Source organism: Brienomyrus brachyistius, chromosome 10 (genome assembly GCF_023856365.1).
Source record: "Brienomyrus brachyistius isolate T26 chromosome 10, BBRACH_0.4, whole genome shotgun sequence".
Lineage (NCBI taxonomy): Eukaryota > Metazoa > Chordata > Actinopteri > Osteoglossiformes > Mormyridae > Brienomyrus > Brienomyrus brachyistius.
The window spans coordinates 4,019,177-4,091,265 of NC_064542.1; the positions used below are offsets into that span (position 1 = coordinate 4,019,177).

Consider the following 72,089-nt stretch of genomic DNA (forward strand, 5'->3'; position numbering starts at 1 on the left):
GTAACCTTTTGAACACCAGCGCACTCACATACACAGGTGTGCACACAGGGGTGCAAACAGGTACTCACAGACACATACAGGTGTACACACAGGTTCTCACAGACACATACAGGTGTACACACAGGTTCTCACAGACACACACTGTCTTGATCGGCTGTTGCTCCTTAACATGCTCATTGTGATTCGTACAGATGTTGGTTGTTGTTTTCTCTCATCAGCAGGTATTGAAGCAGATTATCTGTGGTTTTCTTTCTTCTTTTTTTTTTTCTCTTTTCCCTCGCTCTCTCTCTATTTCCCTTCTTCTCCGTTTTCGTCCTTCTGTCCCCCTCTCTCTCCCTCTCCCTCTCTTGAGGAAATAAATAAAAATGAATAAATAAACAGAAATAAAGTAGTCCTCCGCAGAGGGGGGGTGGTGGAGGGAATATTTAAAAAAAAAAATAATAATAATAAAAAATAAAGGACTAACTGTCACTCTCTTGGCTTTTAGGAGGTCCAACCAACATGCCCACCCCCCCCCAACCAATCTTCCCGACTTCCACTACAGTTGGTGAGTTGAGTCCTTTGAATCTGAGCTGCCTGCATGCCTGCTAAGCATGAGTGCTGATGTGGAGGCCTGGATGTGAATATACAGGGGGGAATGAGTACATAAATATACTGGGGATATTGGCAGCCTAATTTCCTCAGCATGATAGTGAGCGAAAACCTGTCCATGAATGTGTATATACTGTATTAAACTATTTGTTTAGACAGTTTTGTGGCAACTAGGGCAAGGAGGGGTATGATAATGACACATAGTGTGACGTCCTATTGACTACGTTAAGATACGGCAGCCCAAAGTGGGTGACCGTTGAGGGACACCTGGAAAAACCTGCAAAATAATCACAACAAAATACAACAAAAACAGTAAAAATGGAAAAATCAGCAGCGTGTCCTATATGGTCCAACAGCACTGGTCATCCACTGGCCTGGGCATCCACACAGCCAACAGCCCCTTGACTGGGGATCAGCAGCAAATATGCGTACCTAAGCAGGGACAGTGAGGGAAACCAGCCGCAAGCTGAATATCAACACACATCAGCGGCATCAGGGGGCATGAACCAGGAAAGATGCACCTTAATGACGATCACCGGTGTTTTAATCTACACTGGAGTCAATTTGATATGCTAATAAGAATTACAAGCGTTGTTCTACTTGTCCTCAGAAATATGAATGCTAAATTAACTCCTAAGTTAGCCCCCGTGCAAAGGTTATTGCCATATGCCCCACTTAGTAGTTGTACTTCAAGCAGAAATTACCTATTCGTTGTGTACACAGTACACCAGGGGAAACAGTCACCATTTTTATCAGATAGGGATGCAGTGGTGATGAAATATGGCTTTTATTTTTATTTTATTTATATTTGACAGATTAATAGTATGTTTAATTTAATCATAGTTAGTAACGCATATTATAGTCACATTTTTGTTTTAGTTATTGTCAGGTAAAAACCCTTTGTCAGGCCATATTTTCGTCAACAAAATTAACAGTGGAGACACACAGGTATGAGTGGAAGAAAACAAACTCTCAGTGGAAACTGAACAATTTAACTGCTGTAAAATCTCTTTCAGTGCGGTCAATCCCTTAGGTTTTACGTTTTATGGGATTCTGTGCAACACCCTTAAATTAATCCCTCAGCTGAAGAGAAATTACTGTCGTATGCATAGCATAAATGTCATGCTTAAGGTGAAAACTTAAGGTGTTTTGTGCAACCGGCCTCAGCCATAACCGCTGTCATGGAAACGAGGCTGAAAGGAATTTGTTTTCACTGTGACAAACGTAGCAAAATCTTGGTGGAATCTTACAAAGCCACAAGTCACATTGATATCTCAGAGCACAGATGTTTTTACTTTGAAAAATACTTTGTTATAACCATGAAAGCAGAAGTACTTCTGGTTCATTATTCTTGCTTATTCTTGCTAGCTTCATGGTACTTTACTAAGTGCCGTAAGAGAAACAGCTGGCTCACTCAGAATGTGGAAGAGAGTGTGCATATAGGGGATTGGATTTTAGAGATGCATCATTTTCATGATTTAAATGATTTTAACCAAAAAGGGGGTTTTTAACCAAAAGAGGGGCTGCTATTCTCCCTGTGGCGGTCCTCCGGGGGCTCCCATGCCCTGGGCGGCCTCTGGATGTCTGGGGTCCGGGCTTCCTCCGTGTCGGCTTCATGTCCTTGGGGATGGGGCTGTGGCTCCCCACACACACTACTAGACATTTACATGGAGTAACCTTTTGAACACCAGCGCACTCACATACACAGGTGTGCACACAGGGGTGCAAACAGGTACTCACAGACACATACAGGTGTACACACAGGTTCTCACAGACACACACTGTCTTGATCGGCTGTTGCTCCTTAACATGCTCATTGTGATTCGTACAGATGTTGGTTGTTGTTTTCTCTCATCAGCAGGTATTGAAGCAGATTATCTGTGGTTTTCTTTCTTCTTTTTTTTTTTCTCTTTTCCCTCGCTCTCTCTCTATTTCCCTTCTTCTCCGTTTTCGTCCTTCTGTCCCCCTCTCTCTCCCTCTCCCTCTCTTGAGGAAATAAATAAAAATGAATAAATAAACATAAATAAAGTAGTCCTCCGCAGAGGGGGGGTGGTGGAGGGAATATTTAAAAAAAAAAATAATAATAATAAAAATAAAGGACTAACTGTCACTCTCTTGGCTTTTAGGAGGTCCAACCAACATGCCCACCCCCCCCCAACCAATCATCCCGACTACCACTACAACTGGTGAGTTGAGTCCTTTGAATCTGAGCTGCCTGCATGCCTGCTCAGCATGAGTGCTGATGTGGAGGCCTGGATGTGAATATACAGGGGGGAATGAGTACATAAATATACTGGGGATATTGGCAGCCTAATTTCCTCAGCATGATAGTGAGCGAAAACCTGTCCATGAATGTGTATATACTGTATTAAACTATTTGTTTAGACAGTTTTGTGGCAACTAGGGCAAGGAGGGGTATGATAATGACACATAGTGTGACGTCCTATTGACTACGCTAAGATACGGCAGCCCAAAGTGGGTGACCGTTGAGGGACACCTGGAAAAACCTGCAAAATAATCACAACAAAATACAACAAAAACAGTAAAAATGGAAAAATCAGCAGCGTGTCCTATATGGTCCAACAGCACTGGTCATCCACTGGCCTGGGCATCCACACAGCAAACAGCCCCTTGACTGGGGATCAGCAGCAAATATGCGTACCTAAGCAGGGACAGTGAGGGAAACCAGCCGCAAGCTGAATATCAACACACATCAGCGGCATCAGGGGGCATGAACCAGGAAAGATGCACCTTAATGACGATCACCGGTGTTTTAATCTACACTGGAGTCAATTTGATATGCTAATAAGAATTACAAGCGTTGTTCCACTTGTCCTCAGAAATATGAATGCTAAATTAACTCCTAAGTTAGCCCCCGTGCAAAGGTTATTGCCATATGCCCCACTTAGTAGTTGTACTTCAAGCAGAAATTACCTATTCGTTGTGTACACAGTACACCAGGGGAAACAGTCACCATTTTTATCAGATAGGGATGCAGTGGTGATGAAATATGGCTTTTATTTTTATTTTATTTATATTTGACAGATTAATAGTATGTTTAATTTAATCATAGTTAGTAACGCATATTATAGTCACATTTTTGTTTTAGTTATTGTCAGGTAAAAACCCTTTGTCAGGCCATATTTTCGTCAACAAAATTAACAGTGGAGACACACAGGTATGAGTGGAAGAAAACAAACTCTCAGTGGAAACTGAACAATTTAACTGCTGTAAAATCTCTTTCAGTGCGGTCAATCCCTTAGGTTTTACGTTTTATGGGATTCTGTGCAACACCCTTAAATTAATCCCTCAGCTGAAGAGAAATTACTGTCGTATGCATAGCATAAATGTCATGCTTAAGGTGAAAACTTAAGGTGTTTTGTGCAACCGGCCTCAGCCATAACCGCTGTCATGGAAACGAGGCTGAAAGGAATTTGTTTTCACTGTGACAAACGTAGCAAAATCTTGGTGGAATCTCACAAAGCCACAAGTCACATTGATATCTCAGAGCACAGATGTTTTTACTTTGAAAAATACTTTGTTATAACCATGAAAGCAGAAGTACTTCTGGTTCATTATTCTTGCTTATTCTTGCTAGCTTCATGGTACTTTACTAAGTGCCGTAAGAGAAACAGCTGGCTCACTCAGAATGTGGAAGAGAGTGTGCATATAGGGGATTGGATTTTAGAGATGCATCATTTTCATGATTTAAATGATTTTAACCAAAAAGGGGGTTTTTAACCAAAAGAGGGGCTGCTATTCTCCCTGTGGCGGTCCTCCGGAGGCTCCCATGCCCTGGGCGGCCTCTGGATGTCTGGGGTCCGGGCCTCCTCCGTGTCGGCTTCATGTCCTTGGGGATGGGGCTGTGGCTCCCCACACACACTACTAGACATTTACATGGAGTAACCTTTTGAACACCAGCGCACTCACATACACAGGTGTGCACACAGGGGTGCAAACAGGTACTCACAGACACATACAGGTGTACACACAGGTTCTCACAGACACACACTGTCTTGATCGGCTGTTGCTCCTTAACATGCTCATTGTGATTCGTACAGATGTTGGTTGTTGTTTTCTCTCATCAGCAGGTATTGAAGCAGATTATCTGTGGTTTTCTTTCTTCTTTTTTTTTTCTCTTTTCCCTCGCTCTCTCTCTATTTCCCTTCTTCTCCGTTTTCGTCCTTCTGTCCCCCTCTCTCTCCCTCTCCCTCTCTTGAGGAAATAAATAAAAATGAATAAATAAACAGAAATAAAGTAGTCCTCCGCAGAGGGGGGGTGGTGGAGGGAATATTTAAAAAAAAAAATAATAATAATAAAAAATAAAGGACTAACTGTCACTCTCTTGGCTTTTAGGAGGTCCAACCAACATGCCCACCCCCCCCCAACCAATCTTCCCGACTTCCACTACAGTTGGTGAGTTGAGTCCTTTGAATCTGAGCTGCCTGCATGCCTGCTAAGCATGAGTGCTGATGTGGAGGCCTGGATGTGAATATACAGGGGGGAATGAGTACATAAATATACTGGGGATATTGGCAGCCTAATTTCCTCAGCATGATAGTGAGCGAAAACCTGTCCATGAATGTGTATATACTGTATTAAACTATTTGTTTAGACAGTTTTGTGGCAACTAGGGCAAGGAGGGGTATGATAATGACACATAGTGTGACGTCCTATTGACTACGTTAAGATACGGCAGCCCAAAGTGGGTGACCGTTGAGGGACACCTGGAAAAACCTGCAAAATAATCACAACAAAATACAACAAAAACAGTAAAAATGGAAAAATCAGCAGCGTGTCCTATATGGTCCAACAGCACTGGTCATCCACTGGCCTGGGCATCCACACAGCCAACAGCCCCTTGACTGGGGATCAGCAGCAAATATGCGTACCTAAGCAGGGACAGTGAGGGAAACCAGCCGCAAGCTGAATATCAACACACATCAGCGGCATCAGGGGGCATGAACCAGGAAAGATGCACCTTAATGACGATCACCGGTGTTTTAATCTACACTGGAGTCAATTTGATATGCTAATAAGAATTACAAGCGTTGTTCTACTTGTCCTCAGAAATATGAATGCTAAATTAACTCCTAAGTTAGCCCCCGTGCAAAGGTTATTGCCATATGCCCCACTTAGTAGTTGTACTTCAAGCAGAAATTACCTATTCGTTGTGTACACAGTACACCAGGGGAAACAGTCACCATTTTTATCAGATAGGGATGCAGTGGTGATGAAATATGGCTTTTATTTTTATTTTATTTATATTTGACAGATTAATAGTATGTTTAATTTAATCATAGTTAGTAACGCATATTATAGTCACATTTTTGTTTTAGTTATTGTCAGGTAAAAACCCTTTGTCAGGCCATATTTTCGTCAACAAAATTAACAGTGGAGACACACAGGTATGAGTGGAAGAAAACAAACTCTCAGTGGAAACTGAACAATTTAACTGCTGTAAAATCTCTTTCAGTGCGGTCAATCCCTTAGGTTTTACGTTTTATGGGATTCTGTGCAACACCCTTAAATTAATCCCTCAGCTGAAGAGAAATTACTGTCGTATGCATAGCATAAATGTCATGCTTAAGGTGAAAACTTAAGGTGTTTTGTGCAACCGGCCTCAGCCATAACCGCTGTCATGGAAACGAGGCTGAAAGGAATTTGTTTTCACTGTGACAAACGTAGCAAAATCTTGGTGGAATCTCACAAAGCCACAAGTCACATTGATATCTCAGAGCACAGATGTTTTTACTTTGAAAAATACTTTGTTATAACCATGAAAGCAGAAGTACTTCTGGTTCATTATTCTTGCTTATTCTTGCTAGCTTCATGGTACTTTACTAAGTGCCGTAAGAGAAACAGCTGGCTCACTCAGAATGTGGAAGAGAGTGTGCATATAGGGGATTGGATTTTAGAGATGCATCATTTTCATGATTTAAATGATTTTAACCAAAAAGGGGGTTTTTAACCAAAAGAGGGGCTGCTATTCTCCCTGTGGCGGTCCTCCGGGGGCTCCCATGCCCTGGGCGGCCTCTGGATGTCTGGGGTCCGGGCTTCCTCCGTGTCGGCTTCATGTCCTTGGGGATGGGGCTGTGGCTCCCCACACACACTACTAGACATTTACATGGAGTAACCTTTTGAACACCAGCGCACTCACATACACAGGTGTGCACACAGGGGTGCAAACAGGTACTCACAGACACATACAGGTGTACACACAGGTTCTCACAGACACACACTGTCTTGATCGGCTGTTGCTCCTTAACATGCTCATTGTGATTCGTACAGATGTTGGTTGTTGTTTTCTCTCATCAGCAGGTATTGAAGCAGATTATCTGTGGTTTTCTTTCTTCTTTTTTTTTTTCTCTTTTCCCTCGCTCTCTCTCTATTTCCCTTCTTCTCCGTTTTCGTCCTTCTGTCCCCCTCTCTCTCCCTCTCCCTCTCTTGAGGAAATAAATAAAAATGAATAAATAAACATAAATAAAGTAGTCCTCCGCAGAGGGGGGGTGGTGGAGGGAATATTTTAAAAAAAAAATAATAATAATAAAAATAAAGGACTAACTGTCACTCTCTTGGCTTTTAGGAGGTCCAACCAACATGCCCACCCCCCCCCAACCAATCATCCCGACTACCACTACAACTGGTGAGTTGAGTCCTTTGAATCTGAGCTGCCTGCATGCCTGCTCAGCATGAGTGCTGATGTGGAGGCCTGGATGTGAATATACAGGGGGGAATGAGTACATAAATATACTGGGGATATTGGCAGCCTAATTTCCTCAGCATGATAGTGAGCGAAAACCTGTCCATGAATGTGTATATACTGTATTAAACTATTTGTTTAGACAGTTTTGTGGCAACTAGGGCAAGGAGGGGTATGATAATGACACATAGTGTGACGTCCTATTGACTACGCTAAGATACGGCAGCCCAAAGTGGGTGACCGTTGAGGGACACCTGGAAAAACCTGCAAAATAATCACAACAAAATACAACAAAAACAGTAAAAATGGAAAAATCAGCAGCGTGTCCTATATGGTCCAACAGCACTGGTCATCCACTGGCCTGGGCATCCACACAGCAAACAGCCCCTTGACTGGGGATCAGCAGCAAATATGCGTACCTAAGCAGGGACAGTGAGGGAAACCAGCCGCAAGCTGAATATCAACACACATCAGCGGCATCAGGGGGCATGAACCAGGAAAGATGCACCTTAATGACGATCACCGGTGTTTTAATCTACACTGGAGTCAATTTGATATGCTAATAAGAATTACAAGCGTTGTTCCACTTGTCCTCAGAAATATGAATGCTAAATTAACTCCTAAGTTAGCCCCCGTGCAAAGGTTATTGCCATATGCCCCACTTAGTAGTTGTACTTCAAGCAGAAATTACCTATTCGTTGTGTACACAGTACACCAGGGGAAACAGTCACCATTTTTATCAGATAGGGATGCAGTGGTGATGAAATATGGCTTTTATTTTTTTATTTATATTTGACAGATTAATAGTATGTTTAATTTAATCATAGTTAGTAACGCATATTATAGTCAAATTTTTGTTTTAGTTATTGTCAGGTAAAAACCCTTTGTCAGGCCATATTTTCGTCAACAAAATTAACAGTGGAGACACACAGGTATGAGTGGAAGAAAACAAACTCTCAGTGGAAACTGAACAATTTAACTGCTGTAAAATCTCTTTCAGTGCGGTCAATCCCTTAGGTTTTACGTTTTATGGGATTCTGTGCAACACCCTTAAATTAATCCCTCAGCTGAAGAGAAATTACTGTCGTATGCATAGCATAAATGTCATGCTTAAGGTGAAAACTTAAGGTGTTTTGTGCAACCGGCCTCAGCCATAACCGCTGTCATGGAAACGAGGCTGAAAGGAATTTGTTTTCACTGTGACAAACGTAGCAAAATCTTGGTGGAATCTCACAAAGCCACAAGTCACATTGATATCTCAGAGCACAGATGTTTTTACTTTGAAAAATACTTTGTTATAACCATGAAAGCAGAAGTACTTCTGGTTCATTATTCTTGCTTATTCTTGCTAGCTTCATGGTACTTTACTAAGTGCCGTAAGAGAAACAGCTGGCTCACTCAGAATGTGGAAGAGAGTGTGCATATAGGGGATTGGATTTTAGAGATGCATCATTTTCATGATTTAAATGATTTTAACCAAAAAGGGGGTTTTTAACCAAAAGAGGGGCTGCTATTCTCCCTGTGGCGGTCCTCCGGGGGCTCCCATGCCCTGGGCGGCCTCTGGATGTCTGGGGTCCGGGCTTCCTCCGTGTCGGCTTCATGTCCTTGGGGATGGGGCTGTGGCTCCCCACACACACTACTAGACATTTACATGGAGTAACCTTTTGAACACCAGCGCACTCACATACACAGGTGTGCACACAGGGGTGCAAACAGGTACTCACAGACACATACAGGTGTACACACAGGTTCTCACAGACACACACTGTCTTGATCGGCTGTTGCTCCTTAACATGCTCATTGTGATTCGTACAGATGTTGGTTGTTGTTTTCTCTCATCAGCAGGTATTGAAGCAGATTATCTGTGGTTTTCTTTCTTCTTTTTTTTTTTCTCTTTTCCCTCGCTCTCTCTCTATTTCCCTTCTTCTCCGTTTTCGTCCTTCTGTCCCCCTCTCTCTCCCTCTCCCTCTCTTGAGGAAATAAATAAAAATGAATAAATAAACATAAATAAAGTAGTCCTCCGCAGAGGGGGGGTGGTGGAGGGAATATTTAAAAAAAAAAATAATAATAATAAAAATAAAGGACTAACTGTCACTCTCTTGGCTTTTAGGAGGTCCAACCAACATGCCCACCCCCCCCCAACCAATCATCCCGACTACCACTACAACTGGTGAGTTGAGTCCTTTGAATCTGAGCTGCCTGCATGCCTGCTCAGCATGAGTGCTGATGTGGAGGCCTGGATGTGAATATACAGGGGGGAATGAGTACATAAATATACTGGGGATATTGGCAGCCTAATTTCCTCAGCATGATAGTGAGCGAAAACCTGTCCATGAATGTGTATATACTGTATTAAACTATTTGTTTAGACAGTTTTGTGGCAACTAGGGCAAGGAGGGGTATGATAATGACACATAGTGTGACGTCCTATTGACTACGCTAAGATACGGCAGCCCAAAGTGGGTGACCGTTGAGGGACACCTGGAAAAACCTGCAAAATAATCACAACAAAATACAACAAAAACAGTAAAAATGGACAAATCAGCAGCGTGTCCTATATGGTCCAACAGCACTGGTCATCCACTGGCCTGGGCATCCACACAGCAAACAGCCCCTTGACTGGGGATCAGCAGCAAATATGCGTACCTAAGCAGGGACAGTGAGGGAAACCAGCCGCAAGCTGAATATCAACACACATCAGCGGCATCAGGGGGCATGAACCAGGAAAGATGCACCTTAATGACGATCACCGGTGTTTTAATCTACACTGGAGTCAATTTGATATGCTAATAAGAATTACAAGCGTTGTTCCACTTGTCCTCAGAAATATGAATGCTAAATTAACTCCTAAGTTAGCCCCCGTGCAAAGGTTATTGCCATATGCCCCACTTAGTAGTTGTACTTCAAGCAGAAATTACCTATTCGTTGTGTACACAGTACACCAGGGGAAACAGTCACCATTTTTATCAGATAGGGATGCAGTGGTGATGAAATATGGCTTTTATTTTTATTTTATTTATATTTGACAGATTAATAGTATGTTTAATTTAACCATAGTTAGTAACGCATATTATAGTCAAATTTTTGTTTTAGTTATTGTCAGGTAAAAACCCTTTGTCAGGCCATATTTTCGTCAACAAAATTAACAGTGGAGACACACAGGTATGAGTGGAAGAAAACAAACTCTCAGTGGAAACTGAACAATTTAACTGCTGTAAAATCTCTTTCAGTGCGGTCAATCCCTTAGGTTTTACGTTTTATGGGATTCTGTGCAACACCCTTAAATTAATCCCTCAGCTGAAGAGAAATTACTGTCGTATGCATAGCATAAATGTCATGCTTAAGGTGAAAACTTAAGGTGTTTTGTGCAACCGGCCTCAGCCATAACCGCTGTCATGGAAACGAGGCTGAAAGGAATTTGTTTTCACTGTGACAAACGTAGCAAAATCTTGGTGGAATCTCACAAAGCCACAAGTCACATTGATATCTCAGAGCACAGATGTTTTTACTTTGAAAAATACTTTGTTATAACCATGAAAGCAGAAGTACTTCTGGTTCATTATTCTTGCTTATTCTTGCTAGCTTCATGGTACTTTACTAAGTGCCGTAAGAGAAACAGCTGGCTCACTCAGAATGTGGAAGAGAGTGTGCATATAGGGGATTGGATTTTAGAGATGCATCATTTTCATGATTTAAATGATTTTAACCAAAAAGGGGGTTTTTAACCAAAAGAGGGGCTGCTATTCTCCCTGTGGCGGTCCTCCGGGGGCTCCCATGCCCTGGGCGGCCTCTGGATGTCTGGGGTCCGGGCTTCCTCCGTGTCGGCTTCATGTCCTTGGGGATGGGGCTGTGGCTCCCCACACACACTACTAGACATTTACATGGAGTAACCTTTTGAACACCAGCGCACTCACATACACAGGTGTGCACACAGGGGTGCAAACAGGTACTCACAGACACATACAGGTGTACACACAGGTTCTCACAGACACACACTGTCTTGATCGGCTGTTGCTCCTTAACATGCTCATTGTGATTCGTACAGATGTTGGTTGTTGTTTTCTCTCATCAGCAGGTATTGAAGCAGATTATCTGTGGTTTTCTTTCTTCTTTTTTTTTTTCTCTTTTCCCTCGCTCTCTCTCTATTTCCCTTCTTCTCCGTTTTCGTCCTTCTGTCCCCCTCTCTCTCCCTCTCCCTCTCTTGAGGAAATAAATAAAAATGAATAAATAAACAGAAATAAAGTAGTCCTCCGCAGAGGGGGGGTGGTGGAGGGAATATTTAAAAAAAAAAATAATAATAATAAAAATAAAGGACTAACTGTCACTCTCTTGGCTTTTAGGAGGTCCAACCAACATGCCCACCCCCCCCCAACCAATCATCCCGACTACCACTACAACTGGTGAGTTGAGTCCTTTGAATCTGAGCTGCCTGCATGCCTGCTCAGCATGAGTGCTGATGTGGAGGCCTGGATGTGAATATACAGGGGGGAATGAGTACATAAATATACTGGGGATATTGGCAGCCTAATTTCCTCAGCATGATAGTGAGCGAAAACCTGTCCATGAATGTGTATATACTGTATTAAACTATTTGTTTAGACAGTTTTGTGGCAACTAGGGCAAGGAGGGGTATGATAATGACACATAGTGTGACGTCCTATTGACTACGCTAAGATACGGCAGCCCAAAGTGGGTGACCGTTGAGGGACACCTGGAAAAACCTGCAAAATAATCACAACAAAATACAACAAAAACAGTAAAAATGGAAAAATCAGCAGCGTGTCCTATATGGTCCAACAGCACTGGTCATCCACTGGCCTGGGCATCCACACAGCAAACAGCCCCTTGACTGGGGATCAGCAGCAAATATGCGTACCTAAGCAGGGACAGTGAGGGAAACCAGCCGCAAGCTGAATATCAACACACATCAGCGACATCAGGGGGCATGAACCAGGAAAGATGCACCTTAATGACGATCACCGGTGTTTTAATCTACACTGGAGTCAATTTGGTATGCTAATAAGAATTACAAGCGTTGTTCCACTTGTCCTCAGAAATATGAATGCTAAATTAACTCCTAAGTTAGCCCCCGTGCAAAGGTTATTGCCATATGCCCCACTTAGTAGTTGTACTTCAAGCAGAAATTACCTATTCGTTGTGTACACAGTACACCAGGGGAAACAGTCACCATTTTTATCAGATAGGGATGCAGTGGTGATGAAATATGGCTTTTATTTTTATTTTATTTATATTTGACAGATTAATAGTATGTTTAATTTAATCATAGTTAGTAACGCATATTATAGTCACATTTTTGTTTTAGTTATCGTCAGGTAAAAACCCTTTGTCAGGCCATATTTTCGTCAACAAAATTAACAGTGGAGACACACAAGTATGAGTGGAAGAAAACAAACTCTCAGTGTGTGGTGTTCCAACACAGAGAGGTTAATGGAGAAGAAGACTTATATTTTGATAAACCCCTGGTGGTGGGCTTTTATCTGTTGTTCCGGTCAATATGTACATTGATACTGTGCCACGAGGGGCGCAGTTCACTTCCCGCCGGTAGCAGAGGTGGATGGCTCGTGTAGGGTTTTTGTTTGGTTCGTAAATAAAAGAGATATCTTTCTTTTTACCAGTTCTGCGTCTTGTGTCCTTCCAGTTGTCTGCTTAAAATTAATTCCGAACATAGTTGTGCTTAATACACGACAGATTTGGCGACGAGGATGGGATTTTTTTAAGTTGGAAGACACAGTGTTAGCATGTCAAGCGACTCTGACGCAGCAGAAAATCCAGACGAGCCACAGAGACGTTCGGTGAGTGAAAGGACCGTCGAGCAGAAAATGGCATTTGGGAAGCCAGAAGATTTCCACTTCGAGGAAAGTGAAGAAAGTTTTGATAATTATCGTCAGAGGCTAGAGCAGTACTTTGCAGCGAATGGCCTGGATACCAAAGAGGAGAGAACCAAGGCGGTTTTTCTTACTGTGGTAGGGAAAAGGGCGCATAGCTTGTTGATGGATTTGAGCGCGCCTGCTAAGCCTTCTGAAAAAAGTTATGAGGATTTGGTGGGACTGCTACAACAGCATTACGTTCCGAAAACCAATTTCATCGCCGAAAGATGCAAGTTTCACGGAAGAAGTCAGAAGGAAAACGAGACCATAAGTGAGTACATTGCTAATTTAAGAAAGTTAGCTGCCACATGTAAGTTTGGGACATTTTTAGACGAAGCACTGCGTGATAGGTTCGTGTGTGGGGTTAAGAGCACTGAACTGAGAGATCGTTTGCTCAGCGCAGCTCACATTAAAGACTTAACGTTACCGCTTTCAGTTGAAATGGCGCTTGCATTTGAAGTAACGAAAGACAGTGTGCAACAGTTCTCGCAGAAAACCTACAAGGCTAATGTGGTGGATAAGCAAGTTAAAACGAAGCAGCGTGAGGTGACAAGAAAGCCTGCAGCTAGCGGGAAGCCTTGCTATCGTTGCAGTGGTAAGGGACACAGACCAGATGAGTGCAGATTCAAGGACGTGGAGTGTCACCAGTGTAACAAAAGAGGACACATCGCGAAAGCATGCCGCTCACGCATGGCAGGAGTAAAAACAGGGGCAGCGCACACAGAGAACAAGGGAAATTGCAACGCTCTCAAGCATGAGACATGTCACGGTGCCAGCGTTCTCAAACAGCGGACAGGTCAAAGTTGCAACGCTCCCCAGCACGAGAGAGACCCTGGTTGCAACGCTCCCCAGCGCCGTAATGATCACCCGCTATACACTAATCGTGGCTGTAGAAAGCTGCAGCTCCGAGACAACCCGGAAGAAGGTTGTGTGCCATCCAGGTGCATGGCTGATGTTCAAAATAGTGACACTGGTCAGCTTTTTGACAGAGGAGGGGTTGATCTTTTTGCAGTGGACTCCAGTACAGATGTGGTGAAACCTTATTATGCATATGTCAGTGTAAATGGTGCCAGAGTAAAAATGGAGGTTGACACTGGCGCAGCTGCGTCAGTGATATCTGAAAGTCTGTACCAACGCAGGTTTAAGTCAGTTAAACTTAGCCTCGCTAACTGTGTGCTGAAAACTTACAGCCAAGAATCATTGCAACTGATAGGCAAATTCACAGCAAAGGTGAAATGCAAAGAGGTCACAAAAAAGCTAGAACTACTAGTAGTGAAAGGAAAGGGTCCTGCATTGTTGGGTCGAGACTGGATTAGCCAGTTAAAACTAGACTGGTCAAGAGTCAACCGAGTGACTGCTGAAACAGTGGATGAGGTGTGTGCTAGACATGCAGCAGTATTCAAACCTGAGTTAGGAAAGCTCAAGGGCATCGAAGCAAGGTTGCAAGTAACTGAAAATGCTGTGCCCAAGTTCTGTAAGCCTAGAAATGTGCCTTATGCACTTAGAGAAGCTGTAGAGAGAGAGCTGGCAAGATTAGAAGCTGAAGGGGTAATTTCACCAACTAACTATAGTGAGTGGGCAGCTCCCATAGTCTGTGTACCTAAAAAAGATGACAGTGTACGTATATGTGGGGACTACAAGGTCACTGTAAATCCCTGGTTGAATGTGGAACAGTATCCACTACCCCGAACTCAAGATCTATTTGCTAAATTAGCTGGAGGTCAGCAATTTACCAAACTAGACTTATCACAAGCTTATCAGCAAGTGCAGCTAGAGGAAGGCTCAAGGCGTTACCTCACTATCAACACGCACAAGGGTTTATATCATTACAATAGACTACCATATGGTGTTGCCAGTGCTCCGGCAATTTTTCAAAAGATAATGGATCAAGTACTTCAAGGGCTGGACGGTGTCATCTGCTACTTAGATGATATCTTACTGACTGGAAAGGATACAGACAGACACCTAGCTACCTTGGAAGAGGTTCTTAGGAGGCTAGAAGTTTCCAATCTCAGGGTAAAACGAGAGAAGTGTGAGTTTATGAAGAGCAGTGTGTCGTACTTGGGGCATGTCATAGATGCTATGGGCATTCACCCAATGGGAGAAAAGACAGATGCTATCCAGAAAGCTGCAGTTCCGAAAAATGTGACGGAACTCAGGTCATTCTTAGCACTGTTGAATTATTATGGGAAGTTTATCTCCAATCTATCTACCTTGATTCAGCCCATGACAGCACTGCTGCACAAAGATGTTGTTTGGGAATGGTCAGAGAAATGTCAAAGTGCATTTGAAAAGGCAAAACAATCTCTTCAGTCTGACAAATTGTTAGCATTATGACCCTGACTTACCGCTGATGTTAGCCTGTGATGCCTCTCCTTATGGAGTTGGTGCGGTGATTAGTCATAAAATGAATGATGGAAGTGAGAGACCGATTGCATTTGCTTCGAGAATGTTGACAAAAACAGAGCAGAATTATTCACAGATTGAGAAAGAGGCTCTTGGTCTGGTTTTTGGGGTTATGAAGTTCCATGAATACCTTTATGGTAGGAAATTTCTGTTAGTGACCGACCATAAGCCATTGTTGAAAATCTTGGGGCCAAAAACTGGTGTGCCAACACTGGCCGCAGCAAGAATGCAAAGATGGGCTCTAATTTTAGCAGCGTACACCTATGAGATTCAATACAAGAGGTCAGAGCAGCATGGCAATGCTGATGCCTTATCAAGGTTACCTGTGAAACCTAGCGTGGATGTAGTGTCTAATTCAGTATACAGAGTTGCATATCTGGAAGAATTGCCTATTACGGCGAGAGAAATTGCCAAAGAGACAGATAAAGATCCTGTTTTGAAGGTAGTTAAGCAACTGGTTTTGACCGGCTGGCCAAAACATGTGCAGGATGAGGCATTGAAGCCTTATTTTCAGAGAAAATATGAGCTAACTGTGGAAGATGATTGTCTCTTGTGGGGCTTACGAGTGGTAGTTCCTGAGAAATTGAGAGGGAGATTACTCTCCGAACTACATGAACACCACTGGGGGATAGTTAAGATGAAATCCCTAGCCAGAAGTTTCTTCTGGTGGCCTACATTAGACGAGAGCATTGAACGTGAGGTGAGTGAGTGCAGTATTTGCCAACAACAGCGTAGTATGCCAGCTACTGCACGAGTACATACTTGGAAATGGTCTTCAAGTCCATGGGAGAGAATACACATTGATTTTGCTGAGGACCACAAGCAGATGTTCTTAGTAGTGATGGACGCTTATGCTAGATGGCCCGAGGTTATTCCCATGCACACTACTACATCAGCTAAAACAATAGATGTGCTGAGAACTTTGTTTGCAGCTTATGGCTCACCAAAAGAAGTGATAACAGATAACGGACCTCAGTTCGTTTCACAAGAGTTTGAGACATTCCTTACTAGAAATGGAGTGAAACACATTAAATCGCCTGCATACCATCCTGCAAGTAATGGTTTAGCTGAGAGATTAGTACAGAATCTTAAGAAATCGCTTGCAAAGAATAGAGCACTTGGAGGCATGACGCTTGAGCATTGTGTAGCAAATTTTCTTTTTGGATACAGGAACACGCCCCACACTACAACAGGCAAGACACCCGCTGAGCTGTTTCTGAGAAGACAGGTGCGAACGAGGTTGTCACTTCTCAGACCAGAGTTTTCTCATAGAATGCAAACTGAGACAGAACCACACCTTCCTCGTGTTAGGTCTTTCTCTGTGGTTCAACAAGTTTTGGTAAAGAATTACAGGGGAGGGGAAAAATGGTTGAATGGTGTCATATGCGAAGTGTTGGGTCCTGTGACGTACAATGTTGAAGTAGATGGAAAGTGTGTGAAAAAACATGTAAACCAGATGTTGAGTACCAAGGTAAATCCTGCACAGAGACAAGTGGACTCAGGTCTGGACTTTGATGAGTTCACTACAGGCCGTGATTGGGAACAACCTGTGTCAAAGACGGTAGAAGAACAACCCATAGTACCATCACCACCGCTGGTTGTGGAACGCAGCAGCCGTCCTGTGAGAAACAGACGTCCTCCTGAAAGACTGAACTTGTAACTGCCGATGAGTAGTAATTAAAAAAAAATAAAAAATGTTGTACTATGTAAGTTATGGGTTCAAGTTGAGGTTATAATTTACAGGGGAGGAGCTGTGGTGTTCCAACACAGAGAGGTTAATGGAGAAGAAGACTTATATTTTGATAAACCCCTGGTGGTGGGCTTTTATCTGTTGTTCCGGTCAATATGTACATTGATACTGTGCCACGAGGGGCGCAGTTCACTTCCCGCCGGTAGCAGAGGTGGATGGCTCGTGTAGGGTTTTTGTTTGGTTCGTAAATAAAAGAGATATCTTTCTTTTTACCAGTTCTGCGTCTTGTGTCCTTCCAGTTGTCTGCTTAAAATTAATTCCGAACATAGTTGTGCTTAATACACGACACAGTGGAAACTGAACAATTTAACTGCTGTAAAATCTCTTTCAGTGCGGTCAATCCCTTAGGTTTTACGTTTTATGGGATTCTGTGCAACACCCTTAAATTAATCCCTCAGCTGAAGAGAAATTACTGTAGTATGCATAGCATAAATGTCATGCTTAAGGTGAAAACTTAAGGTGTTTTGTGCAACCGGCCTCAGCCATAACCGCTGTCATGGAAACGAGGCTGAAAGGAATTTGTTTTCACTGTGACAAACGTAGCAAAATCTTGGTGGAATCTCACAAAGCCACAAGTCACATTGATATCTCAGAGCACAGATGTTTTTACTTTGAAAAATACTTTGTTATAACCATGAAAGCAGAAGTACTTCTGGTTCATTATTCTTGCTTATTCTTGCTAGCTTCATGGTACTTTACTAAGTGCCGTAAGAGAAACAGCTGGCTCACTCAGAATGTGGAAGAGAGTGTGCATATAGGGGATTGGATTTTAGAGATGCATCATTTTCATGATTTAAATGATTTTAACCAAAAAGGGGGATTTTAACCAAAAGAGGGGCTGCTATTCTCCCTGCGGCGGTCCTCCGGGGGCTCCCATGCCCTGGGCGGCCTCTGGATGTCTGGGGTCCGGGCCTCCTCCGTGTCGGCTTCATGTCCTTGGGGATGGGGCTGTGGCTCCCCACACACACTACTAGACATTTACATGGAGTAACCTTTTGAACACCAGCGCACTCACATACACAGGTGTGCACACAGGGGTGCAAACAGGTACTCACAGACACATACAGGTGTACACACAGGTTCTCACAGACACACACTGTCTTGATCGGCTGTTGCTCCTTAACATGCTCATTGTGATTCGTACAGATGTTGGTTGTTGTTTTCTCTCATCAGCAGGTATTGAAGCAGATTATCTGTGGTTTTCTTCTTTTTTTTTCTCTTTTCCCTCGCTCTCTCTCTATTTCCCTCCTTCTCCATTTTCGTCCTTCTGTCCCCCTCTCTCTCCCTCTCCCTCTCTTGAGGAAATAAATAAAAATGAATAAATAAACAGAAATAAAGTAGTCCTCCGCAGAGGGGGGGTGGTGGAGGGAATATTTAAAAAAAATAATAATAATAATAAAAAATAAAGGACTAACTGTCACTCTCTTGGCTTTTAGGAGGTCCAACCAACATGCCCACCCCCCCCCAACCAATCTTCCCGACTTTCACTACAGTTGGTGAGTTGAGTCCTTTGAATCTGAGCTGCCTGCATGCCTGCTCAGCATGAGAGCTGATGTGGAGGCCTGGATGTGAATATACAGGGGGGAATGAGTACATAAATATACTGGGGATATTGGCAGCCTGACCAAGTGATGAGCTGGTAGGTGTGCGTTTTTAACAAATATGAGTAGTTAAGGTACAATGTTGAGAGACTTACATTATAATTCAATAACAAATACAATATATGATTTATTAGTAGTATTTAGCTTACTCCTTAACACTATTTAGCCTAAATAATGGGCTATTTTTTGACATATCGGAACAGAAGTGTTTCAGATTTATTTTATGCAAACAGGAAGTGTCACTGAACAAGTTGGTGATCAGAACTAATCTTTTAAGTGATCTGAATCAAATGAACTGTTACCCAAAAAAGAGTCATTTTGCCCGTTACTAAAAGGCATTGGTTTAGTGAATAACAGTCAGACCTCCAGGTTTGGGGGCTTGACTGCACCTCTGCTTTTTTTTTGGGAACCTTACACATTCTCCTCATGTAGTGTGCATGTAGGAGCTCTGTGATGACCTGTCCAGGGTGTACCCCTGTCTTGTGCCCTATGATGTCTGGGACCCTGATCAAAGTAAGCAGTAGGAAGGTGATAATCATTGCACTCCTCTGTTCCTGTCTCTTATTAGATGATTTTCCCTTAATGACATCCCATGTCGTCATCACGGACAACCCGATGAACAGCAATGTCAACCTGGACAACCTGATGAACAACAATGTCATCCCGGACAACCCGATGAACAGCAATGTCATCCCGGACAACCTGATGAACAGCAATGTCATCCCGCACAACCCGATGAACAACAATGTCATCCCGCACCACCAGACGATCAGTATTTTCATCCTGGTGTCAGATGAAGACAAGCTGGAGATCCAGAGCCGCACCACTGTGATTGTGGTGCCCGTCCTTTACTTAATCACATTCCTTGTCGGGCTCCCAGCGAACATCCTGGCCCTGTGGGTGCTGATCTTCCACACGGAGAAGATCCCATCCACCATCCTCCTCATCAACCTGACAGTGCTGGATGTGCTTCTCTTTCTGATGTTGCCCTTCCGCATCATTTACTACTTTGCTGGTTTGAACTGGTTCTTCGGTGAGCCAATGTGCCGACTAGTCATAGCTCTGCTCTATGGTAGCATGTATGGTTCGGTACTTACCCTAGCATTTATCAGCATAGACCGGTATATAGCTCTGGTGCACCCCTATAGTGCTCTGACCCTGCGCAGCCATCGCACCTCCCTGGCCATGAGTGTGTCTGTTTGGGTGGTGGTTCTGTTGGCCATGCTGCCTCTGTTACTCTTTCGCCAGTCCTACCCGCTGAGCAACCCTCCCATTACCACCTGTCATGATGCCCAGCTTGAGCCTTTGATGACCACTTTCTTTTTCCCCTACTACACCAGCCTTTTCAGTATTTGCTTCTTGCTCCCTCTGCTGGTAATAGTGTTCTGCCACGGCTCCGTGCTAAAGACCCTTCTGGCCAGTGGGCACCGCTACTCCCACGCTGCCTGCCTCACCGCCCTGGTCTTGCTGGTCTTCCTTGCATGTGTCCTGCCCAGCAACATCCTCCTGCTTCTGCAGTGCATAGGCAAAAAGCACAACCTCAATGTGCCTTATATAGTCAGCCTGGCCTTCAGCTGCTTTGGTCCCTGCATTGATCCCTTCATCTACAATTATGTGTCTGATGAATTCAGGGGCAAAGTTCTCAGGGTGCTCTGCTGCCACCGTGCTGAGCAACAAGTATCCCCCAATAACTGCGACATACATTTGACAAGCAGCAGCCAATCCCAGAGCACAGATGAAAATGTGCCAGGAGGTGTGATGCAGAATAAATCTAAAGTAATTTTGCATGGGAAGTTTAAAACATGTCTTAAAGATGTAATTGTTGGATAAAAAAATATTTACACACACTGTACTAGTGACAATTAGCTCACTATCTTATTTAAACAGACCAGTGAGTTTTGTCATCATCACGATTCCTCCATCAAGTTCCATAACTCAAAGCACTTAAATATACATATTATACACATTTTCTCAAACTTTCAGAATAGGAACCAAACCTCCTTGGCTATTTCTAGACATGACACCCCAAAAGACTTAATATATCACAAAAGATGCAGAATATCAGTATAATATAGACATATTTTAAGTTAGCTTGCAGCACTGGAAATTCCCCTTACTGAGCTCAGGACCTAGTCAATACAATCACACAGCTTATGATGTGAACTGAAGGTTAACCAGTTAATAATGTGCTAGTTAGGTTGTAATCATTTTGCTGGAGGCTACACACATTATTATCATGATGAAAGTGTGAAATTATACCCAATGTTATGTAAGGTAGTTGAACAGAAAACAGAATACTGTCACTCCATGTGTAGTAGCATAGCAAGCAACGTAGCAACACAGGCTAACAAACATACTACTGGCTAACAAACACACTAGTGTTATATCATTTGTCTTTGTTTTGACCCCTCGTGGTCCCTGTGTTTCCTGGTTCCTTTTCTGTATTCAGTCTGTAATAAAATCCTTTACATTCTCTGTGTTCCATCGTGGCACTAGCCCATTTCATTACATGTATATTTAATATACATGCTACATGCTTTTATTTTTTGTGTGTTTCTGCTCTTCTTTTGTCTCTTTTCTAACTGGGCACCTGATGACGTAAACCCTTTAAAAGTGTTCATTTGCCACTCGAGCATCAGTACATTCCCACTTCCACAACACTGTCAACCAAGAATCAAGACTGAACCAATTGACCGTGGCAGGGGTGGACTGGCAACAAAATTGCAGCCCAGGAATGTGATGCTGACCATGGGTGGTCCCCCCTTGGTAAATTTTGCTGCCAGTTTGGAGGTGGGGGGCGCGGGGTTCCCTTGATATATTTTGCGGATTGCGATCAAATAGTCGGCCGCTGATGTTATGATGGATTATCCATTAATCATTTCCTGTGATCAACCTGGAAATAAACCAGGATTGAGCAATTGGTTGGGTATCCATGGGGTACAGGCTGTATAATGCAAGTGTTGGGGAAGGAAGACCGATCCAAACAGGAAAATTTCAGAACACAATGCAAATGACAAAATATATAGAACATAAATATGCAGGCATATAAAAATATACATAATATAAATGACACTTATACTGTAGGCCTCAGAGCATTCAGGAAAAAACATTTATTGGCTTTCACATTTACAGTCGATCCAAGCAGTACTCCGAGAATATTGTTCAGATTGGTGAGTGTGTGAGGAGTATGTATTACATGGGCAGAGCAGGTGATGGGGCTGTCCAGGGAATACAGTGCTGTCATTCAGGCAGCTGCCCTTTCAAGTTATATGAATCATTCCCCTGCTGTTTGGAATGTAACATTTATTACTTGATGTACATGTTTTGGATTAACAATGAAACTATGACAAAACAGAATGAAAATGTGGATTCTTATGTTTAGCGCTAATGATGACTGCATCCATGCAGCTAGCTTGTTTATAATACATAAATATGGACATGTATGCTAACATACTGTAACTTTTAACTAACAAACAATTTGAGTAAAGAAGGGGCTAATGTTACATTTCATGTTTACAATGGAGCCAAGGGATTTAAAACATCACTTGTTACATTTCCGCTAACTTGCTGTGTTTTGACTTGCCAGGTTTTGTGCTAGCTAATGATATCTCACAAGTTATATATAGCTAGCTAGCTATATTGGCCTATGTCTAAGTGACACAAACATCAATATCGTAGTAGCGGTGACATAAGCAGCATAACGTCCATCAAGGATCCCTGCTATTCCGAATTAAAGTATACATTAAAATGCCAACCAGCATATCAAGGATGGGGACTAGTGACCCTGATGTTAACTTTGCACCACTGGTCATACAGAGGGGCCAGTGGCCTTGATGCTTGAAGCTCACAATTTAATCTTTGAAGTGCACCAAAGAGACATGTACCAAGTGCCCCAGATGGAGGGGTGCTGGAGGGGCCTGGTAGCTAACTCTCACTGTATGTGGTAAGGGCCCCAAGGGCCCTAGTGATCAGCTTGTGCTGTACGTGCCAAGGTCGCTTGTGATTAACTTGCGCTGTATATGTCGAGGGTCCCTGGTGGTCAGTTCTTGCTATAGATGCAGAGGACCCTGATGGTCAACACTCGCTGTGTATTAGAGGCAGTCTGGGGGTGGTCATCCTGCACTGGTCATGCAGAAGGCATTAGATATGCAGAAGGGCAGTAGTGGTGGAGGTCGAAGAGGCACTACTAAATATACCAAGCGGTCCTCCAAACGAGGGTCAGTGTATATGAAGGTCAGTGTTTAGCTTGCACTGTCATTGTTGCGACTCATGAACACTAATGAGTACAATTGTTTGTCAAAAGATAATAAAAGTACAAAGGGGGGGTTTGTCTGAGAAAGAAGCATGCAGATGCTCACATTCAAAAACCTGATCTGTTCTTAGTTTGACATGTGTGCACATGGTTAGAAGAAATACAGAAATGGAGTTTAGAGAGTTTTTGTTACACCAAAATTAAAGTTGCACTTTACTTTTGGGGGCACAAATAATGTAGTATTATTTATGTATTAAAGTATATTACTTGTGTATTACTTACCCACAAACTAAGTCTTAGTTACATATTATCTCATGTCAATTCATTATTAATGAATCGTGATGTATGTTTTATCTCAAGCAGTTACTGTGTTTGTTACTATATATGTTAATTCTGTTAACCTTTGTGAACTACTAAGGAACGACTGAAGGAACAAGTCATGAATAACACAAGTGAAATACAGATTGCATGTTTGTTCATTAATGAATCATGGCGCATTTTTTTTATCTTAAGTAGCTACTATATTTGTTCATAACTGAGATACTACAAAGTATTTGTGCTCCCTAAAGTAAACCAAAATTTCATTTCAAAAATATTTATTTGTCTGTTAGTGTTCAGTCCCTGAGTTCAGTTATTTTTTGGCTCCAACACAGAACTGCCCTTTTTGTAAACATTTATAATCAGATGATATGCAGTCCTAAAAGATGACTACATTGATCAAAGAAACTCTGCTGTTGGCTTCTTGCTCTGTGTTGATTATTGATGACTGAAAGCTTAGGGTAGCTCAGTTATCTTTTCTCTCTGACTCTTGCTCTTTCCGGTGATGAAGGAGATCCTCCTCTGATGGGATTGACTTGAAAGAGTGAGAAAACAGCTACTGAAAATCTAAGTAAGAATGTGAGGCAACAAAAGAGTACAGGAAAGGAGGGTGAGAGAAACGTCAGGTTAAAGGAGAAACCGACACCATGACTATAGAGACGATTCTAAAAATACAAAATGGTGCTGTAATAGTAGCCTTCAGATTTACAAATGGGGGAAAATGTCACTTTGATGAAGAACATTTATATAAGGGTTTACTGATGTGTGCCAGGTTACCACCGGACTTTCTGTGATTACGTTCAGGACACTGATCCTAGCAGCTGCCATGCAATCAAAGCAAAATGCAGAAGCCAGAGAGCGTCAGAAGATCCGGAAACAGCAAACATTTGCGTCACATGAGGGAATATTTCAAGCATGCATCTGTCTTCGCATAAAATATGATGTGAGCACAACATAACTGGGAATTTTTACTGTGGCCTGTCCACTTTGTTTTCTGAGGTTTGAGGATATTAAGGACCCCTAATGTTGTTTATTGAATTGAGGAGATTCATTGGTTTTAATACTTAGTGAGGCACCATGGAAGCATGAACCCAAGTGCTGCTAGTGGCAGGATGGCATTTGTCTACCATTCAGGGCTGTGTGCGGCCGCCTATTCACCACGTAATCAAGCTGCTGCATGTGGCATCCCTGACCACTCTACATGCTGCTGGTTACATAGATAAGACCTCCAGCATGACGAAGACGCCCAGTGGCGCCCATCTCCCTCCTCCTCAACTGGATCAGCATCAGACACTTCCCGCCCTGGACACTGAGCGACAGTACTGTCCTGGGCATTAGCTTTTTGGCACAGGTAGGCAACTTTTGTGTTCTGTTTCTCTGCACCTTCTTAATTGCTCGCTGTTTTTTGGCCTAAGACCTTTTCTGCAACCAGGATAAATAAGGCTTAATTTCAGTTCATTGCTTGCTTACTGGAAAAGCTATATGTTGAATAATCAAGGTTGTTTTTTAGTTGTAAAAAGGTGGACCAACCTGGGACAAATTTGAATAAAAATTTATGATTTGGCTGGTTTAATGGAAGAAGTACTGAATGTCCATTTTTTGTGTTTATCTTAAAATCTATTAAAACAAATTTAAAGAGCTTGAGATACACTAAAGCAATACAGGGCTCCTTTTCTCTAGTGTAACAGCAAAAGCAGGTTTCCTGTTTTTGCCACTAGTCAAGCCTTTGCTAAAGATTCTGCTGCATGGCAATATTATTGTTTCAGAACTTTCACTTTGATTAACATTGACTTTACATGCAGCACCCCCTCCCTTAAACTTTACTGTCTGAAAGTGAAACTTGAAACAAAGACCCGAAGAGCCGGCCGTGCACTGAAGCTCTCTGTTATTTTATGGGGAAGCTTCTCATATTGCAAAAAGTGTAGTGTAGTGTTAATTGACATAGACTCTTATTTTGAAATGTGGAGTGAGAGGGTTTAAAGAGAATTTTTTAAAATTTGTGTGTAGGTTTTGGAGGTTCTGGTTGAAGTTGTAGTGGTATGACGTGCTGTATGATCTTCTAATAATATTAATCTTAAAATACCAATAGTCCTGTTTGTTTGGAGTTTGAAGACCCAGGAACAGATGGTTAGAGGACTGTCACTCAGATGAAAGACTTAATATTAAGCATTACAAAAACAAAAACAACAAAAAAACATTTATTATGTGTAACTCCCTGTTTTATATAATGGCAATTAGGACTAAGTGTCCCTATTAAGTTATATAGATGCTTGTGCTCTGTCCATTAATGTTTTCTTACAGAAAATTCTGAGATTAGTCACGGGGTTTATAGTCAATTTATCCATACAAATGAAATACAGACAAGAGAAGAGCTGATATTCACGCAGACCACACCAGAGATTACACCAAGAACCGTTGGAAGGCATGTCTGATAAAGAACTAAAATAGTGGCCTTTAGCAAAACCTCTGTGTCTCATCATGGTGCATGAAGTGAACTGGATTGCACTGTGTAAAACATCCTCATGTGCTGATGCCATTACTCTTTAATTTCCTCAAATAATGCTTTGGCTTGCTTATTTTGCTGTGACCTGTTCTTTTGAAACTAAAATTGCTCTGATACTTGAATTGTAATAATACAACAACATATTCTTACAAATTTTGTGATGCATTTTTTATTCATTGTACAGCTATGCTTTATTTTTTCCAAAAAACAACAACAACAACAATAATTACAAGAATAATAATAACAATAATCATGCGATGTTGGTCTTTTTGTGAAGCATATCCAGAACAGGGTCTTTTCAGTGAACTTTGTCTTGACCTGAACATCCCATGGCTGAAAAGAGGGATGAGATCACAGTTAATAGATCTCAGTCAGCCTGACCCATTTAGCTCATTAAGGTTTTAAGTCTAAACCAATGGTAGTGTAGCAGTGCAACAGACAGATGGTGTAAACCAGGGGTCACCAACCTTTTTGAAACTGAGGGCTGAGGGATACTGAGCCATATGAAGGGCTACCAATTTGAAACGCCCTCCTAAACTTCATGTATAATAAACATGTTTTAAATGCTTTTTTTTAGATATTGTCATTTTCAAATCTATATAAATACAAATTTGATTAAAGAAGAATAGCAACATGATAAAATGAAATTTTAGAAGCTGCTCACTGGTGAGTTGTGCGATTTTTAGAACAGGTCTGCGGGCGACTCATCTGGTCCTTGGGGGCATCCTGGTGCCACCCCTTGTCTAAAGACTGTCACTTGGTACATCAGAGTGAGTGCAAGCATAACTTTAGTTTATTTTTTACAATAGAGTTGCTCCAAGCAACATGAAAGTCTTCTACCCTAAACTGACTCTTAGTGCCAAAACAGGAACTCGAGCTCATGACTGACATTGTAGTAAAGAATATTTGGACACAACAAAAAAAGGTACCACTTTACAAAAAGTCTTACTTTTGCCACTTATAAATGGTAGCGAAATAAACTAAATAATTAAAAACATTATAACTCGTTTATAATTGACTTTTAATGATTTCCATCATGTTACAAATAATAAATAATCCATATAAACCATGCATAAACCCTTTATAAAGATCGTCTTTTCATGAAGTGGTACCTAAAACACATATAACTAGTCCTCAAGGGATCAGAGCCTCAGCCCCAAAGTCTGAGTGACTGGGTGTGTCCCACTCATGTCCAAAGATGACTGTGCAGTCACTGCTGTTTTTGTGGTGCAGGTGTGCAGGAGCAGACGTCTTACACATCAAGCTCCATATGGTTACATGGATCCCAAACCAACAACGCAGAGTAATGGTAAGGATGGTATGAGTGTACAGGCTGCGCTTACATGTGATCCTTCCCTGCCCCGAATGCTATGGTTCTGTCTGGTGACACAGGATACCTTGCAGAGCTTGTTTGAAAGGAAAAACGGGCTAAAATGTTTTTTTCAGATTTACCTTTCATCCTTGTGTATTGATGCACGTGTGAAAAGAGGGACAGGGAAAAGTCACCTGGGCAGATTGATCAGTATTTGGCCATCGGTTTACTGCAATCTCTTGAAGGAAGGGCTGTCAGACCTGGGGAATCTGTTTCCTCTGTGTCCTGTGCTGCAGATCTCATCATGATGGCTGCTATGCTGGCCACGGTGATCGGCATTCTGGCCGCGACCCTGTGGCTGTACTGCTCATGGCGGAAAGAACAGTCTGGCGAGGTGATCTGCTGAGCCCCAGCTGACACGTATTTCAAGAACAAGGGAGTGGCTCCATCTCAGATGGCTCTTACGATTTGACCACAGCAAGGGGCATTTATGCTATGGCCAGTTAAGATACTGTGGCCAACCGCAGCCCTCCCTTCTCACACATAACAATAGCCATTGTCCTTTTCATCACACATGATGTACATAAAGTTCTACTGAATGAACCTTATAAACATCATAGATTCTTTGAAGTAGATTACTTGCTGCAACTCTTAATTTAACTGAGGAAAGAAGTTTCACAATGCGGTCTGAAAAAATAATAATAATGTGACATTTAACAAAGAAAAACGTCATAAAAGGCATGATGAATATGCATTGTCTTTATACCATACTCTGAGTGATTTGCATGTTGCCTGATTTCTGTCTCACATTAATGCCATTTAGCCAGCAAAAGATCCTGATGCCAAGGAGGAAGAGGATGAAAAAGAAGAGACTGAGAGTTAATTGGGACGCACTTTTATTCACATTCTTGGTGCTATGTTTGGCTTTCATTTTACTATCATTTATTTAACATATAAATTCAGCATTGATGTCACAATGTTTATTGCTTTACTTTTCCCCTTTAATGTGTGCATCTAATCATGCTGTTATTTTTACATGATTACATAGAAAAGATTTGTGTGATGCATTAGTACACATTATACTTGATAAATTTTCTACTGGATTTATACACAAGTAAACTGGAATTCAAGCATTTTTTTTCTGAATTACCTTGTTTGAATTGTATAACTGCCAGGCTGCATTACACACTGTATAACTGTTACAATACATACTTTTACTATTTGTCTTTTGGTCATTAACCTTATCCAGAGGTAGATCATTGTAAGAACTTGGACACATCTGTCTGCACATGTCCAGCCCTGTAAGGAGTAACATGACTAAGCCAATCAGTCATTACATAACTTACCTAACGGTTGATTGCGATGCCTTATGATTCTCCAGGCCACACAAAAAGGAAATTGCCATACGTTTGTGAAAAATGGTGGGTTTTTGTGACTGTTGACCGTTAATTGCTCAATGGGTCAGTTGATATGGAAAGTAGTGCTTGGCAGCCATGGACACCTGAGCCCCAGTTCACAAAGCTGGGCTCATAAAGGCAGAGCTGGGTGAGTTTGGTGTTGAAGAACCTGATTGGTCTACACAGAGCCCTGACCTCAACACCATCAGCCATCTCTGGGATTAACTAAAACAGAGATTGTGAACCAGGCCTTCACATTCGACACCAGTACCTGACCTCACAAATGGGGGGACTGAATCCATACTGATGCCTGAGGTGTACTGGCCAGGTGTGTGTGTGTGTGTGTGTGTATAGACACACACATACACACACACGCATATATATATATATATATAGCGATGACCATGAGAACTGAAATGTGCAACATCAAAAAAAATTTTCAAAGTTTAGTCAAAGTAGACCCCCTTTTGCTTCAATGAATTGTATTCCAAACTCTTGGAATTCTGCCAACCAGCTTCAAGTTCAAGCCACCTGAAGTGCTTCAACAGCCCCGAAGGAGTTTCCATAAGTTCTGGGTACTAGTCGGCTACCTTGCTCTTAATATTCGATCCAACTCATCCCAAAGCAGCTCTATAGGGTTTAGGTGGGGGGACTGTGGGGGCCAGGTCATCTGTTGCAGCACTCAATTGTTTTCCTTGTTCACAAGAAAAAATAATACTGCATGTACTAAGTGTTTAGGATTATTATTTTGTTGAAAAATAAATTATTTTCAGTAGGCATGTAATCTGGCCACAGTTATGGTTTAAACCAATGGTAGTGTAACAGTGCACAGGAGCCGACATATCCTGATAGACAGCTGAAATGCAGAACTTGATGCTATGGTTCTTGTTGGTGCATTGAAGACAATTCTCCAACTGTTGCTTGAAACTTCCTCCCTGTTGAAACGGATAAAGCCGAAATGCCATGTGACTCCCTTGATATAAAGTCGCACCCCCAGCACTGGACAGACACATGTCCTGGTTCCTGCAGACCTCAGGTTTTGACAGACACAGGCATTAGAAGCATCTGCTGAAGGTCACCATGAACACACTGGTCATTCTTGCAGCTCTTGTACCACTTGGTAAGGTATCGTCCAGTTTGGCTCACTGCTGGATTTTTCTTTGCACCCTGATGATAGATCAGTGTTGATTATAGAACATCAGCTACAGTCTTCAAAATTTGGGCATAATACTTTTTACATTATTTCTAGGCAAATATCCTTAAGCAGTTAATCTGAAAGGAGTATGAAAGTTAGAATATTTCACAATTATTACGTGTAATGCACATTATATAAATTAGATTCTCTGTCAATTTATTCTTGACCATATTTATTATTTGACCTTATACTACGGGACCATTGAATGCTTGAATCTGATTGGCTGACGAACGTTCTGAGGTGTGCAATTATTTTCAGGGAAGCGCACGGCGAACGTAGTTCCAAGCAGCTCTCTTGACCGCATTACAGTTCCATATCACTTCGCATAGTTAACTGTAAAAACGGAAATTAGCATACAGTACCTATACAGCACACAGGACTAACAAAAACAACAACATGACAGACGATTTTCCGAAAGTAAATTTTAATATTTACGGTGAATATGAAACTTTCAACAACTGGGCTGCAGCAGTATTAGTTAGCCTAGTGTACCAACTTAAAGGCTACACATGACATTTCTCACTAGCGAGGTAATAACAGCGCTGCATCTTAAAGCAGACTTACAGTTTAGAGACGGTGCTTCAGAACACTGTTGAGGGACACACAGAGGTAGCCTAATTCATACAAGCTCTCTCTCTCTCTGTTTCTCTTTCTCTGTGTCTCTGTCTCTCTCGCTCTCTTTCTAATAACTTCATTATTAACTGCATTAGTCTGCTATCAACGGCTGAAGCCTCCATTGCCAGCTTTAAAATGACGTTTTGGGACTAGCAAAAGAGTCGTTGGATGAGATGCGGAAGAAATAATCCTACTAACAATAGCGATTTAAGTAGAAAAACCGGACGAATCCCTTGAAATATATCATCTGATCGATGTCTTGAGGTGTGGCAACCGTAGTATAAGTGGAATAATTGACTCTGGACCGTTGAATTATTAGAAAATAATGCACACCCGAGGTGGTGATGCGGCCACGACGCGAAGCGGCCCGGCGTCAATTATTCCTTACATAATGCGTTTTGGTTGTGAAAAATGGTCCCCACAATGTAATATTAACCTACTTCACACACACACACACACACACACACACACACACACACACACACACACACACACACACATATAATATAAAGAAGTATATTTAAATCTGCTGTGACATAGTGCCTTTTGTGCACTAGGGATGAAAAGCCTGGTGTTACGTTCTTCATCCCTCTCTTTCAGTGCTGTGTGCAAAGCATCCCTCCAGGCCTGTTGGTGTAGTGAGCAGAAGTGAGTACAGGCCTGCTGTCTTTCAACAGATACTCGGACTGCATTCATGCTTCTGTGCTTTTTTTTCTTTGATGCTCATTTTACTACCACATTTTTGCAATTTGCATGGCTGCCACGCTCATTACCCTGCATAATCATGCACAGACACACCTTAACGCGATAACACTTTCTTACGCACACTGACACACATACATAAATATCAGCAGAATAATGGTATTGACTATGGTGGTAATCACAGGTTCTGAGATGGTAAAGTTTGGCACGCTCTGCAAAGGGAACCCGGCAAATAAACCCAGGGGCTGTGACAAATTCGGCTGTGGGAACTATGGAGCCAGAAGGTAAAGCACAACAACAGCCTAATAAAATGCACTGGGCCAAATATACTGCTGGGAAAGCACACTGCTGCCGTGTCACAGAAATGACAGACACAATGCTAGTACACGTAGCATTTCTAAAAGGCCAGCGGCAATTAAATTGGTACAGCTGATAGGCTTCAGGTACTTTTACTGATTGCATATTTATCTAAAATTGGGAAAACTGCTACATGCAACAGAACGTATCACCAAATAGAAAGTGACAGTGATATTTACAGATTCTGTCAAGGTTCTGAACTTGCTGACTATAATCCTAGGATGCTAGTCCTGCCACAATACCCCTGAGTAAAGAGAAATAAATAGACTTATTTCAGATAAAATAATTGAGTATTACGCCTCTTGCCTATTGCTTCCGGAATAGGCTCCGGACCCCCCGCGACCCAGTAGGATAAGCGGTTTGGAAAATGGATGGATAATTGAGTATTACTAGTTACTATGTAGTAATAATCATAAGATTATGTACTGTTTATCTGCAATATTTACTATGGCGTGTGGAGTTACTCTAACACTAAATTACTCAGTCCCTTTAATGAACCTTATTACCTTCCAGGGATGGCCGCAAGAGGAAGCACCTGGGCTTGGACATCTCTTGTTCTGATGGTGACACTGTCCTAACTCCTTTTGATGTGAACATCAGTGGACTTGCCCGTCCATACAAGAACAACAAAAACCCAGCCATTAACGACGGAGTTGGCCTCAGTGGACAGGGTAAAGCCGCTAATGTCTTTATTGTTTGATCATTCAGTGCTAGTTGTCACTTTTATATCTTAGCCAGATATATTATGGTAAATGCTGAAAATGGAAGCAATTTACAGAAGCCGCTCTGAGTTTTAGTTCCGTATCATTAACTTATTTATATACTGGGCAATGATTTTCCCTCTGCATTATACCATCCTATCTACTGGTTACAAATTAATTAAGCACTTGTTTTATAGCCGCAAAACCCACACAAGATACAAAATGCATAACATATAATAAAGTCCCAAGTAGTGTAATGGTGAGGACGGGGGTTCTAACTGCATGGCTGGCAAAGTCGTCATATCACTGATGGGCCCTCGAGCAAGGTGCTGACCCCTGAATGTTCTCGGGGCACTGGATCCTCTCTGACCCCAAGCTGTCCTTATTTGTATGTCCTTACTGTATGTTTCTTTGGGCAAAAGCATCTGCTAAACGTATAAATGGAAATACTGGAAAAGGTACTGCACTCGTGACACTGCTAGTTCCTAAGAAATTCATTTCTTTTGTAGATAAGAGGATTTGCTAAAAATAACTGTTCATTTGTATGTGGAATATGTGAATGATTTAACTACTCTGGGTACCTGTGTCCAAGGATGCGGAATATAAACATTAATAGATTTGGTTATCTTATTTGGTTATCATTTGGTTATCATTTGATTACTTGAATAAGTTCTGCTATTGGTTCTCCATTAACAGGTCAATCTTCCTGATTATGATGGATTTATGAATTCATTAATCAATGCATTGATTGGCTAATTAATTATTAACTCCCCATTTAACCTTCCGGGCAGGTCTGTGCTTTAAGTTGTTCTATGTAAAGCCAGCGAAGACTTCTGGGATGCTGAGGAAGGGGGAGCAAGTTGGAACTATGCTACCTATGCAGAAGGTCTATCCGGGCATCGGCTCCCACGTCCATGTCCAGATGTGTGACCTTTCCGATCCCACTAAATATTTCTGAGCCAAGAAGTAGGCTTGGCTGTACCCATTCTACCTTTGCATAGAACGTTCCCTTACAACTTCCCTCTGAACACTGGACACTCTCTTCTATAGCCCCCTGCCCCCGTTTCCTGAATTAAAGGTATGCCAGTGTGGGAGCAGCATGCTCTGTTTTCTGCATCGACAGATTTCCAGGCATCTATGTATTTGTACCTTATAATTCAATAAAACATGCATCACATGCAAGCCAGGCAGGATGAGTAGGTTCTTGACCTGATTAAATTTGGTAGTTACGTGGTTAGTGCCACTGCACGTTCTCCCTGTGTCACGCGTGTTTCTACTGGGTACTCTCCTTTACTCCCACAGTCCAGTTAGGCTAACTGGTGTCTCTAAATTGCCCAGTGTGTATGCCAGTGTGGCTGGTCATGAAAGTGTGACCTGTGATTGCCTGGAATTTCGTCCCCGGTAGACCCTTGCCTTGTGCCTGGTCTAGGCTGGTCGCCTAGTCTCAGACTAGCAATTTGAAAATGGGCATCTGTAGATAACGAAAAGTAATGTATGCGTGTGTGTGTGTGTATTCTCTGCCATCCGAATGACCAAATACTGTTTTTAAGCAATTTATTCAGCCTGCATGGTAGAAAAGGTGAAGCCCATCCTGATTCTGATCCTGATGTTGGTGAAACAACTGTAAATACCTTTTCTTGCTAAAAACAAACAATACAAATTAAGAAAGCAATTTAATGACTTTTTGGATCAATTATATTGCATTAGAGATGCAACACATTAACAATCTATCCCCCTATCCTATATATATATAGTCATTAAACTAAAACAAATTGACAACATTCATAAATCATTGCCTCTCAACAGCCACATATACGTACTTACATACAACAGAAAGTCACAGACTAGATTTACAGGTACTATTTAGGCTCCAGGCATGTTGACGGAAATCCTAGGATGGCATTCTTGCCAAAAAAAATTAAAAATCGGGCAAAATAACTGAAGTAATACAGGAGATAGTAATAATGATAAGATTGGGTAGTGTTTACAGTATTTGTATTATTTCATTTGCCATTTTGTGAAAAATCAAAACGAAATATTTTTTCTAGCTAAATCTATTTAATTAGAATGAGGGGTGCTGCTAATAATTTTGGGCCTTCAGGGGTGCGCATGATGTTGGGTCCACCCCCCCACACTAAAACAATCCAATTATATTCTGAGTAGCGGCCCTTGGAGTGGCCCTACCTTTCCTGCCCTTTATGGTGCCCTTGGCTATAATAAAAAGTACCATCCTACATAATCTGATTCCGTATGAACCCCGATCTGCAGTGATGTTTGCTGTTCCCTATTCTAACGACTGTAACGTCTGTGCTGATTGTTTCCAAAGAGCTTGACGTTGTGCCAGACACTAGTAATCTGCCAGTGCAACTTTCTTTTATTGTGTGCTTCCTTTGCTACTCTGTGGGCTGTTCCATTATGATTACTGAGATAGTAGTGAAAACTTTCTCATTTGTATTTGCTGTTGGCTGATTCACTGTAAGTCACTGTCAATATCATTCTTAATTATAACTGTTTTTTAAATATAATTTAATATACATTCTCTCTTAATCTTTTAATGCATAACAATAAATACAAAAGTTACTCTTTTTCAGACAGTTTGCATTAATCCAAAAATTAATTAATCTACTATTAATCTACTACAGTAATCATCTCAGAATCACAAGTTTGTAATGACACTAGAAGGCAGATTTACTAACTTAAAAACTATGGTTTAAAAGACACTGGTGTTTCAGTAAAATGTAATTGAATTTGGGACATAAAACATCCTGCTAAGGTGAAACATAGCAGGGAGAAATTGAATAATTAAAGTACTTTCTAGAATTTGTTTCTCATTAAGCAACGTGAAAGAAATGCATTATGTCATGGAAACTTCCTGGTATTTATAGATAAGGACGGAGCTTAAAATGGTTTGTTTATTAATACTTTAAATACATTTTTAAAAATAATTATTATGAAATAATTGTTGTTTTATACATATAAGTAATTTTCTATTCTAAGGAATTTGGTGATTATGTTTATTTTTCCTATTTGGTAAACTTATTAGCTATTTAATAATACAGTCTGGTTTGTTTATATTTTTTTCATGTAATTCAGCTGCCTCTGTTTCTCATTAAATGAGATTTTGAGAATGTATCGTTGTTCCATGAAGAGTAATATGGAAATTTTGACAATCCAAAAGACTAAAAAGGTGGCAGTATGCATTCTGGGAATCCTTCTAAATATTTGCATCAGGATGCTTTGGTTGGAAAGCCCTGTGAAGCAGTACTGTACATGGCCACTACAGCTGGACAGTAAATGGAGCATGTCCTTTGCATGTAATCCCAGAGGGACACACTGACCCTAAACATATCAGAGCTAATCCGCTTTCCTGACTCCAACCCCACTCACTCAAATGATGCCACAGATTACACTCTTTAGATGGTGAAAGGCCTACAAACAGACCTTACAGGCACATTTATGTAATAATGACTGTGTTCAAGTCAGGGGACGAGACCATTATTCTTTATTCATTCATATTTTAATATTTTAAATGTGGATGTACAGGCAGTCGCCGGGTTAAGAACATCTGACTTACAGATGACTCGTTCTTATGAACGAGTCACAAAACCTAAAATTCAGGTTAAATACAAGGATTCATAATAAAACAAAAAGTTTAATTTGTGTGCAGAGCAGCTTGGATGCTAGTGCGTTAGTTCCAGTTTAGTACAGCAGGCTTCCTAATACTCAGCCCTTCCTGATACTCAGTCTGCTACATGGACTGCAAAGCAGTTGGTTCTGAAATCTGGAACTTGCGGACAGTTTTGTTAATAATGTTTGTAAAGAAGTGATCCTTAAGTATATATAACCTAATGACGTACATATGTTGATTGATGGTTAGGTAATGTATGATAACATCATGACTTTGATAGAACACACCATCATTAACTAATTGATGAAATACATGTATAATATGGAGCGCGGCATTGTACCAAATCCAGATCATATGTGTGTCCAGAAGAATGCAGGGATGCCGCCGTGTGCATTAGCCATTAGTTCAACTACTAATATATGAATTTGTGTACCAGTATTGCAAAGTGTTACCATGGTTATTATTAGTATTATTATTATTTACTGTGTATTACTTTCTCACAAACCCACAAATAAAGACTGACTTATCTTGTTCATAACCTGGGGCTGCCTGTATTGCACACGGTGGCTCACTGGGTGGCACTGCTGACACACATTTTTGGGTCCATGTTGCGGCATTTGCATGTTCTCCCACAGTTGTGCGGGTGTCCTCTGAGCACTCTGCTTTTCTCCCACACTGCAAGGACATTAGCAGTTAGGCTAATTGGCATCTCTAATCTAAATGGCATATGAATTAGTATGTGCCCTGTGAGAAACAGGCCCCCGTCTAGGTTGTACTTCTGCCTTGTGGCCTGTATTTCCTGGAACAGGCTTCCCTGACCCCATAGTAAGCAGGATGAAAATAGATGGATTGTATTGCGGGATGATCACCTAGTCATCATTAGAGAAGCATTCAAATATAAAAGAGTCTATTCCCCAACAGTGCTCTTCATAAAATCAATACTGAATAAAATCAAATCATTATCTAGAGATGTGTCATGTGATGGACTCGTATCCCATCGAGGACGTTACCCTTATTCAAGTAATCAAATAATGATCAAATCGTTTTAAGTTTTTAATATTTATGCTTTGCGACCCTCGAAACATGTACCCAGAATTGTTCAAAGAATATAAAAATAATGAAATTGAGCAACAGGGTATTCCCTTGCCTTGTGATCTCCCCAGTGAACTGCATGATGGATAATTTATAAATCTACCCAATATATACATATTAATTATCTTTCTAGTTTAAATAACGTAGCGTATATCATTATTCCTATACACAATTTCTATATATAAACATTTTATTATACTCTTACAATTTTTGTATCGTTAACAAGATTGATCTGAGTTCTTCTGTCCAGTTGTGTGTTGGTATGTATTTGCTCTTTTACATCAAACTTAAGATGGCGAGGCTGAACTTGCGTGTTAAGCTTATATCTTACCTTTACAGATATATGTACAGCAGAGTGTGGTGCTAAGCCTCTGTGCCTGTGATTGGAAGGTTGCAGGTCTGAGCAAGGCCCTTACCCCTACCTCTCTGGGTGCTGCTATGCATGGCTGCCATTTTTAACCCACTTGCTCTCCCCCACAGAGGACCAGTTGGGGTAGGCATGAAGAGAAGTTCCAAATTAATATCCGAACTGTAATTTTGTGAACAAGCCACTGATACCATTTATGCACATCATCAACGTGTCATTTCAGCTGCATTGATTCATTTATTCTAGTGTATTTATTGATATATTCCCATTGAAATTAAGGCAAGCAGATCTTGGGAGTATGGGAGCCTATCCTAGGCAAGGCTGTCTGAATGGGATCCCAGTCCATCTCAGGGAACACGCACACATGTTACTGACTGCACACCTTTGGACTGCCGCAGGAATGTGGAGTATCTGAAGGAAACCAGCAGGCTATAGATTTCAGACTTCACACACATTTTGTAGGTCAGCGGGATTCAAACCTCCAACCCTGGTGGTATGAACTGCCGTTACTGCCTAACCCCCCCACCCCCCCCCCCAAAAAAAAAAACAAACAAACACTGGTTTGCTAACATACATTTTTTACTTACTTGTCATTATACGCCTGCCCTTGTGGGGTCAGTATAATTTTCTAGAAGGATATAAGGAGTAAAGGCAGCAAAGGCAGCCATTTGTCTGGCTGTTGCAGGATTTACCAAGAAACTTTCTGAAGCAGAAAAGTGTTGATTGCAAATTATGTAACTACAATATTTCAATGGGCTGCTGCTTTGCTATTAAACAGCTTTATTTATCTCTGAGATTACATCAAGCAGGCTAGGCACTGTGCGTGTTTGCTAGGCAGTATAATGTGTGTATCCGACTGTCTAACCACTCAGTGCGCCATCAAAGAATCCTTCTGATAATGTAACGTAAAACGTAACGTTTAATCTTTACTTGTTTTTTAATTCATTATCCATTTTTTATCCTCCAGACATTGCTTGTAGTTATGTGATAACAGTCAGAGTTTTGTTAAGCTCATTTTTGTTGAAGCAGTTGTGTTTGACATTTTATGGAAATAATCATATCAGATGTCATACTATGTCAAAGCAATGTGTCATCAGACCCACAGGATACAGAGGCTAAAAACGAGACCATAAAGCTTCTGAAGCATCTCATTATTTCAGTCATAATTCTTACATTCATTATTAATTATCATTCTTTGAAAGAAATATCAATTTCGACAAACAGTGTAAATTGTTTTTATTTCTTGCTTATTGTCTTCACACATCATTGTAATTTCCTGAATCATTAAATTTTTTTATGCACAACAAAAAATATCGACATGTTCAGTATTTAGCATTTCTAACGCATTTGTAATTCGGCTAATGCTTTGGAAGAATTAGCTGGGAGTCAGTTGGGATCTCATGTTTTCTATAGACAAAGGAACTGGTGTATGTTCGGAATGAATGAAAGTATTCCTGTAAGGATAAATGAATATACTTTGAATCCTTTCCAGTGGATTATGCATACACAATAAAGCAGGTGATGACAATGCTAATTAGAGGTAGCCCAAGAATAAAAACGGATTGCACCCGATTTATTTCTGGAGCTTGAGTGCACTGCGCAGTCTCCAAACACACCACTTGAGGGCAGTAAAGGCCAACAAGTTATGATCATGAGTCCTGTTTCCTAATGGCTTTTAATTTCCCCTGGAGATCTTTGAAGCGGAGGGCTTTTTCCTTATAGAGAGCTGTCAGGTCCTTTTATGTGAGGGTGTTTGTATGCCTTAAATGTGAATGAATACCCAGGTTTAATTGTGAGATGTCTGCCTCTGTGTCCGATATGCCTGTAATACACCTTCTCATATAGGTGTTGTTATGTATGTGCTGAATGAGCGCGTCAATGACTTCTTGGCTTCTCTCTCTTTAAGGGTAGGATTGCTGAAATGACTCATTGTATCTTGTGGCGTCTGATACTGAACATAGCAGGGGTAAGTGTTTCAGTTGCCTGCGGTCAATAATCTTGGCAGAAGAGGCCACCCAGTACAAGAAGGAAGAAAGAAGACCACCAAGGAAGCTCTACCAAACTCCTCTCTTCACCAAAATCTCGAATTGAACACCTCAGTAGGCACCAGACTCTAATTGAAAATAAACACCAAAACACTAACTATATAGTGCGTTTTACCAGCCCTCAAATAACAGTAAATATTCAGAGAACCAGGAACACAGGCTGGCAAAGAGATCCAGCCATTTAAACCGTGTAAATCACTTGTGATAACTTTTCAGCCTGCTGGATAATGACTGCATATATTTTCTGCATTATGACTGACGGCCATATTGTTCCCCTTACACTAGTGTCCATGGTCGCCTTGAGAAGGAACCACGGGCTGCAGCTCTGCTGATGGGATCTGAGCTCAGATTTGCCTGTTATTTTCAGAATATGGTGCCCCTAGTGGAAGAACAAAACAAAGCTGTCACTCTGCCAAGGGAGAGCGGGGTTTAGATGTCGGCCAAAGATCCTTGGCTGGCTTCAGACCGCGGCTTTGTTGGCATATAAGTTGGATAGGAGTCGCTGATTGCTGACAGCGAGCGTTACATTGCTTCTCAAATCAGTGCTTAGCTCTCCTGTACATGTGCCGGTGATTCACCGTGTGTGAAGTGTCTTGGAGGAGAGGACGTCTGTTCTGTAGCCTGCTTCCTGGTAGGTGGAGATGATGCCGCAGACAGGCGAGGCTGTTATAGAATCAGATATGAATAACACTGCGAAAAAAAATGGGGGAAAGAAAATGACGGTACATTCAGAAAAAACAGTTGAAACGCATTAAAATTTGATAGGGAGGCGGCTGTAAAGCCAGGCTTTTTATATCTCCCCATACCTGTTTTCCAGTTGCCTGGTTTCCAGAAGTTCTAGCATTTCTCGCCTAAAGAGTCTCTGTCAGGGTAGGAATGGGCAATTTGTGCCTTTGGAGGTAGACGACAAAGGGTGAGGCATGTACTCTGCTACCCAGGGTACTGCTTGGAGCGCCTCAGTAGCGCTGGAAGCCAAGGCTTCGAAAAAGAAAGCGCACCATCATACAAGACCCCAGGGACGGGAAAGTCCTGCATCTACGCTTGAAGGGGAATAGCTTACAGCAAGGGGTCAGCAAGGAGGGGCAGCGTGTGGCCTTGGCACTAAAAGGTGACTGGCCTGTTTCACTTCTGGGCACTGTACGTTATGTTTACTCCAGTGAAGGAAGTTAACGTATTGCAGTGTTCCACCAAACTGAAATGCATCTCATCACTATGTACTGCATGCATACAATGTTGGCGCGATTACTGTTCTAATTCAATAGTTTACTATTACTAGTTACCTTGTAAAAATGTAATAAGTATGTTACTATTTTTATTGCTTCATTAAAGTAATGTAACTTATTACATTTGATTACTTTCTGAGTACTATTCTAAGAAATGTTTGCAATAAATCTGAAAATTTTTAACGGCTATGCTGACCTGAGTTGTCTGGAAATATGCCAAAAGAAGGTATTTCTGCACAGTGAAAATATGCAAAGCAACAACAACGAATTTTATATTCTGCATATGAGCTTATTTTTAATGTAAAACTATATATTCAGAGGGATAGCATCTTCATAATGCATTACAAGGCATTTCTAATTGTTTTACCGACCATTATAATGTATTATGAAGGTATCAATAGTGCATTATAGATGAGAGGTTCATTGGAGCTTATGAAGTATTATAATTAACACTATAATGCCTTATGACTGACAACAACAGAAGATGCTGTAGTGCTTTACTAATTCTTATACCAGGCATTGTAGTGTATAATTTGTATCACTCTTCTTTGTAGGCAGCTTGACGTGTCCAAACATTTGACTGGTACTGTATGTACAGGGTTAAAATGTTGTCTTTACATAATGAACCTGTTAGAGCAATACTGTTTGTGGACTTTCCCTAATTCATGAGTGATGCATATGAAAATCACAGCGAGGTTAATATTAAGTTGTTAGGGAAATGTCTGTGGACGTTCGTAAGACTCTCGGCTGTGAGGCTGGTCAAATAGGGGCAGGGTGATGGCACTGGCGGCCGGCTTTTTGTGGCGACCAAGGTAATATGTTTATCGCGTGCAAGTGAGCTTGTTAAAGGCTATGGCTATTTATGCTCCTACATCCACAGAAGAGATGAATGGTTATTTCTCCAAAACCAATTTTAGAGAGGTGGAAAAAGGAAATGGATTTCCAGCCCTCTGTAACGGGATTTGTGCTTAAAAGATTATAGACCTTGGTGACAGTGGAAATGTGTGGCCAGGCTTAGCAACTGTACAATTTACTCAAACTAAACATTTATTACCTTCCGGCCCTGCTGTATCCTTTGTACCCGTCATGTCTGCTCATGGCCGCAATGATGCCCCGCTGATCTGTCATCAGACTGCTCTCGGCTTGTGGTTGCCTGCCTAATCTATGCATCGCTCCCTGCTGCGTGCCGTGGCAGACGGGAACAAGTCCCCAACAGGATGTGTGTGCCTGTGTGCGTGTGACACTGACACATGCAGTTCACTGCCACACCCATCTTAAGCCATTCCATGACCATCAGCAAACCCTAACCTCTAAGCTCTCTGCCGTTTTAGGCCACACCCATTTTTCGACCACCCCCAAGGTCATTGGCATACCTAAGGCACTGCCACGCCCATTCTTTTTCATTGCCACACCCACACCCAAGGCCAGACTTATGCACAGGCCAACCATGGCTGTAGCCCACTTTCTCCTTTTTATCGTCGTTTCAAGCTTTAGGATGGGCCCCACCAATGGCTTCAGCCCACGGGCTCCCAACCCCCTTAAATTTGGCCCTGCCCACACCCCATCTCACAGCCTTGCCCGGGCGGCCATTGATGTAACCCAGGTCACCTGACCTGTCGGGTCTAGCGTGGCTTCTGCAGTAACCCAGCCAGCTGGATGGCACTGGGTCTGAATTCTGTGCCCAGGGAGTATCTATGGCTGAGAGGGACAAAAGAGCTGGAGCAGGCAAAACAGAAATAACCCTCACACGAGGCCCTTTCTCCTCTCTGGCATGCTTGTCCCTTTTTGGAAACACAAAAATAATCTGTTTGGAGGATGATTAATGGCCGCCGCAAACAATGTATTATCCCCCGCTCCCACCCGCACAGAGCCTTCTCCTTCGCCCTCCAGACCCCCCCCAGAATCCTCTGGCACGACTCCAATTATCAGCCACGGCTCCAGGATCTCAGGGAGATATCCGTCGCAGGGCTTAACAGCGGCTCTCCGACTGCCGTATATTGGACTGGGCCGCTGTTTCTCCAGCTGCGAGATTAGGAGGACCCGAAGACGAGGCAGGGGCACTCCTGGGAACTGGCGGCGGCAGATTCTACCGCCTGCCGGTCTCCAGGACGACCAGCCGTCGAGACCAGCCAGAATCTTCTGGACACGGTGAGAGCTAGTCGTGAAGACGCAAGTGTGTCAGATGTCCGATACGTCATGACCATAAGGAGAACGTCGCTCACTATCGCCACCTAATCTGAGACAAACTCTTCCTGCTATTTATAATGTAAAAATACCTTAAAAGATATCTCCTTGCATTCTGTATAGTGTTGTCCTGCCTGCACTTGTGTTGTTTTGTGTTGTTTCTGTTTTTGTTCTTTGTGTTGCTCCACGGTCCTGGAGGAACAATGTTTCATTTCACTGTGCACTGTGTATGTGGCTGAAATGACAATACACCTACTTGATTTGACTTGATAAGCATCTTGCAGAGCTATCTCATCCTTGGCTTATGTCCTAGACTAGTTTCAAGTCGTCACAGATCTCTCGTCAAGATTCATATCTTAGAAGCAAATTTCCATTCGATATTTTGCCCAGATTAGAAAATCTTGGAAGGCCTTGAATAGGAATCTTCACACATATAAATCCATTAGACCATTTTATATGGCTTTTAACTCTACCAAGCCTAAAGAGAAGCTGCTTGTAACCTTTAACAGAGAAGAATGGTCAGTTAATTAAGTCGAGACAAGCAATTAAAAATACCTTTGTATTTTTAAAGAGTGGAGCTTAAGATGTACTCCAGACTTGGCAAATGGTCAACAAGCCAAACAATTCAGCCATTTTTGAGTGTGACCCAAAATGGCTATATATGTTTATATCTGACTGATACAGAGAGCTGTGATGGATTGGTGCCCCATCCTGGGTTAATCCCTACCTTACGCCTGTAGACTCTGGGATAGGTTCCGGACCCCCTGCAACCCTGAATAGGATAAGCAGTGTCAGAGAATGGGTGGATAATATAGAGAGCTGAATGCATGTAAAATTGCACTTTGGGATAAATGTTTTTTAGATAGGTGAAATATTTTAAAGTGTCAAGGCATGTCAGACTACCTTCGAAAGCAGCTGAGAGGCCTCAGACTCCAGAGGATTAATACAGTGCCAGTCAAAAGTCCAGACACACCAGCTTTTAATGCATTTGTCTCTATTTTAGCTATGCTAGTCACCTTATAGGCTTCAAGGCAATGCAATTATATTATACATATCAAATACTGCAACGAGCAAGAGAAGTGTTCAAAATCTCAACATTTTCCTAAATTTTAGACTCTTAAAAATAGGTCCTTGATAGCAACTTTTCAGACTTTTGGCATTCTATTAACGAGCGTCTAGATGTAGCCACCAGGAATGCTTCTCCAACATTTCTGAAGAAGTTTCCGCAAGTTATTGCCACAAGGTGGCTACCTTGCTCCTACTCTTCAATCCTACTCATCCCAAAGCAGCTCTATAGCGTTTTGGTGGGGGGGGGGGGGGGGGGGTTGTGGGGGCCATGTCATCTGTCACAGCACTCCATCTCTTTCCTTGTTCACAGGATAATACTTACTACATAACTTCGAGATATGCTTAGGGTCGTAATCATGTGGAAAAGTAAATGATTTTCAGTGTCCAGACTTTTGACTGTTACTGTATATCAACAATTTCAGATATTTCCTCTGTGTTTTTGATGGCAATATTAATATTTTACTATTCCTTGATAGTGATTGCATAAAACCAGTAGAACTGCATAAAAGAAAATTAGATTGTGAGCACATGGCATTCAGAAATGAGCGCTCACACAGATTCCTTTGAGGAAACTCAGGGATTTACAATTGGAATTCCTTTCTCTAGGTTTAGACATTCAGGTTAAATTTGGGTAAAGAATCGTTTTTAACTGTGTGACATCAGTAGGGAGTTTGACACACTGATCCAAGATCTATTCCTTCATTCGTCGTGCCTCTCATCACCCACATGGTTGTGAATTTAACACGGTCCCTTGCATTCAACAGAATGCATCAGGCTCGGCTATATGAGGGAAAGCCAATCCCGTCCTGCTGCCACAGTCCTTTCAGCAATTTTTTCAGCCTCCCACATTTAAAATAGATTGCCAGGGAGCGTAATAAAAATGAGGGATTTGATGAGCTCACCTTTAGACCTTGGGCATGAAACTTCAGTTCTTACAGGACGTCTCTCCACCCGGTGCCGTGGACTTTTTCTGGCGTGTCCTTGTGTGTGGCCACTGCTCATTTCCGCTTCCCTCTTGATCTCACAGCTCCCACCCCCCACCTTGCACTGCTCCTTGATTCAGTCCAAAAATACTCCCGCGCCAGCTGCTGTGGGAAAGGTGCGGTTGGGGGAGATGCACATGCGAGGAACAGTAGGCCGCACCTTATCGAGCAGCTTCCTGTGCCACAGAGGAGCTGGCAGTAACCAATCAGCTCCTTTTCTGTGGCCTGGTACAGAAAACATGTGACCATAAATGGAAATCAAAGCCTGAGCATGAAAAACATCAGCAAATTATGTTTCATTATTGTTAAGAGTTATAAAAAATTATAAATTCATTGCAAAAGAAAAGCAACAAAGAAATACATACTGATGACATTTTTTGCATATCTGTGTAATTTAGGTGAATGAAATTTCGAATCATCAGCAACATGGTCTAAATTAGAATCTAATATCAGTTGGCTTTATTTAATTTATTTTAGTTTCGGCACAAACAATTTTATTCCGCAATTAGATTTGCTAATTAAAATGTGCAGGCACACAGAGGAACCTTGAACTGCCGTTTTGCTCCGCCTTAAATGTGCTTTCCTCATTAAATGGGTCTTGCCTTGAAATGGTGCCTGCAGTGTCTCCCAGCTTATGCAGCTGACATCCTGTTCCGTAGGTCAATAGCAACGCATGGGAACGTCAACCAAGGGCTGCCCCTTAGTAATTTTAGTCCTGGTAAACTAGTTCAGTCAAGGTGAGCTCAGGCATTTGAACTGCCTGCAAAAACATTTAACTTCTTTACAAAATCACTCAACAGAACGAAGTGAAAACAACTGAAAAGAATAAGCAGTTCTTTTACATTTTAAATTCATTTACTTATACTGTACATCTGTATAGCTCAATTCAAAATAACAAAAAAGACACAAATACTTCAGTTCAGCTCCCTATACATTTTTAGCTGCTGCAATTACAATCAGCTCATATGATCATTCTTAATCTGTTTGGAGGATGATTAATAGCCGCCGCAAACAATGTATTATCAATGTATTATCACTTTTTTCCCTGAAATTAAGAACATAAATGTATCATATGGAGATCATGTGCATTATATTAAATAGCATTTTGGACTTGATCCAAAAGCGAATTTCATCTTGGGTCCATGTTAGTGCTGAGTTAGAAACTGCAGGCCCAGGACCACATTATAAACAAACCTGCTAGGCTTTCTCCCAATTCTTTTTTATGTCATTTTTTTCTGGTTCTCTATATCTCATGTAGAGAAGATGCGTCTTACGTTATCAGTGTGGATAAAACAGCGGTAAACAGGGATGTGAATAAATCTTGAAACACTGTTTCTGAGCATTTTAGGGGAAGAGGCTGACATTTCAGGTCCAAAAAGTAAAAAATTCAGACCAAGATTTTGTTGCAGCCAACCAGCTGAGTAAAAAGTCATAGTCACAAGTACTCAACTGGTTGGTTTAAACAGAATCTTGGTCTGAATTTTTAACTTTCTGGACCTGGACTATTCACCTCTGCTCATGGGTGAATGGAGGTGACATGGTCTCCTTGAGTGTTATTCTTGCTTGTCCATTTAACTGGCCCAGTGTTAATGACTGATTGCTCCAGTTGCTTGTCCGGTTGTTCAGTAACCTAGATGCCTGTTATGGTATATTTCGCTACCCTGACACATCTGCATTTTATTTTGTTTCTCTGTCTCACTAAAACGTTTATTTCACATTTTCCCATTTATGCTGCTTTAATTGCACCCTGTGTTAATTTTCCTGAAACAGATGCCCTGTATGTGATTATTATTAGTCCCACCTGCATGTCTGTTCAATGGCTTTCACAATCCCTTTGACACCTACTGTAAATAATCAATCACCTGATAAATCAAAATATTTACATCCGGTCATTAACCTTAAAACATGCAGAAATCATGCCGACTGTTTTAGTCTTATTAAATAAAAACCAAGCTGGATTTATAAAACATAAGCACAGAGACAGAAAACAGACCCTTTGTAAACTGACAGGTGAAAACAAAGACAAATGAATTTAGAATTTCATCCACCTTTATTTAAATTTTGCAGCACAGGATCTATAAGCAAAAACAAGCTCTCCAAATTTCAGAAAGTAAACAAGCTGTAAAAAATAGAGAATATTTACTTGATAAATGTAAACATCCCTGAGAGAATAAAAGATGGACTGCCCCAAGTCATAACATGGATGATTGAAGTCAGGGCTTTCACAAGACCACTCGAGACCGTTTACTTCTTTGATGTTTAGCTACCCTACTGTTGCTTTAGCAGTGCGCATTGTTCACAGGTGGAAAGGCCTCCAGCTCCTTCAAAAGTGGTCATTGGACTCTTAGTGAACTCTCTGTTCTGCTTGTTTTCTGATTCAATTTGTTGGGACAACCTATCCTGACAAGGCCTAGGAGGTGCAATATACTTTCCATTTATTAGCAACTATCTTGCCAGTGATACGAGATATTTTTCAAGCCCATGAAATGGTTTTCTAGCCCTCTCTTCTTCTGGCCCTTTCCAGAGATCTTCTGAAGTTGTTGAGTCTCTGCTTTGAGATGCAGAGAACGGAAGTCTTCGTTCTGAGCTAATCACAGTCATTACACTTGACCACATGTGGAGGGTAAATAGCTTCTTGTGTCATCTGGAAGGCAATTGGTCATAGATAAGCTTATTAACAGTGACTCTTATTATGGGCTACACACTCAACCCCACCAAGCTCTTTTAATTTTTTTTTTTTTTATTAATATGTTTGCTTTTGGTCGTCGGATAAATGTTGTTGATTACCATATATAAGCCTCAAGTAATCAGAGGTAATATGTTTCATTATCAGATTGTATAGTAAATACAGAAAAAAAATTACTTTGAAAAGTCTGTGTTGTCCTTACATATACGCTGTATATGCATTTGTATATACATACATCTTCACATAGTCTAACTTTTATTGAGATACCAGTGAGATATGAAGTTGATGAACCATGAAATGAAGCATTCAGTCTTGGGGGAAATAGCTGGTGAAACTCAATTAATTCCCAGTCATGGGTACCATCTCTGAGAGGGTGAAATGTATCCATTTGGGTCACACTTGCAGAGCTGGGACATCTCATGCCATTTAGAGATCCTGATAAAAAAGTCCTCTCTCAGTTTTACAGAATATGTGGTGTACTTGTGTCAGGTCTCTGGACCCTCTGGATTAACAGTGGGAATCACAGGTTCTGTCTGACAGACTGCAGCAGCCTTAGTGAGTAAATGACCAAAAAACGGGTTGTGATGGCATGTTGCTTTTCTAAAGAATGAGGGTCTTTCTCAGTATGTGTACTTGACCATTCTTGTGCTCTTGCATTTTATGTCATCTTCCACTGCCAATGAAGACGTTGTTGTGTCTCCAGACACGAGTTTGCCATTGTGGTGAATTTCGTTGAGATAATAAGAAAATTATGGGAACACTTTACTTAAAGCTCTCATCTTTAATGCATTATAGATACCTTCATAATGCACTATAATGCTCAGTATAAGAATTAAGGATGGCTTGTACTGCATTATGAAGGTATCTATAGTGCATTATAGATGAGAGTTTGATAAAGCATCCATAATGCAAACTTGGCTATAATGTGTTATGCCTTTATAGTTATTTATAGCCAAATTTATCAATGTGTTATGAATGTTCAAATGATTCTGATAGACACGGCATTCATAGAAGGTGTTACCAAAATTATTACAGACCAGACTTGTTAATATTAAGAAATATTAAGAAAATAACATCCCATACTGTATTGCGTATGTGAAATATATGTGAAAAATCCATGTGTGTGTCTTTTGCCTGGATCTTTAATAGAAGCTAGTAAAAAGAGAAAAAGAAAAGATTTTAAAAGCATACAGGATGCACCCTGTAGAAAGAACTCTGAACTTTCTGGCTGTCTTCTCCAAACTACTGATCAGTGTGGGCGTGGCCCTAAAAACTGCAATAAGTATCCATGAAAGTCAGGGCTGCAGCTTGGCCGCACTGCAGAAAAGCAATAATCTATCTTGGTTTTATTACGTGATGGATTTGCTATCAGGGTCACAATAGAATGTAGCTGCCTAATCAGCTTTCCCTTGTCTTCTGCTGGCTGCCTTCAATTAAGGCCTGAAAACTGATGGTTGGGGGCGGTGGTAAGGGGAGAAAATCTTGTCTTGGATGGAGTTGTGTGTAAAACTTTGGTTGATTAGTGGTTTTCACTCCAGGCTATGTGTCCCAAGAGGAATATGGGAATGATGGGTGCCTTTAGATCCTGTGGGGGTTCCTGTTTGCGCTGTGAGGCATGCCCCACCATGTACCTTATTTAAACAGCCTCAAACTTGGGGCAAAGGTTTGCAGAGACAGTGGTGGCGGTGATGGTGAACACCAGAGTGCACGCGTGTTGTTTTTCCTTGCTTCTCTCCCTTTTTATTCTTTGAATCCTACATTGCACCGGTGTAGCTGGCACACAACTGCATCACAACTGCATCTTCCATGGGGTGATCCATCGCCACCCCCATCAGCACAGATACCGGGAGTTCCAGCATCCCGCCGATAACGCTCTCCACTGACGTGCCTGCCTCTCCTGCCTGCTTGTCAGTGCCCTGCCTTCCTGGAAGATTCCCATTTCTTACTATTGACATCCGTTTAGCGCTCACAGCACGTCAGTCAATCAAGCAATACAGCGATGCCACTGAGAAAGATGCTTAAAACTGTCCATCAATCTGAATGACTGTTAACCGAGAACCGTGCGTGAATGTGCGCGCACAACTGCATGCGTGTCACACCGTGAATATATTATGTTTTCATGGCCCATCTTTGGGCCTCTGCGTTTGCCCACCTGTGAATGTATTTGACAGCATGCACATGCTATAAACTTTGTTCATAGTAAACATGCCTTCTGTTTATGTCTTGATAAAGTTGATTCAGATATACGTAGTTGGATATTTATATTGATGTTGATATAGATGGATTGGTATCCCTTTCTCACTCTACATCAGGGGTGATCCTAGAATATAACAGGGGTCATAATTCAAACAAATGGGGCAATCTTATCATTAACCAATAATATTTTTTGAATCGGTGACTGATAGGGGAAGGCCAATCAGCTTTTGCCTGAGGCCAGTGCCCCTGTTTGCTCCAACCCTATAGAAATCCCTGCCCCATATACTCTCTGCAGCTGAACAATAATGATCGAGCAGGACTTATTAAAAACGTAAGCTTTTAAACCCTGTTTCTAGGTGTGTCACTCAAATTAAACCTGCCTCAGCTGACATTTCGAGCTGTTTAAATGTAGGAAATTGTAGAATAAGCAGACACTTTAGAGATATCAATTTATAAAGCAAATACAGGATGTAATGCAAAATGGTAATTAACATTCACACAGCATGATAGGGCTGTTGTATGGCTTAAAATGCACATGAGTGGATGGCTCTTTTGTAGGGTTTAATATGTACACAGTAAGATGGTACTTCTGCATGGTATAACGTGTATGTGCTCATTCAAATGACTCAGAGATTGTTCTTCAGTGTGAGTGTGATGGTCCTACAACTCTGGACTTAACATTGTATGGAAATCACCAGCAGGGAGAATTAATTGAGTTCCAAAAGGGCCCAGTTTTCATCCTCTCTCAGCTGAGCAGCTGACAATCACCACAGTCGAGTTCTGTGGGAGATTTTTGATAGTGACGCTGAACACAGCCCATGGTAGTAAGTGTTGCTCCGAAAGACTGATGGGAATAAACACAAATTTGTCTATTGCCAAAATAAACCCCACAAACAGACCGTCTTGCCAGAAGCCTGTCCTGCAGTTAGAGCACAGATAGTGTAATGCGGGAAAAACAGCTCTCGTACTTTCATTTTTTAACGCAATGGGTAGTATAGAAACCCATAGTGCTGGGACTTCCTGCATAGTTACCATGCTCCACATGGACACAGTATTTCTTGGGGGAGCGTCTGTTTTGTGGAAGTGACATTTCCGTATCGCTGCTTGAGTAGTATTCCAGATATTCTGCAGGCTGGCCAAAGATGGAGGCCCCGTCTGCTTACTGCGATGCATTGATTAAATTGTGCAAAGGTCAAACATAATGGAGCTCTATAATAAAAGCCCAGGGCTATTGAAACACACTCAGATTTTACGTGGTGAGTCACTCCAGTGGTGCTGCAACATGGTGATAGCTCTGGGTAATGTGGGCGCAGGGGGGAAATGCTAAATCGAGACAGGAGAGGTCACATCTATACTTCTATTCAATTGGCGTAGAAGAAGATGGAAGCAGGGGAACGGCCTGATGCTGGCTGGGCCCACGGTGGAACTGCTGGAGGCTAACAATAACATACAGGAAGGAGAGGGGCACAGGAGGAGAGAGGCACAGAGGCAAATGGAGAGAGAGAGAGAGAGAGAGAGAGAGAGAGAGCGCCAAAACACAGAGAAAAGGAGTGCAAGAAAGGCACCCAACCAACCAACCAAGACATCAAACCTCTTCAGACAGACCAGGTAGCTGTTCAGCACATCTTCACAGAATTAAGATACAATGCAAATAAGCCAAATTTCAATGATTAATTTAAAGATCAAGGCCTCAAGTCATCTTAACCTTTAAGTCCTTAAATAGAATAAACTCTAGTAAGATACAGACCAATTAACATTGGTACATATACTTTTATAGCAAGTGCAGGATTGATGGTAAGTTTAAGAAGAGGAAGCAGGCACAGATAATCCTTCACGTTGATCGTGTATTTCATGCTTAACCACACAAAGACCGAACCTCTTGACCGTCTGCGTACTGTATAGATGATCAACTGTCTGGAGAAGCTGGTATTGCATTACTATTTTGAGCATTTCTTGTCAAGTGCAAGGAAATACAGCTTGCAGGACTGAGAAGCAAAAAGGACTGAGTAGTAAAAAGACAACTGCACATTACTGTTTAATGATATCAGCACTTATGAATGTTACATCATCCCTGGGCACCTTCTCCCGGTTATGCTTCAGCAGTCATATTCATCACTCATGAAGCCACATAAACTGTGAAATATAATGCAAACACAAAAGTTCGAGTAATGCAACATGGCTGCAACCTTTAAATTCATGCTCAGGGAGGATTTTTCCCCCCAGTACAGATTTATTGCTCCAAAGCACAATAATAAAGATGTACTCAACGGCAGCATGGTCTGGCCATGATGGGCGATCACAGCTCCAACCTAGTTTTAAGCTCTTTTAATTGTTTTGATCATTTCCTTAACAGCGATCTTTTTGGAGGGTGAAGGAATAAGGGAAGCGGCCGTGTGCTAACATTTTTAACAATTTGCAAGTGTGTTTACACCCCCCGGCGATGCTGCCGTTTGAATTATGCTACAGAGAGTGGAAAAAACAAACAGAGAAAATGAAACACGAATAGAAGATCAGATGCACAGTGAGCGATTAAAATGGTTGGCACTAAGGTAAATTAAAACTGTTAAAGGCAAATATCTTGAAGTAAAGAAACAGGGTCATGCAGTTTCTGCTGGGTCAAAATCCTAATTAAAATGTGATCCAAAATGCTTGTTGGCATTGTCCCAGCCAGTGTGTCTAATGTTAAGCAGATAAGACACCGCACTGCACTACTATTGAGCCGGACCAATAAGAGTCACCCAAGCTATGACATAATCAAAATTACCATAAATGGAAAGGTCAGGTACATTTCAACAGGAACTGGATCTTCATCAGGCCCTAAGCCGAACCTGCGATCCACCATCAGCCTGACACAAAGACCAGCTGAGACCACATCTGTGGAAAAGGAAGAAACAGAAAGAGCCTGACTGACCATTGGCAGGTAGTCTGTGTTTTTTGCTGTGACAACACTGATGGAAGATAAGATTTGCAAACTCCACCTTTTATAGGTGCTTATTCGAAGAGTAGGCCAGGCAGAGGGCAGGGCTGATAAGCCGACGCATGGTCTCAAAAAAAAGTCTTTCTATGTAACAGCATATTCAGGAACTTTATGTTAGATAAACTGACATCCGGTGCACAAAAGCTCACCTCTGTGTTAGCATTTGCTTTGTTTTTCAAAAAGCAGAACAGCTGAAATGGATTCTGAGCAGCAGCATTACTTAAAGTACAAAAAAGTACATTATTCATTTGTCAGCATGGCAAAAAAGTTCAGGAAAACAGGCGTACCGGTTGTCTGGCCTCTCGGCTCAAATGAAAGGTTTTAAACTTTTGTTTTCTTGTCAGAAAAGTTTTACTGTAAATGTATGTAGAGGGGTTTCATCGCAGTAAGTGGTTAGCAGTGTGGTTCTCCATTAGCTGGGCCATTATATCTGTTTTTTATGTCGGATGGAAGCAGTGCTTTCCTGCTGTGGGTCTTCGAGGATGTGGATGTGGAAGGCACACAAAGTTATCCATCTGGCCACTATGAGAATAAAATGACATCAGAATATTACACATTTACTGTAGAAAGCAATGGGAGGTGCCTTTTAGAAATAGAGGTATGTGATTGGCTGGAGAACATACCACCATGTTTTCTCAGCACAGACTGGGAAAATGCTTTATCAAAGTCCCCAGAATGCATTGCAACCATGTGGGTATCCATAACTAAAAATAAATGGGTGAATTTTCTATATGAATATATTGTATATTCACACATACATAAATAATATGGCAGTTGGTGGTTGCTTGATGTACTTCTCAACATATTCCTTTTGCTTTGCCCCCCCCCCCCCCCAGCCCCAGTCAACCTCAACCCAAGATGGCTGGCTGACAGATGACTCAAATGAAGCAATTTCCAGAGTGCCACCTATAGGGAATTAAATGACAGTGTGGGAGTTTATTTAGTTAATTAACATCCACCATTGGGGTGACAAGGCTCGGTGACGTGTGAGGCAGCCTGACGGACAGCCCTCCCCGTGCCTGTCCGCCTCAGAGCTGGCAGGGAGGACCCAGCTTGCAGCCATTGCAAAATATGTCTGGCCGCTGCCTGAGGAAATGTCAATGTTTTAATGTCACCTTCTTTTATTTATTATCTCTTTGGCTAACATAATGTCTTCATCCAAAATAACATACATTGGTTAAAATTTCACCATTTAATGCATCATATTTGGCAGAAGAGTACACCATTAATTCATGTCTTGGATCAGAACCAGTAACCTTTTGGTTAAAACTGCAGTGTTTGTCTCCCTATAATCTCTGGGGCAGATATCCCCTATAATAGATTAAGTGGTATAAGGTTAATTCAGTAACTTAAGAGCACAGGTACCTTTCAAAGTTCCTGCCCTACCTGAACATGATGATATTTCAGTTCTTGGACTTAAATGCCCCATGTTCCCTTGGCTGGTTGATTACCTCATATTTCTGTAGGGTGGTTTATCACAAGAGCACAGTGGGATCTCTTGGAGGAATGTTCATAGCAGGAGAACATTACTAGGGGTTACATGTACCATGACATCTCTTCACATCAGCCCTTCCTACAGTAAGGCTCGTGTTAACGTAGCACTTTGCGGCAGATGTGGGGGAGGCTATGGACAGCTCAGCATTAGGAGTGAGAATCGCCATTGCCACCTGTCTCTTGCCAAAGGTAATCATTATATGACAGCGGGGTATATTGTGTCTCATGCTGTACAGTAGTATATTCAGCTACACAACTTTAGGGTGTATGACATATGCCATGTTGCATTCTCAGCCCACTGCTGTGTGCAGTACATTATCCAAATATAATGGAAAAAGGGTCTCGCTGATATTGGAGTTCTGTGAAAATATCCAAAAAGCCTTTGACCTTGTGGTATTTTATTTTCTACCCATGATTCTGGGGTAATTGGAATACTGCAGCCTCCACTGGATTTTGAACTGGGACCCTGCAGATCTCATTATATAAGGCCAATCAGAACAAAGAAAGCCACCTTATTAGGTAGCGTTTTTCTTATTAAACAACAGTAAGACGTCTGCTTCTGTGTGGAGTTTAAACAGCCTAGAATCAACACATTCGCCACTGCAGGATTGAGACCGAAATTAGTTCGCTTTGCAGTCATTGCTGACTGGAGAGACAATACCATAAAGGTGTAGGGTTCATGTTTGTATTAGCTTCAGAGGAAATGATTAAGCCAGAATTGATAGAGAGCCTCGTCAAGGTCTCTTGATACATCATCTTTCTAATTAAACAGCAGCCACAAAAAGTAGAGTGATTCGAGCTTTGACAATATCAGGTGTGACCACAGCAGGAAAGGTGAATAGGTAGAGAGAATTACAAAAGGAAATGTGTAAGACATCGGTTTGCGGTGTCGCACGATGGGAAACCTGCTTCATATCATGTTTTACTTTTATTAGCTTTAAATTGCTTTCATGAGATGTGCTGAGGATGAAACAAGTGAAGTTCTATAGGCTGGGCTAAAACTATACAGTCCGCAATACCAACAGCTCTTCAGTTTGGCCACGACACAAAGGATCTTAATGACCGTACTATACCTTGTGAAAGTGTGCCTTGTATTTTAAAGCTGATAGCATGTTTAAGAAGACATTCCACTAAAAACAAAATAAAAACGAATATTTTTCCCTTTATGCCTACCAAAAGAACCTTTCTTTCCCATCCTTGGGTACGTTCCGCAATAGTGTAATTTCTAGCAAAGTTAGGAGCTTACATAGTTGTCACCATGCAACTGAACGGTTCCAGCTGTATAAGTTGCTAATATAGTTAACAACATAATCAGAGCAACACAAAGGTCCAGTGAGAACCACATCAGTACCATTGCTGGGGGGCTTCATATAGGCCAATCTTCTCACTGCACAGAAGCTCCTCCCTAATGAATCTGCTTCCTCGTGACTGGGTGTTTCAGACAGTGATCAGGTAACACGGAAGCAAAACCTTGCCCTGAAACAAAGCTTATTTTATTGTGTAAGGGCTCATGCAAGATGAATTTCTTTCTCCACTATATTAACTTTTTTCCCCAGCCATTTTTCCTGCATTTTCAAATTCAGTGTAGAAGTGACTGCTATTATTTGCACAGAATAGCAGTTGCTGATAGAAGCCATTCCCCTGTATTATTTTTTACAGCTTTTTTCATCATAACATGCTTGGCCCCTTGGCTTTCATGTTTCTTACTGCTCATGTTTAAACACAGGACTTTTTTGTTCCTCACTTTGATGTCAGTGGATCCAATTCGGAGCCACATTGATTACTTATTACGTTTTACACAATTTCCTGGCACTGTGGCATATTTTATGTAATTTTTCTCACTGTTTACATTATGTCTGCACTGTCTGGAAATGAAAGAAGACTTCAGCTCAGCAATGTTGAGGGAACGCACAAAAGTAGCTGTGGAGGATCACTGAGGCATTACAAGAACCCTTTCTCTTCATATTGACCTTTTTTTGTACTTTCATGTTTCATTTTCTCTCCCCATCATTGACAAAGTGAATGGAAATGTGCACTGTAATTACTAGCTGAAATCTGGTTGTTGGATAGGGGCACTTATTCCTGTGCGCTATAAGCACAACAGAAAACACAGGTTTTCAGATCTAGTGATGCCATTGCTGCGGAGTTGCTCACACAGTCGGAAAGGTTTTAATGCTGCCTCTGTTCATATGTCACAAAAAAGTATAATGAGTACAGAAAATCCTCTTAACTGAGAGTTAAAAGGAATACATCAAAATAATTAGTAAAACATATTTAAAAGTTACATTAGATAAAAAAATAATCTAACCATGAAAACTTCACTGTTGGCTTTACTCTAGACACCTACCTTGGTTGTTTTCCTGCTACTGTGCTGAGAGTAATTAACCATAAACAGCCTGCTTCTCCATATTTATCTACTATTACTATATCAGTACCGGGCTAGAACGAGCCATGAAGAACCTGAAAGATACCGTCATATAGCATTATAACGCTCGGTATTAAGAATGCGTTGTACTGCATTATGAAGATATCTATAGTGCACTATAGATGGGAGCTTCATAAAGCATTCATAATGCATGATAAACTTGGCTATATTCTGTTATGCCTTTTTATAAATATTGAGAGCGTAATGTGTTATAAATGTGTTCATAGATTCTTATATCCATGTCATTTATAGAAAGTGTCACCAAGCATTTTCCCAATTAATAATTTTTTTCCGCTTTGGAAAAGAGGTTTTAAATAAGCTTTAAAGTAAAACAATATTTTCCTCAGCTCCATAAATCTAATCGTTCACTTCTATTTTGGTTGTATAGCTGTGGCAAGCTGTTAGATAATTAAAATTCAAATGTTTCTCGCTTGAAGTAAACACCAGGAATAGTCTAGTTATTTTAATCCAGTAAATACTTATTGGCGACTTTATTTAATGTTATTTGGCTACTTAATCGTGAGATATGTCGGAACTAAAGCATCTGCTAGGGCTTACCCTGGGGATTAGGTTATTTCTGTTTTGGACATAATGCTCTGACCTTATTTGTGAGACAGCATTTTTGTATAGGTATATTGCAAGGGTATTAATGAAATAGTTTATAGAAAGAGTGAAAAATTGCAGATGGATTCCCCGTCAGTTGAGGTACCATCACTGAGATGGTGGCCATGCTGGAGATCTGCTGGTCCATGGGTTCCTCAGGCTGTTAGCAAGTGGAAATAGAAGGACTGCTTTGGGTGAGATTGCTCCCAGCACCTTACACCACTGTAACTACAGTTCAATTTCCAGAGAAACTTGGATTCCTTGCCTCCTGGGCTTCTCTCTATTAATTGCCAGCGGTCGTACTTCGAGCAAGGCTGTTATAAATAGGTGTTCCTGTTAAAACACCTCAAGGCTGAGAAGCGTGGAAGTGCTCTGGTTGCCCTGACAAATGCTTATCCTCGCCATGGTGGCAACACAGCAATTAGTGAAGTGTGACGCTGAGGAACGAGAGACAAGGGAAGCAGACTGGAAAAGAGGTTTGAGGTGAAGACCCACTCAGGCTGTATGGTAAACTTAAAAAACTAACAGACACCTTTGTGGACCTCACCACATATAGGGAGCATTCTACAGCTGTGAACTCCTGCTATCTAAGCTCGTTTTAATAACGGGTTGCAATGTCAACTTCCACCACCAAGGGGCACTCTCACTCCACAGCAGCGGCGTGTCTGTTGAAAATATTGTATACGTGTTACATCTTCAACCCCTGAGCTCTCAATAGATTATTTTTTATTTTTTATTGGGGGGTTTGCGGGCGGCATCGGATGTTGCTCTGATTAAAACGTCGTGTTTGCTGTAGCTAAGCACAACAGCCGTAAAGAGTTACGGAGCAGTGAACTAGAAAATAACATTTCGAGAGTGGTTCTGGCCTTACCAATCTCAGTGACCTTTGCAAAACGTAATTATGAATCACTTTACCATTAATGCTTAACAGCCACGTTGCCGGTGTCAGAGGGAAAAACAGCATACCGGGGAGGAAAGCTTTCTGACAGGCATTAGAGTGCAGGAGCTCGGAGCAAGAGATCGTGGAAACGTGTTGCCGGGATACGGGCAACAAGGCGGAATTTTTCTCTACAGGAATGAATATGTGAGATATGAGTTGTTGTGTGCTAGGCCATTGGGGTAACTGGTTATGGGGGGGATTCCTGATGAAGAAGTTATGAAGTTAGGGGTGTGTGTTTGTGTGGGTAGCAGATTCATAATATACTGCCTCACATGGCTATAAATGCGTGGTACCTATGCTCTTTCAAATGCATTGATTGGAGGAATGACACCGAATTCGAGATCACAACAATAAAATCTAATAAAATATCAGAGCCATTCATGCTCGTCCTAACCTGTTCCATTTGCACTTCTGCTCCACGATCCTGCTGTTGTGCCTCGTCGTCAATACCCACTGCTGCAAAGGCGCTTTGCTTTAGCTCAAGATGATTGCTGATTAAATGAGTTGGAAGAAATACTCAACGAGGGAATTTCAGCTGCTATTTATGAATTTGATTGTGTGTCACACGCATATACATGCTCTGTCGAGATGCACGGAAGAGGAGCACACACGCAAACAGAAGTCCTTTGGAGATGTTTGCGTGCGTAATCTTCCGCGCTTTGCATTTATCAAGCGGATACAAAAATGCTGCATAATTTCTATAGGGTGATATTTCATTTAGTCCTAGCAGCAGATTATAATTAGTGGATGTTCACTGTATGTTTCATGATTTGTGGGACACGAGGGCTTAAACAGCTAGTATTACAGGCAATTTTCGACATAACATAAATCATGATTAAAAGCGAAATGCCAGGCTGTCCACTATCTATCACTCAGTGACAAAGGGGAGAATATTAAAGCCTAAAATTATAGAGCTGAGAGCCCACTATAATGCTAGTCATTAGCGCAGGCATTTATTTGCCTGCCATGCAAACGGGAGGCTTTCTGGCAATGAGGATACAGATAAAGCCAAAATAACACATGAGGCACCTCCAAAGGGGACTCGAGCAGAAATGAGCTAAATCAAAAAAGTGTTTGAGAGGCTGAGGTCCATGTAGTGCGATATTTCTACGTTTCCCTATTTTCTCCCAGGGTTGATTTGAATGAAGCCACTAATGGCCGGAGAAGCTGGCGACATGCAGCGGGTGGTGATGTCACAGGGTACTGCCCACATGAGTAGTGCTTCTTTAATGGGATATTTTACAAATAGGAGTGAGAGGTCATGGGGCATAACTGAGCTTGGTGATTGATATTAGTCCTGCGGTGAGTGTTTGTTTGGGTCAGATCCCACTGACGTTCCACTAAGAGTGGCCCCTCCCAAACTGATCAGCGTGGTCCCAGCACTGCCTATAGCTTGAGGCATCAGTCTATGGCTGACCATCTGCGTGTGCCTCTTATGGTCCTTTTTGCCTAACCGCCCCCCCCAGTCATTGGACATTAAGCCAAATCTGCTCATGCCATTTTGATGTGAACCAAAACCCGAAGGATCAAATAGAAAACCAATGATTGACATGTGTGGGGTATGTGGACCCATTTGTGGATAAAGGGAAAAAACACAAATACTTTATGCCAATATTTGGCTATGCATTACTCTTTTCTATATGTTAATTAAATCTCATTTGAAGCCTATTTTTAGTTATGTAAGCTAAATATGCTGCAGTGATGATAATGACATATGGCACTTAGCCATACAATTGGCCATTGTTAATTTCTTTCAAATTATGCAAAATATGCATTGCAATTCGCCAATTCTAGCCTGTTGATGGATAATTGTACTGTTTCCCCCATGCCAGGCTGTAAATTATCACTGACTGATTTTACAGCTGGAAATACCTGATTGCCTTCAAATTTACACCTAAAATTTCATTACAATGACAAGAAGCATGGAACCCCCCCCCACCACAACCACCAGTACTACTAGCCATGGTATCGTGAGTTAATTCTAGGTCCTAGATGCCAAATAGGAGGATGCAGTAAAATTTATGAGCAGAATCAATAAGCAAATACATCCTGTAAAAGTCAATCAGGACAGCAACTCTCTGTTGAGCTATCAAACAAAAACATGTCTGAAAGACAGATGGTAACTAAAACTGTAATAGCGTGATGCTGTGGGGATGTGTGCTAATCAGAGTTTTTCTGAATGACCAGCAAAGGATTAGTCTGGCCTCGCTGTGATGGCACTGCGTTTCCCGAGGATAGCCGACAAAATAGCAGCACACAAAAAAAAACATCAATCCCTTATTAAATAAGTCATTCATATTAATCATGCAGACTCCCAAAAGAAAGCCAATTAAATATAGCTAAAATCAATTACTTTGATCTTGATTCAACATCATGCAGACAATTTCTGATGACAAAGTGGGCAGTGCTGCATCAGCAGTCGCATTAGGGATTTTCGATGTATCCTGAACCAGGTATCCTCAAGTGAAGGAAAACCAGAAATAGCGACCCTCCACCTCTAACGTGTGATCGCATAAGTAACTAAGAACTAAAGATCCAGAACTTTATAAGTCGTTCTCTGATGAGGGTCCCCTGCGAATTTTTCACACTCTGAACTGGTGGTCAATTAATGAAACACTTCTGCGGTCACGCCCTGCATTAGTGGTTAGACAGGGGAATGGACTGCTTACTGAGAGCTCTGTCATTGGATGGGTCTTCAGCTCACGTGACTCAAATGGCTCCCTGATAGTCACTAGCTAGAAGGCAACCCAATGGCCTGCAGCAGCTCTGCACGTTAAAATGTGGAGAACAAATTAACAAATAAATATGCTGCATTGCTAAGGGCCAGGAAAGCTATTCGGCTTATTGAGAGTGAGGGGTTCTGACAGATGGCCTGTGACTGGAGGTCAGTGACTGCTTGGCAAGCTGTCGCGTTAAGGGATAAGATGGGGGTGCTCCACTGGGTTTAGGGACTGGTACCAGATGCGGGTATCTCCAGCCCCTGCCATCCTCCTGCCCGCCACAATCAGAAAAAAAGGCATGGCTAAACACAGCATCTGGGAGCTGATCATTAAGTCTCACAAATGGGCGAACTTTGAAGTCCTTCATTAATTTTGGGCTGCTTTGTTCATTCCTGCATCTTGGGTGTTTAATTTGCTCATGGGAGTTTGACTTACACAAAAATGTTCTGAGGGCAAAAAGAAAAATTATTGGTTCAGAGAGATAAGTAATCAGATTGTAGAGATGGTGAGTTCAAGCAACTACAGAAGGCGGGACCAGCCAATCAGATGTCTTGGTCCCACTTCCTGTAGTTGCTTGGACCAACCTCTTCTACAATGTGGTTGGTTATCTCATTGAACCAATCATTTTTCTTTATGCCCTCAAAACAGTTTTATGTTGGTAAAACTGCCACAGGTGTTTGTCTGCATATAAAGCTAGGAGCTACTCCTGTTCACGCAGAGTTTGTGCGTATAAATGCGGGAATGTGCACTTGTTGAGCCTGGCTTCCGTTTGAAGCACCATCCTGTCCAGAGTGGACTAGAGAACATAAACTGTTCCAGTGAAATTTCAATTGATATAAATGGGCACAACTGTGAGCTGTGAATGAAAGCATTACTTTGAATGTCACTTACCAAACCAAATAACTTCAGCAAGAGCAATACTCCACATTGTTCCGGTTTCTTTAAAAGTGTCACAAAGCCATCAGTCATGAGGAAACGACTGCCAGTTTGCAGAGACACAAAAGAGCTCGAATTATAATGATACCCCAACACCAGAGAGCTACAGCAAAAGAGTCAAGATCCTTTGCCTTTGGAGTACTAGCTGGACAAGTTCCTGCTATTTAAGGAAACACACCTGGATTTCAGCTGAAGCGTTACATTTGTGCTGCATAATAGTGCCAAAAAAGCCTATATATATATATATATATATAGAGAGAGAGAGAGAGAGAGAGAGAAATACCTAGAGTGCTTCTGTTTAATGCCATTTTGTCCTCCTGGGGCCTCCTGCAACCCTGTACTGGATAAACAGCTGGAAGATGGATAGATGTATATTGTCAGTTATTAGTCTCTGTTCCTGGTCATCTGGATGATTTACTCTCCTTATCCTGGTTTATACTGTGTACGTTATTGTTGGCCCTGACCATAATTGTTTGGGAAAAACAAACAGGAAATGGTCTGATGTCTCTCATGAGCTGGCATCCCATCCAGGATGTCCCCTACCTCCTGAATTCCTCAGAATTGCCGCTGAAGATGCATCCTGAAATGTGCCACGGCACACGCCGCTGTTACTCCGCCGGCAGGCAGTCCCATCGCGCCAATCCTGGCTGCCGCCGCGAAGCCGTAGCAAAACCAGGCTGCTGCCTCCGAACTTCAAATGTTCAAATGGGAGCTTCAAAATGCTGACATTTGGCAGAAAGGGAAGCCGGTCTTCGACTTGGTGACTCAGGCGAGCCGCTCTCTTGCCTGCGAAGGCGCACGGTGGATCTAAGTCTGGCACTGGCAACAGCTAAACACTTATGGCTTTCCGTTCCCCGGCTGAAAAAACAACAGTGACGGCCAGCCGGCAGATGGGAGGTGATGCGGCATTATTGCCTGTATGCTTCAGGAGAAGCGCATCATGGTTCTTCTGATCAGATCCGTTGTCTTGTATAGGTCATGACATTTAATATTTCTGTAAAGCTCCAGGGCAGATTCAAAGTGGGCTGCTGGATTGCAGATCTAATTGCATCAAAATGTGCATGTGAGTTCTAAGGCCAGGTTTCTTTTTGCATGACTCATCTTTGCAGAATATGTAGCATCTACATATAAGTTTTATAACTTATAAACATTGGGCTTATTGCCCAGGCAGCCATTTTTAATATACGTGAAGGGGATTGTGTCTGGGTAACCCTTGAGGAGTATTGCAAATATATGTAAAGAACAATCACTGTTTGTCTGAGTCTAGCACACTGTGGCCCAATGTGCTCAGAATTATTCAGGAAGCTAACATGAATTGGGCAAGTCACCACAACAACCAGTCTCAACTTTAATCTGTAGCTCTCCGGTACAGATCTGTACTGCTTTTGGCATTATCCATCCTTCTGGTACTAATCTCTGCCCCCAGCCTAAGACATTTCCTGTTTTATTCTTGAGAATTTGAAGACAAAATCTACGAGAACTGTGCTTGTCTGAACCTACAGAACCTACAGCAGAAAAAGCACCCAGATGATTTTCTCACTAAAAAGAAGAAAAAAAGTTAGAGAAAGCTGAAACTTTATCAGCTTCATCATCGTCATCATGAAGTCATTTGCTTCAGTGCTAAGGTTTAAATCTCCGGGCTATTAGCGCACATTAATTAAATTTCAATGAAGACTGGAGTCAATAACATTCAAAATCAATGGCAATTTAACTTGGTGTCTGTGCCAAGTTCTGAACACAAGATGTCAAAACACATTTTATCACAGCACATGGGAACTTTTTATTATGGAAGTATAGTTATGTAATAATAGTGAAATGCTCCAGAATAGCTCATACAAACAGTGAAAATGAAAATAAAATGTATTCCCTGTAAAAGTTAATTTGCTTTTCATCTGGCTAACACAACATTGTGATCTGGATTGTAATCAGTATGCTTTATGAATTTTGTGCTCCATCTGTCAGCTAGTGCAGGACAAGTGTCTGATATTCATGCTTGTTTGAAACAACTGCTACTCAAAAGTGCATCACACTTCAAGCATACTCCAATCGAAGCATAAGTGTTAAAAGAAGTCAAAATAGTTCTGCGTTATGCTCGCAGATTCAAATGTACTGAAGGCTTCCATTTTGCTGGGTTTATTAAAGTGAGATTAACCTTGGCTTTCAAACGTAATAACTGTAGTATTGTGCACAGGGGTAAGTCACCTATGACATGGAGACCAAATCCACCAATTACTTCATCTTCATGATCTTAATCACTGCATATCACTGAGATATTGCTTAATCTCTGAGGTTCAGCTTAAAGAAGTGTCATAACATTAAGGACACTGTATGTATTTCCTGTGCATTTGGGGTGTTTGAAATGGAGAACAAACACAGAAGGTGTTAAATGCAAAATAGAGCTCCTGAATTTCATCTGAATTTAGCCATTATTAAGCCAAATGCAGCTCTTCAAAGAGGGAGAAACTCTTTATTTAGGTATTTCCATATATACTGAATAGACATATAACAAAATTGTTTCACACAAAATACTGTATGCAGGAGTCATTAACAGATTTAAATGAGTTATAAATTATATTCTTGATTGCAGAAAACAAAAGCAATTTATGTTAAAATTCAGTCTATCCAAAATTATAGATTAAAGTTTAATTAAATTTCACAAGAAATTTAAAAGCGAGAAATACTGGCTTCCATTAAAATATTTTTCTCCTGAATTTGATTTTGAGATCTGGCTAGCAAATATTGAAGAGGAAGTTTAAATATAGCTCTGAACCGATACTAACAGTTGGTAATAAAAGCAGCAGTACCAAAGCTATAGAAGCCATTGAAGGTTCTCTCATCTGCTCAAAAAGAGTTTCTCCCATCCAAACCTCTCAGGAGGGCCAGAAACACATTTGGTCTGGACATCTGAAGAAACCTGTTAATGTTTTTAAAACAGCAGCGATGAGGATGGTGGTTCATTATGTTTGTCATGATCATTTGCTAAATGTGGAAAGGCCTGGCTTGACAAGCAGAGCGACGTGACATGTAGAGTTTGAAACTGCATTTGTTAACGGATTCCCTTTTCAGGGTAAAAAGGAATCAGAGGGGAATGAGACAAAAAACCTTATTAATAAATAATGGTAAAGTTTTTTTGTTGTGGTTCAAACCAAAACATGCATACCATAGAGTATTATAGAGCTACTGGTTGTGAAGAGGAGTTGCAAACAGTTGTTGGGAACAAGGACCCTTACCCAGGATGCCCTCTGCCACATGGGACAGGAAGGTGGTCTGATATTCCGCCAGTGGTCTTCGGCTATTTTTTAGATATCACACCTAGTTGCTGAGAATATGAATCCAACTCAGATGAGGTTCACAGGTTTCCTGTGTTGAATTTTTCACTATTGCCCTAGCAATATGTTTGCTCAGAAACTGTTCTGATTATAAAATGTACTGTATCACACAATTCAAAACAAATGATTTCTTAAATGCTAAAATCTGTTGACTTGCTTGTGTAAGAGATCATCTTATTTAACCATATTTTCACAATCTCCAGATTTTCCATAATATTTTGTATGTGTGGGCAGGCATGGTGGTACAGTGGTTGCCTCAGCCCTCTGGAGACCAGGGTTCGAGTCTCAGCCGCAGGCTATATGTGTATGGAGTTTGCATGCTCACCCTGTGTTGTTGTGGGAATTCCTCTTGGTTCTCCAGTCTCCCCACATAGTCCTAAAGCATTCTTGAGTGAATTGGAGCTAGCAGTGTGCCCAGTGATGGGTCAGCGCCCTCTCCTGGGTTATTCCCTGCCTTGTGCTGTTGGGATAGGCTCTGAACCCTCATCACCCAGCACAGGCCAAGCAGGCATATAAAACGAATGAATCAGAATCAGAAAAACACTTTATTGATCCCGGAGGGAAATTGCTTTTGCTACAACTGCATAGACAGACACAACACGATGTGGACACGACGAACACTATATAGCAAAATTAAAAAGAGTAATATATCACAAACAAAAATTGTATAAACCATATAAAAGATAGAATAGATGCCAAATGAACTACAATAAACTTATAAGGAGAAAAGACATATTATCTGTGTTCTGTAAATGACTACTTGTAACTATGTAAGAAGTTTGCAATGCGACTAGATTCTCAGAAATGACATGACAATACTGGCACAGCATTTCAGAATTTACAAGGCGATCTGGTCAAATATAATATTATTTCATCACTTAAACTTGACTCCCTGTATATCAGATTGCACAGCACAAGAGGAGAAGGTAAAACACCATGTGTAAAGGCCAATAAATACCTGTTAGAGATTGAATGTGGGCCAACAGTTACTGTACAGCAGAGGGTTACTTTTATAATGAAAGGGGTTTGGTTCCTCACCTATGGACATGTTGACAAAAACTGTTTCTAATGGATCTCTTCTTCTGGAGCAGCAAACTAGACTCACAATATACTGGGTGTTGTTTTACTTCAGCAAAAACAACAAACTCTTATCAAAGCACGTGATGTTAGCTTGACAGTGATATTGGAAAGCCAAGGGGGAAAAATTGTGTTGTTTTCTTTACACACCCTAAGAGCAAGTAATATTTCTGTGCTCTGCTTCATTGTCGGCTCACAAAACCCACCGGCAAAGGGAAACTGCAGTGTGAATTGAGAATGAGCCTTTTCAGTCAAAAATACTCCTGGTGTTTATGGCGTGATGCTGAAGTGAATCAGGGCGAAATCTTTTAAATATTGAGCAAAAAACAAATATCTCAGAAATTTGGTATTTACCTAAGTATGAAATGAAGTACTACTACAGTACTACTACTGCTACTACTATTACTACTACTACTACTACTACTAATAGTAATAATAACAATAATAACAATAATAATAATAATAAAAATAATTATAATAATAATAGTAATAATAAATTAAATACAGAACTAGGCATATGTAATAATTAAAATCAAGTAAGTTAATGTGGTTAGTTAATATAAGTATGATCAAATAATGTAGACTGTCCTTAGGGGACCACTTTAAATTTGAGGCGAAAAAAGTAATTATCTTTGCAACCTCAACATAAATTTAATTTTCGTTTCATTTCTTTATTTCGAAGACACTTTTTTTTCAAAGCGACATATAAGGGAGGATCTGAGAGCTGGGTTTGCTGCTATCTCGGCAGCGATTTGGGTTAAGGGCATTCCCCAAGTGCCCAATGGTATTATCCAATCACCAGCCAGGGAATTTCAGCTAGTGACCTGCTGGTCACGGACATAAATTTGGATAGTTCTGAACTGGATCTTTGATGTTTGGCCTGTGCACAGCCTGTGGAATTATTAACAGTCTTCAAAAATTATAATGTAAGGAGTAACATATTCATAACCATGACTTAACCAAAACATTACTTTACTATAATGTTAGGCAACAACAGCTGCACATCATATAAAAAATATTGTGCATAATTAAAACAGTTTAAAAGAAAACAACCTTCAGGTTTTATAAAGGGAATGGCAGAGAGGAATAAAATGAGCAGAGGCAAATAATATTTATGACTGCTTGCTTTTGTACTTTAAGCTAATTATTTTGCTACTTGAGTGCGTGGAATGCTTTGTTTTGCCTTATCTTATCTTGCTCTGCAAGGGATATGCAGATGACAGCAAGCTTGAGGGTCACGGCGCAGGGTCAGCCAGTGTACAGTGCCCCTGGAGCTTGGGCTTAGAAGCCTCACTGAAACGCCTGCAAAGATTTGATTATTCTGCGGATGGTACTGTAGGGCTCGAAACAATGATTTTATAATCACAGGCACAGAGGCTCAGCCCACTGGAATTAGGGTCCTCTAATATGGTAACTTTCCATAATAAGAATTCCCGAAGCCAATTCGCAATGCATGATGGTCTTTGGTAACCTGTCAATAACAGTAAAGGAACATAGTTGATTCTCATTTTTCCCTCTACTGACAGGTCTTGAGCCACAGGTAACCAGAGGGTTACCCTCAGGAGAATCATGGCAGCCAGCAGAGATGCAGCAGGTTCAAGGGGGCACGACCAGGGATGTAAAGGTTCCACGAGTCAAACACTGCATGCAACAGGAAACCAACTAAGCTGACTCAGGAAGCATCGAGAAATCTGAAGTAGACAGAGTGAGGATCGCGGCAGCATGAAATCGAGGACAGGCAAAATGTCCTCGATGGGGATGACTGGGGATCCGATGGGAGACTTCAAGTCAAAATACCTCTGAGTAGCTGAGAGCACTGTGTAGTAAATCTGCCCTAGCACAGCAGTGCATTGCAACAGGCTTTACAGGCTGATTTCCCTCCAAAACAACCAGGAAGCACCAAAGGTGGAATGGAGAGCCTACAGTAGCTAAGTGTGTACTGTTGTTTAACAACTGTAACGGGGCAGCCAATAAAACTGGATAGAAATTAATCATAAACCTTCCCAAAATGCTCTCCAAAATTATATGCAATAGATAAAGTAAGCAGCAGCATTTTACAGGCAATATTTAACCAAAATAGCTTCTCATATCAACCTCTTTAAAAAACCATGTGTGTAACTATGTGCCTTATTTGTATTTTCATCTTGTTCTCTGATGTCCTTCTGATTATTTAAAAATCTAAAATTGTGCACAGCATTTGAATGAATAAATCAAGGGAGGCCATCATGTTTTCAACTTCTTTCACCCCACAGCTGTGCAATATCGATAAATAACACCATGTGTTAGAATCAGTATTAGACATCCTCAGCAGGAGGCGAGTAGCAATTTTTTTAAATTCATATTTCTGACTGTACTTTGGCATATGACCTAGCTTATTAGGATGGATCGCAATAATCCATGTGCTATCCGCAGATTTTTGCTCAAAACCGTTTTAGCATGTAACAATGAAGAAAAAGCCTTAAGAGTTTGAGATGATAATTGTGCATTTATCACTGCTGCCAATTTTCACGATTTATAATCAGTGCTGTGTATTTTTATTTTAAAATAGTTTACATAAATGTATCAATGCATTATCAACTTATATTTTAGGTATGTGGAATAAAAGTATAGGCCATCCATCTTCAATGGTCGCCAGCCAGCCGAACTCCAGTGTAATGATCGCGGGTGGACAGGCAGGCAGGGGGCGGGGAAGGATAAGGCAGGTAGGCAGGATAAAGGAAAACGGGGTTTATTAACAGAAGACAGGGCAGACGGCGACGAACATTAATGACGGATCTGCGGAATACGGACTTAGACGTGGACTAAATACACCACACGAGCCGAAATAACAGGAAACATGACAGAGGTGGACTCACATGACAGAGGGGAACTCGCATGACAAAGAAGAACTCACATGACAGAGGGGGATTCACATGACAGAGGGGGACTTACATGACAGAGAGGAACTCACATGACAGAGGGGGACTTACATGACAGACGGGGACTCATATGACATTGGGGGACTCGCATGACAGAGCGGGACTCGCATGACAGAGGGGGACTCACATGATAGAGGGGAACTCGCATGACAGAGAAGAACTCACATGACAGAGCAGGACTAGCATGACAGAGGGGAACTCACATGACAGTGGGGAACTAACATGACAGAGAAGAACTCACATGACAGCGGGGGACTCATATGACAGAAGGGGACTTACATGAGAGACGGGGACTCGCATGACAGAGGGAGACTTGCATGACAGAGGGGGACTCACATGACAGAGGGGGACTTAAATGACAAAGAGGGACTCACATGACAGAGGGGGGACTTCCATGACAGAGGGGAACTCACATGACAGAGGGGAACTCGTATGACAGAGAAGAACTCACATGACAGAGGGGGACTTACATGACAGATGCGGACTCGCATGACAGAGGGGGACTTGCATGAAAGAGAAGAACTCACATGACAGAGGGGGACTTACATGACAGACGGGGACTCACATGACAGAGGGGAACTCACATGACAAAGAGGGACTCGCATAACAGAGGGGGACTTACATGACAGAGGGGAACTCACATGACAGAGGGGGACTTGCATGAAAGAGAAGAACTCACATGACAGAGGGGGACTTACATGACAGATGGGGACTCGCATGACAGAGGGGGACTCGCATGACAGAGGGGGACTAAAATGACAAAGAGGGACTCACATGACAGAGGGGGACATCAATGACAGAGGGGAACTCACATGACAGAGGGGAACTCGCATGATAGAGAAGAACTCACATGACAGAGGGGGACTTACATGACAGATGGGGACTCACATGACATTGGGGGACTCGCATGACAGAGCGGAACTCGCATGACAGAGGGGGACTCACATGATAGAGGAGAACTCGCATGACAGAGAAGAACTCACATGACAGAGCAGGACTAGCATGACAGAGGGGAACTCACATGACAGAGGGGAACTCACATGACAGAGGGGGATTCGCATGACAGAGGGGGATTTGCATGACAAAGAGGAACTCGCATGACAGAGGGGGATTCGCATGACTGAGGGGAACTCGTACGACAGAGGGGGACTCATATGACAGAGGGGAACTCACATGACAGAGGGGAACTTACATGACAGAGGGGAACTTGTATGACAAAGAGGGAATTGCATGACTGAGGGGAACTCACATGACAGAGGGTGACTCGCATGACAGAGGGGAACTCACATGACAGAGGGGGACTCGCATGACAGAGGGGGACTTAAATGACAAAGAGGGACTCACATGACAGAGGGGGACTTCCATGACAGAGGGGAACTCACATGACAGAGGGGAACTCGTATGACAGAGAAGAACTCACATGACAGAGGGGGACTTACATGACAGATGGGGAACTCACATGACAAAGGGGGACTTGCATGACAGAGAAGAACTCACATGAAAGAGGTGGACTTACATGAGAGACGGGGACTCGCATGACAGAGGGGGAGTCGCATGACAGAGCGGGACTCGCATGACAGAGGGGGACTCATATGACAGAGGGGAACTCACATGACAGAGGGGAACTCAAATGACAGAGAAGAACTCGCATGACAGAGGGGGACTCACATGACAGAGGGGGACTTACATGACAAAGAGGGACTCGCATGACAGAGGGGGACTCGCATGACAGAGGGGAACTCGCATGACAGAGGGGGACCCACATGACAAAGAGGGACTCCCATGACAGAGGGGGACTTACATGACAAAGAGGGACTCGCATGACAGAGGGGGACTCGCATGACAGAGGGGAACTCGCATGACAGAGGGGGACCCACATGACAAAGAGGGACTCCCATGACAGAGGGGGACTTACATGACAAAGAGGGACTCGTATGACAGATGGGAACTCGCATGACAAAGAGGGACTTGCATGATAGAGGGGGACTCGCATGACAGAGGGGGACTTAAATGACAAAGAGGGACTCACATGACAGAGGGGGACTTAAATGACAAAGAGGGACTCACATGACAGAGGGGGACTTCCATGACAGAGCGGGACTCGCATGACAGAGGAGGACTTGCATGACAGAGAAGAACTCACATGAAAGAGGTGGACTAACATGAGAGACAGGGACTTGCATGACAGAGGGGGACTTGCATGACAAAGAGGGACTCGCATGACAGAGGGGGACTTCCATGACAGAGCGGGACTCATATGACAGAGGGGGACTCACATGACAAAGAGGGACTCGCATGACAGAGGGGGACTTACATGAGAAAGAGGGACTCGCATGACAGAGGGGGACTCGCATGACATAGGGGAACTAACATGACAGAGGGGGATTCGCATGACAAAGAGGGACTCACATGACAGAGGGGGACTCGCATGACAGAGGGGGACTCATATGACAGAGGGGGACTCACATGACAGAGGGGGACTCACATGACAAAGAGGGACTCGCATGACAGAGGGGGACTTACATGACAAAGAGGGACTTGTATGACAGAGGGCGACTTGCATGACAAAGAGGGACTCGCATGACAGAGGGGGACTCGCATGACAGAGGGGGATTCGCATGACTGAGGGGAACTCGTATGACAGAGGGGGACTCGCATGACAGAGGGGGACTTACATGACAAAGAGGGACTTGTATGACAGAGGGCGACTTGCATGACAAAGAGGGACTCGCATGATAGAGGGGGACTCGCATGACAGAGGGGGACTTACATGACAAAGGGGGATTCGTATGACAGAGGGGGACTCACATGACAGAGGGGGACTCGTATGACAAAGAGGGACTTGCATGATAGAGGGGGACTCGCATGACAGAGGGGGACTTACATGACAAAGGGGGATTCGCATGA

At 41.9% G+C, this 72,089-nt stretch overlaps 2 protein-coding genes across 2 annotated transcripts; both read left to right on the forward strand.

The window, feature by feature from the left end:
* The first annotated feature begins 19,514 nt into the window (after positions 1-19,514).
* LOC125751154 (proteinase-activated receptor 4-like) lies at positions 19,515-21,481 on the forward strand. Its single transcript, XM_049029736.1, has one exon. The coding sequence runs from the start codon at positions 19,522-19,524 to the stop codon at positions 20,767-20,769; it is 1,248 nt and encodes a 415-aa protein (XP_048885693.1). The 5' UTR covers positions 19,515-19,521; the 3' UTR covers positions 20,770-21,481.
* Positions 21,482-29,693: 8,212 nt separating this feature from the next.
* On the forward strand, positions 29,694-33,473 carry lect2.1 (leukocyte cell derived chemotaxin 2, tandem duplicate 1). Its single transcript, XM_049029744.1, has 5 exons — positions 29,694-29,841; positions 31,132-31,179; positions 31,418-31,517; positions 32,104-32,261; positions 33,083-33,473. The coding sequence occupies exons 1-5, from the start codon at positions 29,802-29,804 to the stop codon at positions 33,247-33,249; spliced, it is 513 nt and encodes a 170-aa protein (XP_048885701.1). The 5' UTR covers positions 29,694-29,801; the 3' UTR covers positions 33,250-33,473.
* The last annotated feature ends 38,616 nt before the right edge of the window (positions 33,474-72,089 follow it).

Coding starts and splice junctions, on each gene's coding strand:
- LOC125751154 (XM_049029736.1), top strand. CDS start 19,522: ATGACATCCCATGTCGTCATCACGGACAACCCGATGAACAGCAATGTC.
- lect2.1 (XM_049029744.1), top strand. CDS start 29,802: ATGAACACACTGGTCATTCTTGCAGCTCTTGTACCACTTG. Junction 29,842..31,131: donor TGCAGCTCTTGTACCACTTG/GTAAGGTATCGT, acceptor CCTCTCTTTCAG/TGCTGTGTGCAAAGCATCCC. Junction 31,518..32,103: donor GGGAACTATGGAGCCAGAAG/GTAAAGCACAAC, acceptor ATTACCTTCCAG/GGATGGCCGCAAGAGGAAGC.